The following is a 69,322-nucleotide window of genomic DNA, read 5'->3' on the forward strand; positions in this document are numbered from 1 at the left end:
CCTGTACATTATGCCCACTGATAGCTGATAGCCTGTACATTATTCCCACTGATAGCTGATAGCCTGTACATTATTCCCGCTGATAGCCTGTACATTATTCCCACAGATAGCCTGTACATTATGCCCACTGATAGCCTGTACATTATTCCCACTGATAGCCTGTACATTATGCCCACTGATAGCCTGTACATTATTTCCACTGATAGCCTGTACATTATTCCCACTGATAGCCTGTACATTATGCCCACTGATAGCTGATAGCCTGTACATTATTCCCACTGATAGCTGATAGCCTGTACATTATTCCCACTGATAGCTGATAGCCTGTACATTATTCCCGCTGATAGCCTGTACATTATTCCCACAGATAGCCTGTACATTATGCCCACTGATAGCCTGTACATTATTCCCACTGATAGCCTGTACATTATGCCCACTGATAGCCTGTACATTATTCCCACTGATAGCCTGTACATTATTCCCACTGATAGCCTGTACATTATGCCCACTGATAGCTGATAGCCTGTACATTATTCCCACTGATAGCTGATAGCCTGTACATTATTCCCACTGATAGCTGATAGCCTGTACATTATTCCCACTGATAGCTGATAGCCTGTACATTATGCCTACTGATAGCTGATAGCCTGTTGTGATCAATATTAAAGTGATACCTGAGACTGAGACAGATGGAGGGAGAGAGAGAGACATAAAAAGAAAGCCAGAGGGAAAACAACAGTTGAAAAAGCAGGGTCCATGGCCACCAGTCAGAAATGTCACAAAAAACGAGGAGTAAAGAGAGTGAGAGTGATAAAGGAGAGAGACTGATTGGAGATAAGGAAGTGGAACAGACAAAGTGAGGAAAAATAAATGATAGACTCCGCAAATATGTTTTAGGCCCTCGCCCGCACACACAAATACCACAGAGGAAATTGCAGATTGCCTATCTGTCTGATCCAGACTGAAATATAATTGTACTTCTCATTCCTCTGTGGGAGCTTAGTGTGAGTAAGCATCTCGTTATCTCACTCTCCCAGCCAACTCCATTGGATTAACATCATTTTGGACCAGTCTGGACACCCAGAATACTCTATCCAATATTTCATAGTACTCTATGAAGACAGAGAGGGATATATCTGTATGTTTGTATGTGTGTGTTTACACCATTAGGTCAACAACACGTGTGACTTATTTTAGTGTTAAAGAAACAGCCAGTGTCCCTCTACAGAAGACTGTCTGTCAGAGAGACCAATCCAGTGGGAGATAAAGAGTACAGTCAGAGAGACAGATACAGTGGGAGTTAAACAGAGGACAGTCAGACATGGATACTGTGGGAGTTACAATGACTGTATATATGGATGAACAAAGCCATTGATCACAGGACACCATTCATTTCTATGTGAAGATTCAATAACGTATTGAAGCCATGAAGTCGGCTAAGATGGCGTCTCATGGAGACATAACATGCACAATTTAAGCTACTCCAGGATGATGTTGCAGGCTAGCTCAGTGCTGCCCGCTCTCATTGAGTAACTCAAGTTGAAGGCCAAACGGGGTACCGCATGCTGCCATTAGCAAGTAATTATCCTCTTGACTCCTTCTGTGTATGATTTTATAATAATCGGTTCAAGGACATACATCTGGTGTATTAGAAGCAATTATTAGTACTATTGTCTTCAAATTTGTATTTATTTACACATAGACTTCCATTTTTCCATTTATTATCATGGGGATCCTGTTTTCTGCTAACAATGCCTGCAGTACCGTGGTCGGCCTTGAACTTCCGTTGCTTCAATGAGAGTGGGCAGTTGTTCACAAGACAAAGCAGGAAGCCTCCACAGGCTGTTCTGTGATGCACAAAAGAACACCACATGTCCGATCCAATTACTTTTATTGCTGTGGAAGGGTACAGAGTTGGCAGGCCCCCTGAGCCTGTTGAGCAGTTATACCACAGAGGGACCAACTGCATCTGGCCTGCCCTACTACATCAATCAATCATACTGTACATCAATCGTTAATTTGATTAATCAACCTGTGCTTTTTCAGATTCTCATGGTTTTGTGCTGTCAGAATAAATGGGCAAGTTCGTGACAGACACAACCACATCAGAAAGGTACAAAACAGGTACAGAACACTCATTATATACCGTTGTATATGTTTACAATTGTAAGCGTAAGAGATGTTCACTTAATATAAGTTACAGTAGTTGTCTTCTGTCCCGACCCCAGCTTACAGTAAATCTATAGTGTTACTTTTGATTCTATCCAAGGACTTGTTATGAAGAAATAATGAAAAAGTCGGCACCCAGTTCTTAGTTGGTGTGGGTGTGTTTGTGTGCGTGTGTATTGGCGGTGAGGGGGGGGGGGACATATGTATAGGCAAGGCAGTGAATCTAACTCTTGGCCCTTGCTGGCTCCATATAAGAACACAAACACATGGGTGCATGATGTCATTCCGCCTGCCATACCGCCGTAACCCACGTGACTAGCTAGCTCAGAGAGACAGCTGTGACTGTGTCTAACTCTAAAAACCTGCTCCTTCCTGGATCACATGCTGCTCAACCTCTCACCCACCCAATCAATGAAGCCACAAACAAGACCTGTGTTTTATGTGAGTGCAATATTCAGTGATCAACATAAATGGACCTCTAAGCTATCTTGGAAGAGTCACAGTACCCTGTCCAGTGAATGACGAAGATGGTGTGTAGCTGGATTGGGGTCATAGAGTGTGTGCGTTTGTGGGTGTGTGTGTGTGTTGAAGGGAAACTGGTTGAAAAGGGACCGGGTCATTTTGTGGTTTATTAAGACAGGGACCGACTTGGTCATTCCTTGAAATTCCTGCAGGGTTGTCGTGGCGATGTAAGTTAGGGTTATAGCAGGTATTCTGTTGCAACACCCGGCCCTACCCTTCTCCTCTCCAGTGCACCTCGTGCCTGCCCCTACTATTGCCTAACCAGAGAGTTTACCAGAACGTAATGTCCTCATACTGCAGCATATCATGGGTTATACCGCCTGGTATGTGGTTAAAAAGTGAATAAACAAACCTGGGGCTGAACATGCATAGTGAATGCATGATCATATAGTGTACTGTAGGGATCATGCAGGTATGGTACTGTAGGCACATACTATGGCTGTTTTATGACATGCAAGTATGACAGCAACCAGAAACCTGTGTTTGAAAATGTGCATTGAGGCATCCAAGCAAGCCTACATGTTGGGGCAGCAGGTAGCCTAGTGATTAGAGCGTTGGTTACTGGATCCAATCCCCGAGCTGACAAGTTAAAAAAAATCTGCCCATGAGCAAGGCAATTCCCCGGTAGGCCGTCACCCCCCCCCCCCCCCCCCCCCCCCCCTCAAAAGAAACACACATTCCTGAGTCTCCTATTTGAGGGTTACAGTACTATGTTCATACCACCAACATATCTCCTTGTTCAGAATCACCTGGTGTTGACTAGAGAGAAACAGTGTCACTATAAAGGTCAGATAACTGTAGTAACATCTCTGCTTTGATCAGGAAACCAGCCCAACAGCCAACACTACCTCTAGTATTCCTAGAGAACATGCTCCCTGTCGCTTAGATGTATCAGAACAGAAGTTCTGAATTCTGTCTATACATCAATGAAGTACATTCATCTTGGGGGGCACCTTGGACCCCAGCTTATCTCTCTAACACACGTGTGCGCCACATCCTAGTGTGTGTGTGTGTGTTTACTCCCTTTCTCCTTCCCTCCTTCCTTCTCACACAACCTCTCCAGCTGATCAATCCATTGTGTGTAATGGATATGTACTCTTACAGCCCCTCAGAGCCACTGTAATCCTGCCACAAGCCTCTCCTTAGAGCAGCTGCTGTTGTTGGGATGAATGGAGAGACTCACCTCTACTAAGTTTATAGCATTCGAGTCAGGATTAACGTCATAGTGCAGCCGGAGGACCAACAGGACAGTGAGTGTTGATCCACCTGATCTGAGTAGCATTTAGCTTTAAAAGAAGCCAGTGCTAACGTCGTGGGATATAGAATGATGGATGGTCAGTAGTATTCTAAAGGGGTTGGGTCAGATGAAAGCAACTGTCCCAGAGTAGGACTAGTACTGTGCTTCATAATAATCATTACGCTTCACAGTAGAAGTGTTTTGTGTTATTGCTGTAGAATTGTTCTATAATTCAGTAGGTACTGTAAGGTTTTTGGTGCAGTCAGTGCATGAAGAGACAGGTGGGGTGGACGGGACTCTGCATCCTACTAAACACGGACAGCAGGAAGGCTGGAAATCAATTATCATGTCCTGTGTTTACCTGGCCCCACTGAGAGGCCGGCCAGAATAGCTCCAACAGCCAGCTGGGTAGAAGCCAAGTCCCTCAGCAGACAGGGCTCTACTTAGAGAGGATCTCTTGGCTAATAGTAGAGGGGAGTCAAACTCCCAATACACACACACACAGGCTACCAAAGTGAGCACACACACACAGGACCAGAGAATTGAATCCTATTATTATAGTATATTAAAGGCCCAATGCAGCTGTTTTTATCTCAATATTAAATCATTTCTGGGTAACAGTTAAGTACCTTACTGTAATAGTATTCCATTAAAATGGTCAAAATACTATTTCTCAAGCAAGAATTTTGCCATAACTGTCTGGGAGTGGTCTGATTGAGGGGCCTAATTGGCAGAACCTAATGGGAGAGACATGTAACCTGAACTAGCTGCTATTGTCAGAGAGGTTTGGAAGTCACTTTGTTATTGGTCTATAACTTAACCACCTGGTGATGTCACCAAGCAAGCCAAAACTCCATCCATGCAAAACCTGCTGATTTTAAAGGTCCTGTTTAGATTGTATTTTCAACCATCAGTAAATAACACTGATCACATTTTGTCACACTTTTACAAAGTTAGGTTCATCAGCTGTTGTACAATATGATACAAAACTGTGCACTGGGACTTTAAGGAACTATAACCATTTAACTCTCAATCACCATGAAAATCAGGCACATTTCTGCGTTGTCTCTCTTCTGTATTTTATTAATCCCAGTGTTCTCTGCTTTGTAGTTTCTTCTTAACCTCTGCCATTTTATGACATCAAAGGTTTTGTAGTTCTGTAGGTTCCGAGGCACAGTCGGTAGGGAGGCTGTGGGACAGGGTGGAGTCATACCACCATGTGACCAGTGTTTTTCAAATCCCCATTACCTGGTAGGTTGGCATGGTGACCCCCTCCGCCCCCCGTGCCAGGTCCTGCGTCCTGCTCAATCTCGTCATCGGGGTCCATCTGCTCGCTCTTCTTCTTGACATAGCGTTCGTACAGTACCATGACCACGCCGATTGCCCACGCCGACACCGTTCCTGCCGCAAAGATAACGAAGCCGATGGCGAGGAAGAACAGGTAGTCCCAGGAACCCAGGCCCTGGTGGCACCGCGACCGCAGCTGCAGCCCCAGCTCACCCAGACGCTGCCCCTGCAGGTCAGGAGGACCACGGCACACCGTCTGGCCCTCATCTGGAAGAGAACACAACACAAGTGGGGGTTACCTACAGTACTCTCATAAGTCCTGACCGTATTACTAATGAGTGTGTTTGGTTTTTTTCTTTCCATGTTTTTCTTTCTGCTTGCATTTTGTATTTATATTTCGATGTGTCTATTTTCTGTCATTTCTGTAATTCAGGGCTCATCTGTAGAAGAGAACTTGGTCTCAGTATGACTCCCTGATAAAATAAAGGTTAAATAAAAATAAATAAAATGTCACACTAGTATTTGTATTGGGGATACAGTAGGAGCCTATCACTAGTTGGTGATACAGTAGGAGACTATCACTAGTTGGTGATACAGTAGGAGCCTATCACTAGTTGGTGATACAGTAGGAGCCTATCACTAGTTGGTGATACAGCAGGAGCCTATCACAAGTTGGTGATACAGTAGGAGCCTATCACTAGTTGGTGTTACAGTAGGAGCCTATCACTAGTTGGTGATACAGTAGGATCCTATCACAAGTTGGTGATACAGTAGGAGCCTATCACTAGTTGGTGATACAGTAGGAGCCTATCACTAGTTGGTGATACAGTAGGAGCCTATCACTAGTTGGTGATACAGTAGGAGCCTATCACTAGTTGGTGATACAGTAGGAGCCTATCACTAGTTGGTGATACAGTAGGAGCCTATCACTAGTTGGTGATACAGCAGGAGCCTATCACAAGTTGGTGATACAGTAGGAGCCTATCACTAGTTGGTGTTACAGTAGGAGCCTATCACTAGTTGGTGATACAGTAGGATCCTATCACTAGTTGGTGATACAGTAGGAGCCTATCACTAGTTGGTGATACAGTAGGAGCCTATCACTAGTTGGTGATACAGTAGGCGCCTATCACTAGTTGGTGATACAGTAGGAGCCTATCACTAGTTGGGGATACAGTAGGAGACTATCACTAGTTGGTGATACAGTAGGATACTATCACTAGTTGGTGATACAGTAGGAGACTATCACTAGTTGATGATACAGTAGGAGCCTATCACTAGTTGGTGATACAGTAGGCGCCTATCACTAGTTGGTGATACAGTAGGAGCCTATCACTAGTTGGGGATACAGTAGGAGACTATCACTAGTTGGTGATACAGTAGGATACTATCACTAGTTGGTGATACAGTAGGAGACTATCACTAGTTGATGATACAGTAGGAGCCTATCACTAGTTGGTGATACAGTAGGCGCCTATCACTAGTTGTAATGATTAGAGCTCCAGAGTTTTTCTTGACCATGTCACCTGACAAGTAAAAACTCGATGTCCTAGTTAAATTAGTGAAGACCGTTTTGGTCACACTTTATTTGGATAGTCCAATATTGATGATATATAGATAGCTTATCAACAGATGGTCATACTATCAATAAACAACTGCTTGCTACGGTTAGGGTTAAGTTTAGGGCACAGGAGCACGGGCTCGTGGTAATGGCTGGAGCGGAATTAGTTCAATAGTATCGAATACATCAAACACATGGTTTTTATATGTGTGATGCCATTCCATTTGCTCTGTTCCAGCCATTATTATGAGCCGTCCTCCCCTCAGCAGCCTCCTGTGGTTGGTAGATAGTTTAAATGTTGCTCACAGTTATTGAACATCTACTTGGGACAATTCAAAAAGTGTTACCATCCTAGTAGACATTACAATTAGTACTGAGCCCATACTGTATTACCAACATAAGAACAACTTACTGCTACTATTATTATCAATTCCCCAACCAACAACTTCAACATTACTATTGAGCATTACTTTGTTTTTCTATATAAAGCTGATGTGGCAAATATTCTTAATCGGATGCATTTGCGTTAGTCGGTAATCTACATACACATAATAATGATGGAAATGTTATTTGAAGTGTTGAAGTGCGTAGGTAAGCAACCCAGGGAAGGTGATATCAATATTATATTTCATCAAATAGGGAGTTGTGGCCTGTTGAATAATTCAAACACATTACATGATATCGTTTTACATAACCTTCATGAGAGCTAGATAACACACACTACCTCCTGAAATATCTTTCAATTTCGAGCAAAAAATCAAAATAAAATACCATGTAAGAAAACAACACATGCTAAATACTTCTGTTTCCCTTTTCAGAAAGTAACAGAATAGGAGCTGCTGTGTTGTTGATATTACATTACACCAAATCCGAAGCTTTTGAATAATTCAAGCACATTTCAAACCCTACTGGATTTCACTGGGTAATTCTGTCTTTTGTGCCTGACTCGTACAGTAATCAGATAGAAGGGATTTTCTTCTGCTAGGCTGCATGCCTCCAGCAGGCTCCTGCATCATGACTAAGACCCTCACTCACTCAGAAATCATGAATGTCAATAGACAAGGGGATTTTTGTTTTGATTGTCAGAACCAGGAACTCCTGTGCTGTAGCATCAAAGACCAGACAGCTTACTCCTACTCTGCTGCAGAAGAGGAATAGACTACTATAAATGGGTTTTGGGGAGACAGTATTATACAGTATTATGGTCTAATCAAAGATACTAAAGACTCAAAGATGATCATACTGTGTGTATGGCTGCCTGGATATCATCCAGAAGCCTTGGTTTGTTAGGGGTCATATTCTGAAGAAGAAAATTGCCTGAAATGTGATTGCAATAACCAGAGTGTTGGAGAATGTCAACGGATATTAATTTGTTTTTGTTTTCGCAGCTTTTTGTGTTTGGGGATCAGCTCAAAAGGCTTTTACTGTTTCTGCCTGGCTGCCTGGCTGACTGTCTGTGCTCTGCTCTGTATTCTGTGTTTCATGCCAGCAGACTTTGTTCACGCACTATTTACACTGGCATATTTTTCACCACAGAATTGGCTGGTTTTGTTCATATATTGTGCATGGATGGACTTATTGAGGACATACTTTAGTATACATTTGAAGTCAGAAGTTTACATACACCTTAGCCAAATACATTTAAACTCAGTTTTTCACAATTCCTGACATTTAATCTTAGTAAAAATTCCCTGTCTTAGGTCAGTTAGGATCACCACTTTATTTTAAGAATGTGAAATGTCAGAATAATAGTAGAGAGAATTATTTATTTCAGCTTTTATTTCTTTCATCACATTCCCAGTGGGTCAGAAGTTCACATACACTCAATTACTATTTGGTAGCATTGCCTTTAAATTGCATAACTATTGTTTAACTTGGGTCAAACGTTTCGGGTAGCCTTCCACAAGCTTCCCACAATAAGTTGGGTGAATTTTGGCCCATTCCTCCTGACAGAGCTGGTGTAACTGAGTCAGGTTTGTAGGCACCCTTGCTCGTACACGCCTTTTCAGTTCTGCCCACTAATTTCCTACAGGATTGAGGTCAGGGCTTTGTGATGGCCACTCCAATACCTTGATTTTGTTGTCCTTAAGCCATTTGCCACAATGTTGGAAGTATGCTTGGGGTCATGGTCCATTTGGAAGAACCATTTGCGGCCAAGCTTTAACTTCCTGACTAATTTCTTGAGATGTTGTTTCAATAAATCCACATACTTTTCCATCCTCATGATGCCAACTATTTTGTGAAGTGCACCAGTCCCTCCTGCAGCAAAGCAACCCCACAACATGTTGCTGCCACCCCCTTGCCTCACGGTTGGGATGATTTTCTTCCGCTTGCAAGCCTCCCCCTTTTACCTCCAAACATAACGATGGTCATTATGGCCAAAAAGTTATATTTTTGTTTCTTCAGACCAGAGGACATTTCTCCAAAAAGTAGAATCTTTGTCACCATGAGCAGTTGCAAACCATAGTCTGGCTTTTTTATGCCGGTTTTGGAGCAGTGGCTTCTTCCTTGCTGAGCGGCCTTTCAGGTAATGTCGATATAGGACTCGTTTTACTGTGGATATAGATACTTTTGTACCTGTTTCCTCCAGCATCTTCACAAGGTCCTTTGCTGTTGTTCTGAGATTTATTTGCGCTTTTCGCACCAAAGTAGGTTCATCTCTAGGAGACAGAACGCGTCTCCTTTCTGAGCGGTATGACGGCTTCGTGGTCCCATGGTGTTTATACATGCGTACTGTTGTTTGTACAGATGAACGTGGTACCTTCAGGCGTTTGGCAATTGCTCCCAAGGATGAACCAGACTTGTGGAGGTCTAATATTTTTTTTCTAGGTCTTGGCTGATTTTCCCATGATGTCAAGCAAAAAGGCACTGAGTTTGAAGGTCGGCCTTGAAATACATCCACAGCTACTCGACAAATTGACTCAAATTATGTCAATTAGCCTATCAGAAGCTTCTAAAGCCATGACATAATTTTCTGGAATTTTCCAAGCTGCTTAAAGTTATAGTCAACTTAGTGTAAACTTCTGACCCACTGGAATTGTGATAAGGTGAATTATAAGTGAAATAATCTGTCTGTAAACAATTGTTGGAAAAATGACTTGTGTCATGCACAAAGTAGATGTCCTAACTGACTTGCCAAAACTATAGTTTGTTAACAAGAAATTTGTGGAGTGGTTGAAAAACGAGTTTCAATGACTCCAACCTGTCACGTTCTGACCATAGTTCTTGTGTGTTTTCCTTGTTTTAGTGTTGGTCAGGGCGTGAGCTGGGTGGGCATTCTATGTTGTGTGTCTAGTTTGTCTATTTCTATGTTTGGCCTGATATGGTTCTCAATCAGAGGCAGGTGTTGGTCATTGTCTCTGATTGGGAACCATATTTAGGTAGCCTGTTTTGTGTTGGGATTTGTGGGTGATTGTTTCCTGTCTTTGTGTTCTCTGCACCAGATAGGACTGTTTTGGGTTTTTGCCACGTTTATTGTTTTGTAGTGTGTTCATGTTGAGTTTCTGTCATTAAATAACCATGGACACTTACCACGCTGCGCTTTGGTCCTCACCTTCCCAGGAAGAAAGCCGTTACACAACCTAAGTGTATGTAAACTTCCGACTTCAACTGTATATTGTGTATGTGAACACCCCTTGATATGAGTGGATTTGGCTATTTCTGCCACACCTGTTGCTGAAATGTGTATAAAATTGAGCACACAGCCACACAATCGCCATAGACAAACATTGGCAATAGTATGGCCTTACTGAAGAGCTCAGTGACTTTCAACGTGGCATCATTATAGGATGCCACCTTTCCAACAAGTCAGTTTGTTAAATTTCGGCCCTGTTAGAGCTGCCCCGGTCAACTGTAAGCTCTGGTATTGTGAAGTGGAAACATCTAGGAGCAACAACGCCTCAGCTGCGAAGTGGTAGGCCACACAAGCTTACCGAACGGGACCGCCGAGTACTGAAGTGTGCAGTGCGTAAAAATCGTCTGTCCTCGGATGCATCACTCCCTACTGAGTTCCAAACTGCTTCCGGAAGCAACATCCGCACAAGAACTGTTCGGCGGAAGCTTATTGAAATGGTTTACCATGGCCGAGCAGCCGCACACAAGCCTAAGATCACCATGCGCAATGACAAGCATTGGCTGGAGTTGTGTAAAGCTCACTGCCATTAGACTCTAGAGTAGTGGAATCGCGTTCTCTGGAGTGATGAATCACGCTTCACCATCTGACAGTCTGACGGATGAATCTGGTTTTGGCGGATGCCAGGAGAACGCTACCTGCCCCAATGCAGAGTGCCAACTGTAAAGTTTGGTGAAGGAGGAATAGTGGTCTGGGGCTGTTTTTTATGGTTTGGGCTATGCCCCTTAGTTCCAATGAAGGGAAATCTTAACATTAAGGTATACAATGATATTCTAGATGATTCTATGCTTCCAACTTTGTGGCAACAGTTTGGGGAAGTCCCTTTCCTGTTTCAGTATGACAATGCACAAAGTGAGGTCCATACAGAAATGTTTGTTCTTGAGATTGGTGTGGAAGAGCTTGACTGGCCTGCACAGAGCCCTGACCTTTGGGATGAATTGGAATGCCGACTGCGAGCCAGGCCTAATCGCCCAACATCAGTGGCTGACCTCACTAATGCTCTTGTTGCTGAATGGAAGCAAGTCCCCACAGCAATTTTCCAACATCTAGTGGAAAGCCTTCCCAGAAGAGTGGAGGCTTTTATAGCAGCAAACTGGGGGACCAACTACATACAGTGCCTTGCGAAAGTATTCGGCCCCCTTGAACTTTGCGACCTTTTGCCACATTTCAGGCTTCAAACATAAAGATATAAAACTGTATTTTTTTGTGAAGAATCAACAACAAGTGGGACACAATCATGAAGTGGAACGACATTTATTGGATATTTCAAACTTTTTTAACAAATCAAAAACTGAAAAATTGGGCGTGCAAAATTATTCAGCCCCCTTAAGTTAATACTTTGTAGCGCCACCTTTTGCTGCGATTACAGCTGTAAGTCGCTTGGGGTATGTCTCTATCAGTTTTGCACATCGAGAGACTGAAATTTTTTCCCATTCCTCCTTGCAAAACAGCTCGAGCTCAGTGAGGTTGGATGGAGAGCATTTGTGAACAGCAGTTTTCAGTTCTTTCCACAGATTCTCGATTGGATTCAGGTCTGGACTTTGACTTTGCCATTCTAACACCTGGATATGTTTATTTTTGAACCATTCCATTGTAGATTTTGCTTTATGTTTTGGATCATTGTCTTGTTGGAAGACAAATCTCCATCCCAGTCTCAGGTCTTTTGCAGACTCCATCAGGTTTTCTTCCAGAATGGTCCTGTATTTGGCTCCATCCATCTTCCCATCAATTTTAACCATCTTCCCTGTCCCTGCTGAAGAAAAGCAGGCCCAAACCATGATGCTGCCACCACCATGTTTGACAGTGGGGATGGTGTGTTCAGCTGTGTTGCTTTTACGCCAAACATAACGTTTTACATTGTTGCCAAAAAGTTCAATTTTGGTTTCATCTGACCAGAGCACCTTCTTCCACATGTTTGGTGTGTCTCCCAGGTGGCTTGTGGCAAACTTTAAACAACACTTTTTATGGATATCTTTAAGAAATGGCTTTCTTCTTGCCACTCTTCCATAAAGGCCAGATTTGTGCAATATACGACTGATTGTTGTCCTATGGACAGAGTCTCCCATCTCAGCTGTAGATCTCTGCAGTTCATCCAGAGTGATCATGGGCCTCTTGGCTGCATCTCTGATCAGTCTTCTCCTTGTATGAGCTGAAAGTTTAGAGGGACGGCCAGGTCTTGGTAGATTTGCAGTGGTCTGATACTCCTTCCATTTCAATATTATCGCTTGCACAGTGCTCCTTGGGATGTTTAAAGCTTGGGAAATATTTTTGTATCCAAATCCGGCTTTAAACTTCTTCACAACAGTATCTCGGACCTGCCTGGTGTGTTCCTTGTTCTTCATGATGCTCTCTGCGCTTGACGGACCTCTGAGACTATCACAGTGCAGGTGCATTTATACGGAGACTTGATTACACACAGGTGGATTGTATTTATCATCATTAGTCATTTAGGTCAACATTGGATCATTCAGAGATCCTCACTGAACTTCTGGAGAGAGTTTGCTGCACTGAAAGTAAAGGGGCTGAATAATTTTGCATGCCCAATTTTTCAGTTTTTGATTTGTTAAAAAAGTTTGAAATATCCAATAAATGTTGTTCCACTTCATGATTGTGTCCCACTTGTTGTTGATTCTTCACAAAAAAATACAGTTTTATATCTTTATGTTTGAAGCCTGAAATGTGGCAAAAGGTCGCAAAGTTCAAGGGGGCCGAATACTTTCGCAAGGCACTGTATTAAGGCCCATGATTTTGGAATGAGGTGTTCGACGAACAGGTGTCCACATACACTAAAAGTATGTTGTACTAGTCTAATCTATTGAGATTTGAGTACAAATCTGACTGGAGCTGCAGAGGATTATATGGTGTACTGGAAGATACAGATCAAATAACAGTAAGGCAATGTTTAATAGTAGGAAGAGATATTTTTGATTAACATCAAATGAATTCTTAATTAGTGTTCCATTGTAGAAATTCACACACAGTATTCTCTTGATTTGTCTTAGCCTACATCACAGACGCAACTGACCCTGTGATCTCTGTCTGGTGATGTGAATAAAAGTCCATTTGTGCTTGATCTGAAAATGTGGTCGGAGGGTGTGGCGCAATTTCGGAACCTCCGGAGGCATGCAGAGGCCAAATTGAGCTCCGTACTGCATTGCTCTGCGCCTCCCAAATTTTGTAACAATGCGGAGGGCTCCGTAAATCAGAGGAGCAGGGGAGAGGCAGAACTGAACCCAGTAAATAAGCATCACTAATGATAGAGTAAAGGTGCTACATGGTCAATCCTACATCTGCATCGGCAGCATTTACGGTGATACAGCCTCTGCAGAAGTCAGGGCATTAATGCTCTCCACGGAGCAGCGCAGAGCTATTATGAAGGAAGTTGTCAAGGAAGTGAGTTTGGGTTTATATAGGACCTCTCGCCCCCACCTACCGTCAACAAATTATGTCAATGCGGAGATTTACGGAGCCCTCCTCATTGTTACAACATTTGGGAGGCGCACAGCAATGCAGTACTGAGCTCAATTTGTCCTCTGCATGCCTCCGGAGGATCCGCCATTGCGTCACACCCTCCATACGGTGCCTCCGACCACATTTTCAGATCAAGCACAAATTGACTTTTAGGAATGATGGATATAGGATAATGACAGAGATGGGCCTAGATCTTCTGTTGTCTCCAAAGACATCTGTCTTCAGATGCCCTGAGAGTTTGGAAACTAATTTAGCAGCACAGATGTGGGGAGTTTTCACGAAGGAGATAGACACCACAATACACTTCAATGGTTCTCTGATCTCGTCTCAGACCTCCTGACACCACTATAGTAGCACTCCTTTTAATAATACAACACACCACCCTCCTCTTCTCAGTGAACACTGTACTACTTCTACTTCTCTCCCTCTACTTGGCTAGAGCCCTCTCTCTCCCCAAGGCATGGAAGCCGCCGGCGCCTCCCCCTCAGGGCTCTTCTCCCCGTCCCATCCCCACACCACACTGTTTCTAGGATTTTTTTTGCAGACACTCTTATCCAGAGCGAATTTCAGGAGAAATTAGGGTTAAGTGCATTGCTCAAGGGCACATTGGCAGATGTATTTCACCTAATCAGCTCAGGGATTTGAACCAGCAACCTTTTGGTTACTGGCCCAACGCTCTAGGCTACCGGCCACCCTAAAATACCCTTTCCTTATGTAACTGCTAACTACAGGCAGTATGCTAGTCTTTAGGAGGTGAGACAGCAGTGGAGAATCTGTTAGTTCTTTCTGTGGGTTTTTCTTCCCTTCCTTCTATCAATGCATTATTTCTAAACTGCTGAGACGACAGACAGACAGTGCCTCTCAGAACAGGTAAGCTCCAGAGGAGCTCTTTGCGTAAAACACTGCGGTCTGGAATGTGTGTGTGTGTGTTCTCCCTTGCTGCAAGCTTTCGCTTGAAGGGACACTCCAAATTAAAGCAGACAAAGGCAATGAGCAGCATGGAAATAGGACAGCTCTTACAGGACTAGTTTAGGATTCTGCCTGAGCTGCAGGGGAGAGGATGATGAGCTGGTGTGCGTGTGTGTGTGTGTGCATGTGTGTGCGGGGAATGCCCATTAGTAGGTGTATCATGGTTTTAGTAAGACTGGCTCTTGCTCAGTGAGGTGCACTATAAATAGCTGCTCTTTTGTCTATAGACACATCCCAAAAATGCAGCAGAAGACTCCAAACTGAACAAATCCAAAATCAAATATTCGTTGTCTTAAAACCCCTTGACTTTTTCCAACATTTTTTTCCTCATCAATCTACACACAATACCGACTATGACTAAGCGAAAACAGATTATTTTTTTTTACATTTCTGCACGTTTATAAAAAAAATAAAAAACAAAAATAGGTTATTTACGTAAGTATTCAGACCCTTTGCTATGAGACTTGAAATTAAGCTCAGGTGAATCCTGTTTTCATCCTGTTTCCATTGTTTCTACAATTTTATTGGAGTCCACCTGTTCTGCAGCATTGAAGTTCCCCAAGAACACAGTGGCCTCCATCATTCTTAAATGGAAGAAGTTTGTAACCACCAAGACTCTTCCTAGAGCTAGCTCCTTGGCCAAACTGAGCAATAAGGGGAGAAGGGCCTTGGTCAGGGAGGTGACCAAGAACCCGATGTTCACTCTGACAGAGCTCCAGAGTTCCTCTGTGGAGATGGGAGAAGCTTCCAGAAGGACAACCATCTCTGCAGCACTCCACCCATCAGGATTTATGGTAGAGTGGCCAGACAGAAACTACTCCTCAGTAAAAGGCATGACATCCCGCTTGGCATTTGCCAAAAGGCACTTAAAGGACTCAGACAATGAGAAATAAGATTCTCTGGTCTGATGAAACCAAGATTGAAATCTTTAGCCATAATGCCAAGCGTCATGTCTGGAGGAAATCTGGCACCATCCCTACGGTGAAGCATGGTGGTGACAGCATCATGCTGTGGCAGAGACACAGGTGGATTAAGTCAGGATTAATGGAAAGATGAACAGAGAAACGTACAGAGGGATCCTTGATGAAAACCTGCTCCAGAGCGCCCAGGACAGACTGGGGTGAAGGTTCACCTTCCAACAGGACAATGACCCTAAGCACACAGCCAAGACAACGCAGGAGTGGAATCGGGACAAGTCTCTGAATGTCCTTGCGTGGCCTAGCCAGAGCCTGGACTTGAACCAGATCAAACATCTCTGGAGAGACCTGAAAGTAGCTGTGCAGCGACGCTCCCCATCCAACCTAACAGAGCTTGAGATAAGAATTGGAGAAACTCCCCAAATACAAGTGTGCCAAGCTTGTAGTGTCATACCCAAGAAGACTCGAGGCTGTAATCGCTGCCACAGGTGCTTCAACGAAGTCCTGAGTAAAGGGTCTGAATACTTATGTAAATGTGATATTTCGTTTTTTTACATTTTTTGGGGCAAAAATGTCTACAAACCTGTTTTTGCTTTGTCATTATTGGTATTGTGTGTAGATTGATGAGAATAAAAGTATGCTATCCATTTTAGAATAAGGCTGTAATGTAACAAAATGTGGAAAATGTTGAGGGGTCTGTCAAGATATGAGAATGTAACAAAAAATCAACCCTTATTCCAAACAGAATTTTGTTGCATTATGTAACCGGCTGGATTTGAACCAAGGTTTATTGCACACCACAAGACTGTTAGTCCACTGAGATAAAGCCTATCTAAAGGCCTAGGAAGCTAACCAAAATGTTTAGGTCTCAGGCAAGGTTACTGATCACCTGAGTGTGGTTCCCCGAGCCAACTTCATTACATAGGCATATAGTTTGTTGATTAAAGTGGAAGCGGTTGGTGGAGATGTGCAGGTGAACACGAGGAGATGCGATTCACTGGTGATTTGACATCTAGACACTGTTTTTTTTTGGATTAAGCCTTAATTGCATGAGTGAGTAAAGGAATAAGAGAAAGGCTCCTCAGTATGTGTCTCATTTCAGTCCTGAGTTAACAGATCATATTCAATTGCTGTTATGGTTATTAGCCTCCACTGCCACCTGTTAACTCAATTAGCTCGACGAACCGGTGCCCCTGCACATTGACTCTGTACCGGTACCCCTGCATATAGCCTCGCTATTGTTATTTTACTGCTGCTCTTTAATTATTTGTTACTTGTATTTTTATTCTTTTTTTGTAGGTTTTCTCTTTCTTTTTTTAACTGCATTGTTGGTTAAGGGCTTGTAAATAAGCATTTGACTGTAAGGTGTATTCGGTGCATGTGACAAATAAACATTTATTTTATTTTGATTTTAAGACACCCTAGGCCCTGTGATGCAGGCAACTGCACATGAAATGTAGGAATATATACATTAACACGTTTAAGTTTTCATTAAGTTTATTCTACTGCTGCTGTCATAAACATGGTGGCATGTATTCCTGGATGCCAATAAAAAAACTACAAAAATACCAAATAATTTATCATTCCTCTCTCTGTGTGTCACAAATTTCCTTCATTTCGCAAGAGGCTGGATGTATCACACTGGAAAAAGCATCAGAGCGAAGGAGACAGCGCCGCTCTGTCTCAGTATGTGTAGCGTATCTATCTGATGCTGTCTGGTCAGAAAGAGTATGACATTGTTTCCGCACGTAGCATTGAATGCAATGGAAGCCAGCGAGGATTTGGCTTCCCTTGATAAAAAATGAATAAAATAATAGCCAATCAGTGTTGAGCTAAACTGAGTGAGCTCTGGCGCACCAAAAAAAGTGTCAAGGGAAGCCCGTTTGGATTTGACTTCAGACCAATCACATCACAGGCCAAATGTCATTATTGAAAAACGTTCATTGTTGCATCTAGTTCGGTGGTCCTCAGGGGGCTAGCTAGCTAGATAGATATATAAAATAGTCCCTTTCCTAAATTAATCATGGATGTAGATGGGGATTTGGACTTGTGGTTTTACTTAATTCTCCGTACTGGCCAATGATTATAAAGACGATTCTGATCCAACCATAAAATAATACATTGTGTCCCTGGCCTGAGAGCATAGAAGATCAACATGTTGCTAGATGTAGTATGCTAATGTTAACTATCTGGCCTGGCTTATCGTTGCCCATGAATATGACAACAAAAACTAAAAGCATGTAATGTATGACAGTCATAGACCATTTAGGCAACATGAAAGAGGAATGGCATTGGCGTTTCTTTACAAGTAGGGTGAGTCAACATGTGTGTTCTACTTGCACGCACACACACACACACAAATCAGTACCATGGACAGCCACATCATATTTAGCTAACGTTGATTGAACTAAATCGTTTTTGGTATCTTTTAGTTGTCACTGTATTAGACTAAGCAGAGGTGATTATATGATGTTGGGATGGTGCTGGAATAGTCGAAGCAGCCCCTGTTTTCTTTGCGACTTGCGGTAACTTTCAGTGGTTCTAAATCAATAGTTGTTTAATAGTCCAAAAATGTCGGAAACATTACTTGGCTTGACCGTGCTGTAGGTCATGTACTGTTTGTTGCATGCAATATGTTTTGTGGACTTGTTCTCTGGTTTTGTAATGAAACAAATGTAAAGGTGTGGTTGAATTTATTCTGCCACTGTGTCTTCTTATCGTCTCAGCTTTAAGCATATATATCACGGTGTCAAGGCATATGAACTAATAGTTTATAGAGCAAACAACGCAATTATCACAACACAGGTTGTAATATGGCTTTTTTTCCTGGATTGACTTCCCCTGTGATTTTACCCACGCACCACTACTGCATAAACAATATTCATATCAGTCTTTCCACATATTCTATTTGAAATCTCATTCCTAAACGTCTTAATTGTGTTAGTGTAGTAGATCTCATTCATGAACTCATAAATGAAACATGTAGTTGACCTATGTTATATGAAGTGCATGTGGTTGGGAAAGTGAAATGCTTTCAGTGAGCATTTCAGGAGCGTGTGAACATGGAAACATTCATTGATAGAGGCCTGGGAAGTGCAGAACTGGAGAGAATGGCGGTCCTCTACTGCTATTGGTCCAGCCCTGGGAAGTGCAGAACTGGAGAGAATGGCGGTCCTCTACTGCTATTGGTCCAGCCCCCCCCCCCCCCCCCCCCTCCCCCATACTGACTTTGTTAATCTATATTGTATATCAATGTGTATGATGTTGGTATGATTAGTACAGCATTTCACAGAATATAATCACAGTACAGTAGTAGCTATGTCTTATGGGCCAGCACATCTAACACAACCCTCACACAAATGAGAAAGGAGGTAAGACAAAACAACCAAACTTACACAAACCATATAGAAAGAGGGAATTATCTGGATTTATATTTATATCTGAAGGTGCAGCTAGTTTTACCTTGAAACTTGAATGCCTCGATGTGAACCCAGAGACAGAGGTCCTCGTTATCGCAGTCGCAGCTCCAGAAATTCCCGCTGAGGCCGACCGAGCGCAGGGTGGGCAGCGCGATGAGAGAACTGATGTTGAGCACCGTCAGGTTGTTCCGGCTCACGTCCAGCACCTGCAGCGCCGAGTTCTTTGCGAAAGCGTCCGGGTGAATATTCGACAGGCCGGGGTTGTCCGTCATTCTCAGCATCACGAGGCTGGAGAGCGACCCGAACGTCCTGTCCTCTATCCGCGTTAAGGTGTTGAAGGACAAGTCCAGGTAAGCAAGCTTCCCCAGGTTCCCGAATGTGGACATAGAAATCTCCGTCAGGGAATTGTTGCTACAGTCCAAGTACACCAAGTCCGACAGGTAGTTGAGCTGCAACGGCGGCAGCTCCACGATGCGATTGTTGGAGATGATGAGCTGCCGAGTGGCCAGCGGCAGGTCAGTGGGGAAGGCGGTGAGGTGCTGCCCGGCGCACTGGACCACGAGCTGGTCATCGCATATGCATCGTGACGGGCATCCCGCTGTTAGAGCTGGGGATGGGGCCACCCCCATGACTAGGATCAGCAGAATGATGAGCCGCAAGGATTGCGCGCTGGGCTGCGGAGCAAGACGCATGACACTTGGTGAGGACTTCATGAATTACGTTTGGACAAACCACGCCACATTATTCATTAATAGCCTATGTCTTCTGCCAGTTAGGGCCTGTCAGTTAGCCAAACTAAATGCTATAAACTATTTCAAATTATTAAATTATAGTTACCTGATAATGAGGTTTGACGTTGGCCACTTGTCCTTGCAAGTTTGTGTAGTTCATTCCGAGAGTCACCTCACGTTTTGGTTTCCGTGCGTATCCATTATAGTGGAACTGATGGACTCCAGACTCCCAAGCTCCCTCTCAGTTCCAATTCTCTGTAATTGGATTTGGTCGATTAGAGTGTTTCTTCTAGTATCAATAATTTTTGTGTAACTGCCGCCATTTGAACTTAATATGCAGGAGAGTTCGTTCGCGCGTCGTAGCCTAGTGTTATAATATAGTATTTGGTCTCCTGCAAGTGTGGTGGTCTGACTGCCCTCTCTGAAACTGAGCCGCGAATGAGAATGTGGGCGGTATGGTGATCTCTCACTGCTCACGCGTTGGATCGAGTGTGTGAGGAGAGAGAGGACGGAGCTAAAGAAAGCCTAAACAACTGGAGTCAAGCAGTCACACAAGCTAGGAGAGGTTACCTAATTCTACAAATGCACCCAAATCGTTCTGAAAATAGAATGCCCAGGGTATAGCCAATTGTGACACTATAATGGCCCAACAGAACACTCTATCTCAATGTATTTATTTATAAATTAAATTACATAGTGCCTATTTAAAAATGGTAAGATGGTTATTACACTGTCATGAACTGTCATGTGTGTTATTTTAGTGTGTGTGTGTGTGTGTGGTTGTGTGTGTGTCTAGTGTCATATTCCAGCCAGATGCAGGGTCATAAACTTAGAGTGCCAGGCTGCTTGGGCATGGAGCCACATGCCACTATTTCAATATTATTGTAATATAACCTACAACATTGACATGGAAAGAGCCAGTTCACACAACTTTTCTCCCACAAGCCACATACACATGGATTTCCCATTGCATCTCTCAGAGAGATGTGTAGGTGTTGAAGTGCTGATTCAGATTTCAGCAGCATGGTGGGAGGACAGATGTGATGCTGGAGAGGGATTATAATAATAATTAATCATTCATTCAACATCTATAGCGCTTTTCATTACAAAAATAATCTCAAAGCATTTGACAGAGAAATGCCTGTCAACAACCGAAAGAGAGAGTGCCAGTCAGCAAGAGATAATAATGTCAGGGACAGTGCATGAAATCAAGCCTTCATCCACAATTATGTCCCTGCTTCAAAAAAGAACAAAGAAGCATAACCAATCTGAGAGCATTTATTCACACTTTTCATAATGGGATATTGTCATGATCCTTTCTCTGAGACCAAAGTCTCAAAGCTTCTGCCATTCAGAAAGTGTACTTACGGCTGCTGTTTACTAAAGATATAGTGCCATCTAGTGATGTAGTATTGTTAAAATATTGCAAAACAGGATTCTCTTCCCTATGACCGACACTTGGAATGTAAATTGAATGTTGGGCCTATCAATTGTTTACATTTGATATTTAGAAGAATTAGTATGACATAATGTGTCAGACTGAAACAAAAACCAAACGGATGAAAACAAATGTAACTGGAAAAAAATCACACCAGTGAAATTAACACTTATCTTAACACAAATTAACTAACAGAAGTTAATACTGAAATGGTCCTATGACTAAACCCGTCTGTCTAATCCAAGGCCACACTTTGGTGAAATTACCTTCGGTAGATAAGAGTCAGCATAATCACTCTATACAAGGGAAGTAAAACTGATTGATTACTTTCTATCAAAAAAACTGTAGTGAACATAAGGGAACTTCCCTCACGCATGACATTGTCACAATGACTAGGCTGAACAGAGAACCAGAGCTCAAGGGGTTTGTGAGTCAGATATTGCCCCGTTTGAACTCACATAGGAAAATGAAGAGGTTGCACTCAAATAAACATACTTTAAATAGGCTTGTGAAAAACTAACTGTAAATAAAGTTATTCTATTAATTTCACTATTTTATTATATTACTCAATGTCATGCTAAAATTCAGAATTATTGGTAGTAGTCCTACGATCTGATACAGCCCAAATGAACTCTACCCCACTAGGGGGAGGCACCACGCCTCTTCTGTGTGTTTAAATAGGACTGACTCCCTTACGAGTTGACGACACAGGATACAGGATTACTGACTGACAACAGACGGACCACTTTCAATTGCGAACATTATTCAGATCGTCATTAACAGGTAAATAACACTTATTTTACAAACGGTTTTCAACGTTACGTATTGTTGCTGGATAGCTTATAATGTTGCACTTCTAGTTCTCACGTTGGCCGTGTTCGAGAGGATCATACTCGCAATGTATTGATTGACTGATCTATACATTCTAATGAGTAGTAGTTATTCATGATGCAAGGTGATTTGTAGATCAGTCCGTCGGCAGTCGCCTGCAATCGTTTTGATGCTCTCAAACACGGCTTTTGTTTTGGGAGCTTTTAGTGTAGGGGTGTCAAACTCATTCCATGGAGGACCTATTCGTGTCTGCCGTTTTTTTTCTTCTTTTCGATTAAGACCTAGATAACCAGGTGAGGAGAGTTCCTTACAATTCAGTTACCTTAATTCGTAAATCAGTTACAAGGGACGAGTGAAAGCCCGCAGACACTTGGCCCTCGGTGGAGTTAGGCATGTGTTTTAGCGCATCAAGTTCAACTGAATTACTCGTTTGAAAATGCGAAGATATGCACCTATTGCTATTGTTTATTTGTAACTTTTATGTGCACTGTACTACATGCATAGATGGTTGTTTTGTGTCACATTTTGAGAACTTTGCTGAGGGGAAGGGTTTTTGCAGTTTAGTATCCTAACAATAGGCTACAATAGACATAATAAGCACATTCCATATTAGCATAGAAGCCTATTTTCCAAGAACATAGAGTATATTCTGGTTTCAACGACTTGGCATTGATCTAATGTAATTTATTAATTTAGGGCCTACTAACTAATCCGTTTTACTTATTGGACTTTCAACCAGTATCTTATCTACAGTGAATGTGAAAGTGGGATTGACCAACTCACCTGTAGGCTATGTGTTTTTCTCTTGCAGCAGGAGATCAGTGCCAGAATGGTTGTGCTGTCTAAAGAATATGGGTATGTGGTTCTCACTGGTGTTGCCAGCATGGTCATGGTTGCCCACCTTGCTGTGAAAGTTGGCAAAGCTCGCAAGAAGTACAAGATCAATGTGAGTTGCCCGGGACCTGGCCCACTGTCTGTCAGCCAACGAATCATCTAAAGCTTAAACTAGGCTATAAAAACTCAAGATGGTTCCCCTGATTTTCTCTTCTCTGTTGGACAGTACCCTCAGATGTACAGCAATGATCCAGACTCTGGAAATATCTTCAACTGCATCCAGCGAGCCCATCAGAACACGTATGTACTATGTAGTATGAACATTTAGTATGTATTTCACAGAAGCAGCAGAGGAAACAACCAGATGTTTGTTATAAAAACCAAACATTTCTTGTAATATTAGGTTAAACATATTTTTTTATAGCCTGGAGAGCTACCCTGTTTTCCTCTTCAGTCTGGCCATTGGTGGTCTGCATAGTCCTGTGAGTTCCACCATTTATTAATTTACTATATATGTTAGATTTGCGTACCATGCATCCCAGACTTTACAGTTAGTTAGTCAGAGTACTCCATAAAGACACTCATCTGGATTCCCCTTTATTAAGACTCTTTAAGAGTCTTTTGTTTAACAGGGAGCCATTTGTGTTACAGCGCCTAGTCAGTGGACTTGGAATGACATGGGTTATAAGCAGGGAGATCTATGCATACGGATACTCCACTGGAGGTAAGACAATTGATAAATATGCTTATAATACAATCATTTATTAAAACATTATGGCATCCTTTACTCAAGGGTTTTGTTCTATGTATTCCTTTCAGATCCTAAAAAAAGGATGCCGGGGTTATCCGGGAACATTGCTCTGCTGGGCATGATTCTGACCGTAGCCAACTTTGGCAGAACCCTGTTAGGCTGTGGTGACTGGGTGAGGCCTGGGATGAGACCAGGATGAGGTTCTCAGCTCCCTTTCCAGCTGCCATTCCTGCTACCATTCTTCAGTGAGAGGCACTGCAACCCCACCTGACCCCAGTCTATTAGTAGTTGTAGGATGTCCTTTGTGGGCATCCGTACTTGTGTATGATATGTACAGACAGAGTTCAGTAAACATTTGGAAAGAGATGACCACGACTGTTAGTTTATCATTCCATAACTACCACACCACGCCAACTCCTCCCAGACCCCCTCCTCAACACTGATAGGCCCAGATTAGCTGTTCATGGTGCTTCACCAGCTACTCTTTGTTAGAGTGTGGACTTTTTTATGCATAATGTTGCCAAAACTGTATTCCACAGGAGGTTGGTGGCACCTTCATTGGAGAGGACAGGCTCGTGTTAATGGCTGGAGCAGAATGATTTGGAATGGCATCAAACACAGTTTCCAGGTGTTTTATGCCATTCCATTATCTCCATACCTGCCATAATTAGGATCTGTCCTAACCGTAGCATCCTCCTGTGCTGTATTCTAAATGAAATTCTAATGTAGAAAATGACCATGGAAAATGGGCTTAAATAAAATTTCTAGGTTCTATCATGGACTTGTGTTTTAATGTTTGTATCCATGGGCGTGAGGTGTGTGTGTGTGTGTGTGTGTGTGTATGGAGAATAAGGAGATGTTATTGCCTCAGAAGAACCAGAGTGAACCAAGAGGTTAATGTGTGTGGTTGTCCTCATTGATCTGCATAGTTGTCCTAAATTTACACCTTTTAGTCATTTAGCAGACGCTCTCATCCAGAACGACTTACAGTAGAAATTCGGGTTAAGTGCCTTGCTCAAGGGCATATTGACAGATTTTTCAACTAGTTGGCTCGGGGATTCAAACCAGCAACCTTTTGGTTATTGGCCCAACTTTTGTTACCGCTAAGCTACCTGCTGCCCCATCACCTCTAAGCCTACATGCAGGAACAATAAATGCCTTACTATTATCTTAACCATTAGGCAATGTTCTGTTCGTGGTTGGGTTAGGGCTGGGGACTGTACTACACAACAAAAATATAAACACAACATGTAAAGTGTTGGTCCCATGTTTCTTGAGCTGAAATAATAGACCCCAGAAATGTTCCATACACACAAAAAGCTAATTTCTCTGTTAGTGAGAATTTTCTCCTTTGCCAAGATAATCCATCACCTGACAGGTGTGGCATATCAAGAAGCTGATTAAACAGCATAATAATTTCACAGGTGCACCTTGTGCTGGGGACAATAAAAAGCCACTCTAAAATGTGCAGTTTTGTCACACAACACAATGCCACAGATGTCTCAAGTTTTGAGGGAGTGTGCAATTGGCATGCTTACTGCAGGAATGTCCACCAGAGTTGTTGCTAAAGAATTGAATGTCCATAAGCTGCCTCCAATGTCGTTTTAGAGAATTTGGCAGTATGTCCAACCAACCTCACAACCGCAGACCACGTGTATGGTGTCGTGTTGGCGAGCGGTTTACTGATGTCAACGTTTTAAACAGAGTGCCCCATGGTGGCGGTGGGGTTATGGTATGGGCAGGCACAAGCTACGGACAATGAACACTATTGCATTTTAGTGATAACCATTTGAATGCACAGGGATACCGTGATGAGATCCTGAGGCTCATTCTCGTGCCATTTAGCCGCCGCCATCACCTCATGTTTCAGCATGGTAATAAACAGGCTCATGTCGCAAGGATCTATATACAATTCCTGGAAACTGAAAATGTCCCAGTTCTTCCACAGCCTGCATACTCACCAGATATGTCAACCATTGAGTATAGTTGGAATGCTCTGGATTGACGTGTAAGACAGCGTGTTCCAGTTCTCGCCAATATCCAGCAACTTCGCACAGCCATTGAAGAGGGGTGGGACATTTGTTCCCAAGTATTCTCACACATAATAGAGAGACATATGTGATCTTATTCAAATGTAAGGAAGGTTTCAAATGAGTATATTTTAGTCAAGCATATGTGTTTAGGTTTCTTGTGGTCAATTAGCAGTCTACAAATGATTTGTAATTATGTCCCGGGCCCCCCGACCATCCACTCAAGAAAAAAATCAGCCCTCGGCTGAATCTAGCTGATGATCCCTGTTTTTTACTGTGACTAACAGATGCCAATCTGTATTACCAGTCATGTGAAATCCATAGATTAGGGCCTAATTAATTTATTTTAATTGACTGATTTCCTTATGAACTGTAAATCAGTAAAATCTTTTATTTATTTATCCGTTATTTTACCAGGTAAGTTGACTGAGAACACTTTCTCATTTGCAGCAACGACCTGGGGAATAGTTACAGGGGAGAGGAGGGGGATGAATGAGCCAATTGTAAACTGGGGATTATTAGGTGACTGTGATGGTTTGAGGGCCAGATTGGGAATTTAGCCAGGACATCGGGGTTAACACCCCTACTCTTACGATAAGTGCCATGGGATCTTTAATGACCTCAGAGAGTCAGGACACCCGTTTAATGTCCCATCCGAAAGACGGCACCCTACACAGGGCAGTGTCCTGGGGCATTGGGATATTTTTTTAGACCAGAGGAAAGAGTGCCTCCTACTGGCCCTCCAAAACCACTTCCAGCAGCATCTGTTCTCCCATTATTGCATTTATATTTTGTCCAGTATAATTAACAATACAATAGCTCTCTGAACTTGTGAATCACTTCCTGATTATGCTGTAGAGTCATAGGCACACAGCAAAAAGGGTTTAGGTTTATTTATTAAAAAAGTCCTTAAATGTTCATTTTTTACAGTTAACCCTGAATCTGTATGTCAACCTCTTACATCACTATTGGCACTTACAGGTAAAACACTTAAACACTGTAAATATGATTTGTTGCAGTGCACGACAAAAAGTAATTTTCTTCAGGTCATTTTCAATCTAAATGTAACTTAAAATCTCATAGTTCTAATACATACTCTGCTGTTTCTGCATTTTATTATTTCCAATTAACTTAAAGGATCATTTTCTGAGACACTCTTAAATACCAAGTAAATATTTTGCGCAAAAAACAAAACAAAAAAAGTTAGACAGGCCCACTGGGCTAAAAATTGATCAGCCGCCCCTGCCTTTCTACACCCCTAATCTAATTAACCAACGAATGCAGAGAAGCTGACTGTTTCTCTGACTGTTTTGGGTTACATTTACAGAATGTTTACTGGCTATCAAGTAAGACCAAGGATGGATGTTTTTCAACCCACTAGGCATTCTGGTTTGAAAGAGCACTTCACTCATATTTGGTCAGTTCAAGGATTAGAATAGTTCTATAACATGGTTTATGGGAGACTGATAAACATTTAAATCAAGTACCTCTACAGTAACCATCTTTCACTCCCTTTCCATTTTCCCTCGCTCCTGGACTCAGGCAACAACATCCAACGTGACATTGTGTCTTCTTCATACAGTACCAACTCATTTAGTGGCTTTGGAGACTGTGAGAGCACTGTGACTGTTTCTATAACACATTAAAGTGCAGCCTGTGCTGTGCATGACCTGTATCAGGAGGAGGGGTGCATTACAAAGGGAACTCGTCTCTGAAGAACAAAACAGACCCCTGTGGAGATGAGTGGTCCGAGAGTTTCAAAGGGAATATTGAGGGTGTTGGTCTAATGTTTAAACGGAACCTCTGATGTTGGCTTAATGTTGAAACCTCTGATGTTGGCCTAGTTTTGAAACTCCTCATTGGGTATTTAAAGCCCTCTCATTGTTAACAGAACACAATCAAATTGGAAACTGCTCAGAAGGGGGAATCATAGGGAGTCAACATGGGCACTGGCAGTTGAGTCCAGTCAAAAGCTTTGCCAGGATCCAAAATGGCAGCCCATTGGGTGTCTGCTTTGTAGTTGTGCTAGAAGAAAAGTTGACTGTTGTTGATGAAAAGTTTCCATCATCAGTAAGTGTAAGTGTATCTGGAAAGTGGCGTGTCTTCCATCAAGTCATCCTGGACAGGAAGACAAAACAAGAGAGTCATAATGCTGCCAAACACTATATCACTTCAAATTAATTGAAATCATATATCTCACATGAACAAAATGTCATGCCACAGAAGACCTGAATCTAACATGATAAGTATAGTATGGTCACCATAGGTAGATCCTGCAGCCGGTGGAAGTCCGGGTGGTCGGTTCGTTGGCGGAACTTGAGGAAGAGGATGACAGAGACTACGGCTGTGGTGACAATGAAGACAGAGACCAGGCCAGCCAGCACAGGGTCCAGAGGAGAGTGGAGATGTGGCCCTTTGTCTGGAACAACATGTTAACTGATTTATTTATTGATTGTCTAATTAGTTGTGTAATTTGTTAACTGGATAATGAGTGAACAATTTGATTGATTAATTGGTATATTATCACCTTACCCTCATCTCCAACATTGAGCTCCGATGGAACCTCCTGTTGAGGTGGGCTGACAGGGATGTGGACTGGGGCAGAGGTCTGGGGGTGCTCCATGGTGAGGGGTTGGGTTGGGGAAGGGATCAGGGCAAGGGTGCTGGGTTGGACAGAGGACTGGATCGGTATTAAAACATGGGATGGAAGTAGGTTGGTATCTAAGGCAGGAGGAGTAGAGGTGGTGAGGTGGCCTCCAGCGAAACCAGGGTGGGTAGTGCCCCCTAGGGTGGATGGGTGGCTAGTAGTGTCCCCTAGGTTGGAGGGGTGGCTAGTAGTGTCCCCTAGGATGGAGGGCAGTCCTGCAGGGGAGGTGCTCTTCACAGGGGATGAGGAGGAGGAGCCATCTGGAACGGCTGAGTGATAATCACATAGAAATATAATTACAACAGTATTACATACAGACAGTATTACACACTGTATATACAGTATCTCAATGGAAGTAACAGATAAGGGTTCTGCAATGAGTCTTTTTTTCATTTACCATCATTACTGCTTCTCCTAAATGAGGTTATACTCTTGTTATTTGAAAGCAAAAGGAGGAGAATGAGAGAGACAGATATATTGAAATCTGGATGGTATTATGTCATATTGTGTGTTTGTCAGGCAGAAGAGGCATCAGACACAGCAGACTCGCTCAGCATTGACAGAGATAGTTATATTTGTTAAAACGATACCTCCTACATCAGGTTGCCACATCCCCCTCTATACCGCTCAACACCCCTCTACTCCCTGTTGCCAAGGCACACAGGTAGCCAGGCCCAGGGCATACCATGATAGAAGGGAAAGATGGAGCCTTTCTATTCCCCTGGTAAGCTGTTTGATGGTGGGTGGAGCCTGAGGCAAGCTTCTGTGTTTGCAAACAAGCAGCTTTTGCAGAATGCGGCTGTCTATGTTCAGACTGAACACTATATAAACAAGCTACCAGCTGAGTGGTGGCTGAGAGAAAGTCACAGAGTAATATAATTACTATAGTATTACATAGACAGGACTACCTCAGGGTAACCATGGGGAATATAGACAGGCTTAATGACGCTGATAGAAGTGAAATATCCTTTGGGTTACAGTACCTGCGAGAGTGGCATTGTCTTGGGTGGTGGTAACAGTGTTTACTGTGTGTGCAGCTGGAGACTTGGTCATCTGATTGGTCACAGCCATGTCATCGCTGTCACCAGCATCTGTAACAGAATCTGATTGGTGCAGCTTGTCGCTGTTGGTAACAGCTGGTTTGGTTGGGGCTCTATCCGCTTGGTCTGGTGAGGTCTGATTGGCAGGACCTGGCTCTGGCCCCGGATCCCCATCTTCATTGATAATTGGGAGGGCTTGGGATGCAGTAGACACGTCCTCACGCTGGAGGCTAACTGGGATGAAGACAGGGGGCAAAGCAGTACTCTGGCCTACAAGAAAATAATGATGATGTCGCTGTATACATATAATGTCCTGGTTCTCCATGTTGTTGTGAATAGATGAATTACTGATACTGGTAGACAGTACAAAAGCATGACTGGGAAATACATATTTATTGATTATTTTTCCTTTCCACTTAACCTGAGCAGGAAGAACTCAGGGCTCTGGTCATGATTGTTGGCATTTTCATATATTTCTAGTGTATGTTCAAATGCCATTGAATTGTTCATTGTTTAAGAGTATTGAGTGTTGAATAGTTAATGTGTCAGTGGCCTGTAGCACTGTGGTGTTATATAATTAGGCATCCGTGGCTATTGCTGAGAGGGGGTACATCATTTCATCTTCCATTCTTATCAGCAATACTAATTGATCTGCTGTTGATCATGTCATATGATATACTTATGTTATGAAATATTCATAATAAGAGCAGTTGGCAAACAATCCAAATGCAATAGGCTATACAAAAACATGTTTTCATAGGCTTACTGGAATATGAGACTATAGTACTGAACGAGTATGTATTTAAATAAGAATGCAATACTCACAAGAATAACTGATTAAGTATATCAAGCAGGGTTAGGTTAAATTCCAATTTAATTTGAAATTCCAATTATATTATTGAATTCACTAATGAATTGAAATTGAATTTTAATTGTAAACACATTTAATCTTTGGAATTGAATTGGAATTCAATATTTGTACATTTCCCAGTTAATGGAATTAATCCACTTAGTATAACAAATTTGACTACAGGATTTGTTTTAAATAATTTAAACTTGAATTTCTATATTTCCATTATAGCGAGGCTGTCTGAACAGTGAAATGATCAGCCTCAAACCCTGAGGGAATTGAATTCAAATTTGTGGAATTGTTTTGTTCATAATATTGAATTAGGAATGGAATTAATGGAATTTACCTAATATTGGAATTGAATTATCTCTGAATTCAAAGACTGTCCTGGAATTTGAATTTAATTAAATTTACAGGGAGAAGTAATAAAATTAGAATAGAATTGAACCCCAACCCTGATATCAAGCAAAAGATCAGGCAAAATATGTTGAGAAATTCAAAGAATGTTCCTATTGGCCTCTTATGTCAATAAAAATATCCTTACCTATAATAACCTCATAATAACCCGCACTGACAGGTAGCCCTAGTGTATGACCAGTCGATAAACACTGCCAAATTAAATTGGTAACATTACATTTACGTTTAGCCTACATTATACAAATTGTCATCAGAATATCAGAATAACTATCTTCAGAATATTTTGTGATGATTAAGTAAACTGAATGACAAGCACAAAATATATATTCTCAGCGGGCTGTCTATTCTAAACACAGCACACACACCGACACCTACCCTTTGTCTGCGATGATCTGGTAAGGATCACCAAAGCACAAACCACTAGATGCATTTCAATGTTCATTTCATGTGCCGCTTTCGTGGATACGATGATAAAACGTTCAACGGCTTTTAACGTCCGTTCTCTTATTTGCTAGAGCGTATTATTTGCTGCTCTTTCGGTTGGTTATCTGACAGAGAACAGCATTGCTAAAAATACAGAAGGGTCTGGCATTAGAGGATATGAAAGAAGGGGTGGGGTTGAAATGCCTGTATGACGCGCGGTGCGCAATGTTGGACTAACGCACAGCGCAACACACAAAGTGAGTCTCTTCCCAGCTCCGTCAGGACGATGTCTGTCGATGTTAAAGGCCCACAGTGTGTTATGAATGTGTCACTGTCACGGGCTCACTTCCATTGCTAGCCCGCGACCGCCCTTCCCATTAAAGGGGGGTACGCTGCACCTCAACCAGCTGTCACTGCATGCTTCGTGCGCTCCTCATTGCTCCCTGATTAAAACAAGCATTTCTAGGCATTCCTTTATCAGAAATACTGATAAGCCCTACACAGGTAGAGTTATGGATCTGTTTTAAATATTCGCTATGTTCTTATGCTTATGAGAAAACTATAAAGACCAACATTTCCCTCTTAAACATTTCCAGAATTAGCCTAATCTGCCAACAGAGGTCAGTGTTTCAATATGCTCCTGTCATACGTTGCTAGACCTCTGGTTTGTGGTCAGCACTACGGTCAGCACAGGTGTCAGTCACAAAAGGACAATGAATGCTGAATCCGTTAACGACAACTAACTTTTAACAAGTAGCAGGCTGGCCTTCTGCCAGGGGCCGCCTCTGTTCATCAACAGCACTGTCTGATAGTGGGAGACTTATTAAAGCCCAGGATCGCAGGCAGCAAGCGCAAAAATCTAAGAGCGGACATTAAAAGAAGTGTTCCCATTATAAAGCTTGTCATCTACGGGATGGAGCCCCCTGACAGCTCCGTGCAGAGCCCCGACTTCGTGTCCTTAGAATTAACGGTGGAAAACGTCGAAAAAGTAAGTTGTCCAACTCATTCAGTGCGCGACAGAGAAGTGGTTCGTTTTATGCAGTAGGCTACCAACAATGACAGCTCTCATTAAGTCTGAAAGCAGTTTGTTCATCTCAGTCAAGTCTTTCTAAATATCTCATCAGCATTGTGGTTTTATGCGTTGTGACAATGATATTTATTAGGCCTCCATATTATTTCCCAAATAGGCTACACAGATGTAGGCCTATTGGTTGACAGTTGAAAAAATGCAGACTAATTACAATGGAATTTTGACCTTTAACAAATAGGCTACAGAATAGCTTTTGAATTAATATTTCACAATGGGCAATTCATATGGAGTAAACTAGTTCAATGGGACATAGAGGGAAGGGGGCTGTTGTAATATGATATCAGTTACACACATACTGTGCTAATTATAACCACCACCATGTGCTTGGGATTAGTTGCCATTAGCAACAGCACTCACTCATGCAGAGTTGGCCATCCTGTGTGCTTTTGAGGCTCCCCTCTTACATTCCTTATCAGTGGCAGTCATGCCTTCAAGGACACATTGTATGATAAGGACTCCGGTCACTTTTTAATTTCTCTCCCTATTGTAAATTAAATTAATTGAATTGGAAATGTCCTCTCCTCCCTCCTCTAGGCCCTCCAGCAACTGTACTATGACCCGGACATGGAGCATAAGAATGTGGCCCAGAAGTGGCTGACTCAGGCCCAGACCTCCCGTCAGGCCTGGCAGTTCTGCTGGCCTCTGCTCAGCCCAGACAAGGTCCGCTCCACAGCCCCATCCTACAAACTCCCCTGTACTTTCTACAGACTCTGTTGTGTAGTAATCATTCCTTTCCTGCTTGTATTTCACTCCATGACGACACTCATAATAACCCTGTAGAACGCTGTATTCTTGTTTTACTATTACACCATTGTCAAAACAGCTTCCTGAGATCCAGTTCTTTGGCGCCAGCACCCTTCACACCAAGATCTCCTGTCACTGGGCCGACCTCCCCACAGACCAACACCAGACACTGAGGATGCAGCTCCTTTCCCACATCTCCCACTTCTCCTCTGGGCCAAAGATGGTGCTGACCAGGCTGTGTGTGGCCCTGGCCTCCCTGGCCCTCCACACCATGCCCCAGGGTTGGCCCCAGGCTGTGGCTGACATGGTCAGGGTCTACCAGCCAGAAAAGGCTGGGGATCAGGGCGGAAGTCAGGGTGGGGCTGGGGTTGGTGGAGGAGGTGGGGCAGAGGAGGAAGTGAACGCCCACGCACACTGCCTGGCCCTGCTGGAGCTCCTCACCGTGCTGCCAGAAGAATTCCAGAGCTGCCGGCTGCCCCAGGCCCGTCGTGCCCAGCTGAGAGAGGCCCTGGCTGGGGAGTGGACGGCGGTATGTCCCCTGCTGCGCCAGCTGCTCCAGAGACAGGAGGGCAACAGCCAGGTGAAGGAGCGGGCCCTACGGTGCTTGTCTAGCTGGGTGGGACTGGATGTTCCTCTGCATGGGGAGAGCGAGGGGCTGCTGCAGGACTGTTTTGCTGCTCTGTCAGACCCAGAGCTGTTTGACACTGCCGTGGAGACCATTGTCAGCTCTATATCCCAACCTGACTGCCAGAGGTGAGATAGACACACACACATTGACAGACAGGCAGACAAACACACACACACACACACACACACACATAGAGCACTTTGATAATGAGTTGTGTTGAGACGCATTGTATTGACTCAGCATACATTTGTGTGTGTGTGTGTGTGTGTGTGTGTGCATGTGTTCAGATACACTGATGCTCTGGTGAACTTGATGCCCCTGGTGCTGGGTCTCCATGACCAGCTGAAAGCCGCAGCGAGGGACGGAGACATGGAGACCTCCCATGGTATCTGTCGCATCGCTGTCGCTCTGGGGGAAACACACTCCAGGTACACATACCTTTAGGTTAGGGCTTGGGCTATGTTACTAGATAGTTAGTTTGCTAACTATCTAACTAAAGTTTGCTGATACTTAGTTGAACATCTATGAACCATCTGTGGTGTTAGTATTAAGTGATAACCAGTTTTCTTGGCTCATTATGGACCTGTTTCACCTCATCTCCCTGGGTGTGACTTTGTGGAACAGGACTCTTCTGGAACAGGTGGAACACTGGCAGGGATACCTAGCCCTAGTCAAAATGATCCTGTTCTGTACTGGCATCCCTGGGCACTACCCAGTCAACGAGACCACCAGCTCCCTCACACTCACCTTCTGGTACACTCTGCAGGTATGTACCCTACACCCTAACCCCTACACCCTAATCCTGGACACTATCCAGTAAACAAGACCACCAGCTCCTTCACCTTTTGGTACACTGCAGGTATTGGTGAAGGGTTTGGGTTAGGGTTAGTGGTAAAACCTACAGTGCTGGAGAGGAAGTACCTCATCTGTACATTGTAGCATGGTCACTTTCTGATGTATACTTCCTGTGGTTCCAGGATGACATCCTGTCATTTGAGGAGGACAAGCAGGTAGTTTACCTGCAGGTCTACAGACCAGTCTACTTCCAGCTGGTGGACGTTCTGCTCCACAAGGCCCACTTCCCCTCAGAGCAGGACTATACTTCCTGGTCCTCAGATGACAAGGAGCAGTTCAGGATCTACAGGTAAACAGGAAGTCTACTTCTACAGAAGGGATGGGAGTTGTAGTCCTTGGAGAAGCTCTTTGATTTTCACTTGAGATTTTACATTATTTGACCCAAGATTTTGTTGTACGATGTATGTTATGCTTTATCTAACACTAGTTTCTAGTCGACAGATCTGTTGAATGTTTTTACCAAAGTATTTCATTTTGAATAGAGCAGAGTGCCCAGGGAACATTGTGATTATACTGCATGTGTGTTTTGTGTGGTAGAGTCGACATATCAGACACTCTGATGTATGTGTACGAGATCCTGGGGGCGGAGCTTCTCAGTAACCTCTATGATAGACTGGGCCGACTGCTGATGGACACGGAGAGACCGACAGCATGGCAGGTCAGTTCAAACACCAATTTACATAAATACAGTGATCATACAACGGGTCACACATACAAAGACATACACTACCGTTCAAAGGTTTGGGGTCACTTAGAAATGTCCTTGTTTTAGAAAGAAAAGCAACAAAAAATATCCATTAAAATAACATCAAATTTATCAGAAATTCAGTGTAGACATTGTTAATGTTGTAAATGACTATTGTAGCTGGAAACGGCTGATTTTGAATAGAATATATACATAGACGTACAGAGGCCCATTATCAGCAACCATCACTCCTGTGTTCCAATGGCATGTTGTGTTAGCTAATCCAAGTTTATAATTTGAAAAGGCTAATTGATCATTAGAAAACCCTTTTGCAATTATGTTAGGACAGCTGAAAACTGTTGTTCTGATTAAAGAAGCAATAAAACTGGCCTTCTTTAGACTAGTTGAGTATCTGGAGCATCAGCATTTGTGGGTTTGATTACAGGCTCAAAATGGCCAGAAACAAATAACTTTCTTCTGTAACTCGTCAGTATTCTTCTATTCTTGTTCTGAAAAATGAAGGCTATTCCATGCGAGGAATTGCCAAGAAACTGAAGATCTCGTACAACGCTGTGCACTACTCCCTTCACAGAACAGAGCAAACTGTCTCTAACCAGAATAGAAAGAGGAGTGGGAGGCCCCGGTGCACAACTGAGCAAGAGGACAAGTACATTAGAGTGTCTAGTTTGAGAAACAGACGCCTCACAAGTCCTCAACTGGCAGTTTCATTAAATAGTACCCGCAAAACACCAGTCTCAACGTCAACAGTGAAGAGGTGACTGCGGAATGCTGGCCTTCTAGGCAGAGTTGCAAAGAAAACGCCATATCTCAGACTGGCCAATAAAAGAAAAGATTAATATGGGCGAAAGAACACTGGACACTGGACAGGAACTCTACCTAGAAGGCCAGCATCCCGGAGTCGCCTCTTCACTGTTGACGTTGAGACTGAGGGTTTTCTAATGATCAATTAGTCTTTTAAAATGATAAACTTGGATTAGCTAACACAACGTGCCATTGGAACACAGGAGTGATGTTTGCTGATAATGGGCCTCTGTACACATAAGTAGATATTCCATAAAAAATCAGCAGTTTCCAGCTACAATAGTCATTTACAACATTAACAATGTCTACACTGTATTTCTGATCAATTTGATGTTATTTTAATAGACAAAAACAAGGACATTTCTAAGTGACCCCAAACATTTGAACGGTAGTGAATGTATACGTCCCAAAGCTATTTTGTCATGTTTCTTCCTGTGTGACTCTATCTCATCAAGCTACCATCTCAGGAAAAAACTTCAAACTGTAACCAGTGCCTGCAACCTGGATCAGGTTGTCAGTCAACCTAGCAGGGTAGTTACAAACAGCACAGGAATTAAATCATCAAATCATCATGTATTGATCACATATTTACTAATGCTACAGATATTTGCTTTAAAGCAGTATCCAGATCCATAGTATGCAGTGATCACAATATAAGAACCATATCTAGGAAAACCAAAGTTCCAAAGTCTGGGCCTAATATATAAGAGGTCATACACAAAGTTTTGTAGTGATTCATATGTTGATGATGTATTTGCTGGTCTGTGGTGTGTAATGAGGAGCAACCAGACGCTGCACTTGACACATTTATGAAACGACTTATTCCAGTTACTAATAAGCACGCACCCACTAAGAAAATTACTGTAAAAGACTGTAAAAAATCCCCTTGGAGGAATTGATGGCAATGCCCAACTGATTGGCAAACGTACTGCAAATTAAGAAATCATGTGACTAAACTAAATAAAAAGAAACTACACTATGAAACAAATATAAATTATATAAAGAATGATAGTAAATAGCTTTGGGGCCAACTCGGCTCCTAAAGCCAACTCGGCTCCTTCACTCATTGAATCAGATGGCTCATTCATCACAAAGCCCACTGATATTACAAACTACTTTATTAACTTTTTCATTGGCAAGATAAGCAAACTTAGGGATGACATGCCAGCAACAAACCTTGACACTACACATCCAAGTATATCAGACCAAATTATGAAAGACAAGAATTGTACTTTTGAAATCTGTGAAGTCAGTGTGGAAGCAGTGAAAAAATTATTGTTGTCTATCAACAATGACAAGCCACCGGGGTCTGACAATCTGGATGGAAAATGACTGAGGATAATAGCAGAAGATATTGCCACTCCTATTTGACACATCTTCAATTTAAGACTACTAGAGAGCGTGTACCCTCAGGCCTGGAGGGAAGCTAAAGTCATTCCGCTACCCAAGAATAGTAAAGCCCCCTTTACTGGCTCAAATAGCCGACCAATCAGCCTGTTACCAACCCTTAGTAAACTTCTGGAAAGAATTGTGTTTGACCAGATAAAATGCTATTTCACAGTAAACAAATGGATAACAGAATTTCAGCATACTTATAGGGAATGACACTCAACGAGCACAGCACTTACACAAATGACGGCTGATTGGCTGAGAGAAATTGATGATAAAATTATTGTGGCGGCTGTCTTGTTAGACTTCAGTGCAGCTTTTGACATTATCGATCATGGTCTGCTGCTGGAAAAATGTATGTGTTATGGCTTTACACCCTCTGCTATAATGTGGATAAAGAGTTACTTGTCTAGCAGAACACAGGTGTTCTTTAATGGAAGCCTCACGAATATAATCCAGTTAGAATCAGGAATTCCCCAGGGTAGCGGTTTAGGCCTCTTGCTTTTTCAATTTTTACTAACAACATGCCACTGACTTTGAGTAAAGCCAGAGTGTCTATGTATGCGGATGACTCAACACTATACACGTCAGCTACTACAGCGACTACAATTACTGCAACACTCAACAAAGAGCTGCAGTTAGTTTCAGAGTGGGTGGCAAGGAATAAGTTAGCCCTAAATATTTTTAAAACTAAAAGCATTGTATTTGGAACAAAACACTCACAAAACCCTAAACCTAAACTAAATCTTGTAATAGATCATGTGGAAATTGAGCAAGTTGAGATGACTAAACTGCTTGGAGTAACCCTAGATTGTAAATGGTCAAACCATATTCATGCAGTACAAGCTAAGATGAGGAGAAGTCTGTCTATAATAAAGTGTTGCTCTGCCTTCTTAACAACACTATCAACAAGGCAGGTCCTACAGGCCCTAGTTTTGTCGCACCTTGACTACTGTTCAGTCGTGTGGTCAGGTGCCACAAAAAAGTACTTAGGAAAATTGCAATTGGCTCAGTGCTGCCCCGTGGATGTACACTATGGATGAGAGCTGGATGAGAGCTACTATTAATAATATGCATGTCAATCTCTTCTGTCTGAAAGTGGAGGAGAGATTGACTTTATCACTACTTTTATTTATGAGATGCATGTTCAATACACCGAGCTGTCTGTCTAAACTACTGGCACACAGCTCGGACACCCATACATACCCCACAAAACATTCCACAAGAGGTCTCTTCACAGTCCCCAAGTCCAGAACAGACAATGGGAGGCACATAGTAATAAACCCAGCAAAAATAGAAACGTCCTCTCACTGTCAACTGCGTTTATTTAGAGCAAACAGCAAACTTAACTTCTTGATGCACCCATCCCGTTAGCGGGATCATTTTCGTCAACATCCGCTGAATTGCAGAGCGCCAAATTCAAATTAAATTACTACAAATATTTAATTTTCATGAAATCACAAGTGCAATATAGCAAAACACAGCTTAGCTTGTTGTTAATCCACCTGGCATGTCAGATGTCAATAAAGCTTTTTGGCGAAAGCATACCAGGCGTTTATGTAAGGCCATCTCTCTCAGTAGACAAAATATTACAAACAGCTAGCAGCCAAGTAGATTGGTCACGAAAGTCAGAAAAACAATAAATTAAATTGCTTACTTTTAATGATCTTCGGATGTTTGCACTCACGAGACTCTCAGTTACACAATAAATGTTCCTTTTGTTCCATAAAGATGATTTTATATCCAAAATACCTCCATTTGGTTGGCGCGTTATGTTCAGAAATCTACAGGCTAGAGCGGTCACGACATCGCAGACGAAAATTCCAAATAGTATCCGTAAAGTTCGTAAAACACGTAAAACTTTTTCTATAATCAATCCTCAGGTTGTTTTTACAATATATCATTGATTATATATCAACCGGGACTGTAGCTTCTTCAATAGGAGAGAGAGAGAAATGTCTTCTCCAAGCTGTTGCGCACGCAAAACGCTGCTGGCACCCAGCCATCCACTGACGCAATGTGATCTTTCTCGCTCATTTTTCCAAATAAAAGCCTGAAACTATGTCTAAAGACTGTTCACACCATGGGGTAGCCATAGGAAAATGAATCTGGTTGATAACCCTTTAAATGGAGCGACGGCAGGCAATGGAACAGAGAGCTTTCAGGAAAAACAGCACTTCCGGGTTGGATTTTTCTCAGGTTTTCGCCTGCAATATCAGTTCTGTTATACTCACAGACAATATTCTGACAGTTTTGGAAACTTTAGAGTGTTTTCTATCCTAATCTGTTTAATTTGGGTACATATTTCATCCAAACATCAAAATACTGCCCTCTACACTCAACAGGTTTAACGTAAATATTTGTATGACCATAACAAGACTCAACAACTGAAACATAAACTGAACAAGTTCCACAGACATGTGACTAACATACATGGAATAATGTGTCCCTGAACAAAAGGGTGTCAAAATCAAAAATAACAGTCAGTATCCGGTGTGGCCACCAGCTGCATTAAGTACTGCAGTGCATCTCCTCCTCATGGACTGCACCAGATTTGCCAGTTCTTGATGTGAGATGTTACCCCACTCTTCCACGAAGGCACCTGCAAGTTCCCTGACATTTCTGGGGGGAATGGCCCTAGCCCTCACCGATCCAACAGGTCCCAGACGTGCTCAATGGGATTGAGATCCGGGCTCTTTGCTGGCCATGGCAGAACACTGACATTCCTGTCTTGCAGGAAATCATGTACAGAACGAGCAGTATGGCTGGTGACATTGTCATGCTGGAGGTTCATGTAAGGATGAGCCTGCAGGAAGGGTACCACATGATGGAGGAGGATGTCTTCCCTGTAATGCACAGCGTTGAGATTGCCGGCAATGACAACAAGCTCAGTTCGACGATGCTGTGACACACTGCCCCAGACCATGACGAGCCCTCCACCTCCAAATCAATCCTGCTCCAGAGTACAGGCCTCGGTGTAACGCTCATTCCTTCAACGATAAACACCATCAACCCTGGTGAGACAAAACCGCAACTTGTCAGTATGTTTTTAACATAAATCTTCAATAATGTTCCAACCGGATATCCCTACCGGCCAAGCCCTCCCTAACCCGGACAACACTAGGCCAATTGTGCGTCGCCCCACGGACATCCCAGTCGCGGCCGGTTACGACAGAGCCTGGGCTCGAACCCAGGGTCTCTGGTGGCACAGCTGGCGCTGCAGTACAGCGCCCTTAACCACTGCGCCACCCGGGAGGCCCCATATTCTAGCTTTTTATGGCTGAGTAGCAGGCAGTTTACTCTGGGCACCTTATTCATCCAAGCTACTCAATACTGCCCCGTCACCAAGAAGTTAACGCCCGTTCCACAGGTGCATGTTCATTAATTGTTTATGGTCCATTGAACAAGCATGGGAAACAGTGTTTAAAGCCTTTACAATGAAGATCTGTGAAGTTATTTGGATTTTTACGAAGTATCTTTGAAAGACAGAGACGTTTCTATTTTTGCTGAGTTTACATAGAGCCATGACTACATGGAACTCTAGTCCACATCAAGTAACTGACGCAAGCAGTAAAAGTAAAATTAGATTTAAAATACAGATAAAAAAACACCTTATGGAACATCTGGGACTGTGAAGCAATACAAATATTGGCACAGACACATGCATACACACACACAATAACATACGTGCACTATACATACCCATGGATTTAGTACTGTAGATATGTGGTAGTGGTGTAGTAGGGGCCTGAGGGCGCACAGTGTGTTGTGAATGTATTGTAATGTATGTATTGCCTTAATTTTGCTGGACCCCAGGAAGAGTAGCTTCTGCTTTGGCAGCAGCTAATGAGGATCCATAATAAATACAAATCTCACTCTCTAGCTTCCTCTTTCTGGGACATGTTTTCTATTTTTCTTTTGTATTTTTCCAGGACACTGAGGCCCTTCTCTTTGGCTTCCAGGCTATAGCAGAGACCATAGACGTCAACTACTCTGATGTCATCCCAGGCCTCATCGGTCTGATCCCACGGATCAGTATAAGCAACATTCAGCTAGCTGACACCGTCATGTACACTATAGGTGCTAGCCAACATCTTAATCCAGTTGTATTATAGTTTTCTTTGCTACCTTTCTGTTTGTTCTGGCCCTCTTTTCCCTACAATCTCCTTTCCTGTCTTTCTCCCTTTATCTATCTGTCTCTTTCCTTTATATCCCACCCCCTTTCTCTCGCTGTCTAGGTTCTCTAGCGGAGTGGCTGGCGGACCATCCGATGATGTTAGGCAATGTATTACCAATGGTGCTCCAGGGCTTGGTGAAGGCTGAGCTGTCCGTGTCCAGCGTGTCCACTCTGAAGAGAATTTGCAGAGAGTGTCGTCACGACCTCGCCCCTTACATCCATGACATCATGACCGTGTCACAGGTCTTTGTGACAATAAGATTCACAAAGCATGTGGTGATAGATGCAGTGTACTGTAGCTCAAAATATGGTGCGTGGTAACTGTGCTGTCATTCAATGTTGCTTTGGTTCTTTTTTTACACTCACGTAAAGCATTCTCTTCCTTTCACAGGACGTTCTGGTCAAAGATATCCACAAGGTCAGTATAAATTCTTGGTCTTTGAAAAAAATGATCACGTTTTAGACTGTTGCTGCAGATTGTTTATTTTCTGTAAATATAGGGATGGAATTTAAAACTATATTTGTGAATCCATGTGTGTGCACAGAGCAGCCAGTGCATGTGGCTGATGCAGGGCCTGGGCTTCCTACTCTCTGCCTTGCCAATGGAGGAGATCCTGGGCAGCCTGACCACCCTCCTCACCCCCCACATCCAGAGGCTAGACACCCTGGCACACCAGGAGGTAAGAACAAGGAAATTATGCGTATACAGTGCACTTGGTCTATGCAACCACCTAAAAGATAGATGTGTTGAGCACAGACTTACAATACAGTAAAATACCATGTAAATAGGTTCCATACTGTGTGTCTCTTTCCTGCCTGTTTTATCCTCCCACCCACTCTTACTGTAACCTTTGCTCCCAATGTATCTCTGTATTCAGTTTTTCTGGATCTAACCATATCCCTCTCCCTTTGTGTAGCCCAGCCCCACTGCCAAGCTGTCTATCATCCACATCCTGGGTATGCTGTCCAGTCTGTTCACTACGCTGGACATCAGCAGGCAGGACGAGGGGTCAGAGGGCACCACCCCAGCTCAGGCCAGGCCCAACCCAGTGAGTCTCCTCCCAACTCTGTCTTCCTCAATTTATTTTGCCTTCTCTCTATCTTTCTACACTCTCCCACCTTCTCTCATTCCCTGACTCTCTCTTTCGCCCTCTCTGTCTCAGAACCTCTCTCACAACCCATAACTACTGTCATCCTGTTTACTTTGTCTGTCAGGTGGTGGTGGTCTTACAGCAGGTCTTCACATTGATCCAGACCATCCTCAGCAAGTGGCTCAGTGACTCAGAAGTGGTGGAGGTAAGTAATATATTCTATATGTACATGAGAATGTTGAAACATTTAAATGGGTCTGTATGTCTATCTGAATATGTACTGTACATAGTCATACTGTTCTTCATTAGCCTGGAATCCGAAGTGAATATTGCTCCATTTCACGATTGTTTAACTTCTGAAGCACTAGTGAAACTAAGTGATATTCAGATTGGATTACAGGCTAGATTCCCACTCTCTCACAGCATGTCTTCTTCCGTAGGCAGTGTGTGGGGTGTTTGAGAGGTCCGTAAAGACCCTCCTCAATGACTTTGCTCCCATGGTACAACAGCTCAGTGAGATGCTGGGACAGATCTACAGCGCCTTCCCACAAGCCTCTGCTCTCGACCTCACACGCCAGGTGGGCCGAAACAGACCAACCATCCAAATCAGATTCAATGCTCCACATTTCAACTCAGAATAATTTACTACATTTCATTGAAAAGACCCCATTTAAAACAATAGCTGAATGGATATAGTCACTGATAGCTTGCCTTACACTTTTTAAATGTGCCCACAATGATTTCTATGAATTACTGGATCTCTTTCATTCTAGATGGTCCACATATTTGCAGGTGAGAAAGATCATTTCAGCCCCATCCAGGCCCTTATTGAGCTGGTCACATCCACCACCCTCTCTATCTTCCAGCAAGGTAAGAGAAAGTAAATTGAGATTTGATTCTCACATCATCTTCCAAGTACAGTTGAAGTCGAAAGTTTACATACACTTAGGTTGGAGTCATTAAAACTAGTTTTTCAACCACTCCACACATTTCTTGTTAACAAACTATAGTTTTGGCAAGTTGGTTAGGACATCTACTTTGTGCATGACACAAGTCATTTTTCCAACAATTGTTTACAGACAGATTATTTTACTTATAATTCACTGTATCACAATTCCAGTGGATCAGAAGTTTACATACACTAAGTTGACTGTGCCTTTAAAAAGCTTGGAAAATTCCAGAAAATGATGTCATGGCTTTAGAAGCTTCTGATAGGTTAACTGACATAATTTGAGTCAATTAGAGGTGTACCTGTGGATGTATTTCAAGGCCGACCTTCAAACTCAGTGCCTCTTTGCTTGACATCATGGGAAAATCAAAAGAAATCAGCCAAGACCTCAGAAAAAAAATTGTAGACCTCCACAAGTCTGGTTCATCCTTGGGAGCAATTTCCAAACGCCTGAAGGTACCACGTTCATCTGTACAAACTATAGTACGCACGTATAAACACCGTGGGACCACGCAGCCAACATACCGCTTAGGAAGGAGACGCATTCTGTCTCCTAGAGATGAATGTACTTTGGTGTGAAAAGTGCAAATCAATCCCAGAACAACAGCAAAGGACCTTGTGAAGATGCTGGAGGAAACCGGTACAAAAATATCTATATCCACAGTAAAACGAGTCCTATATCAACATAACCTGAAAGGCCACTCAGCAAAGAAGAAGCAACTGCTCCAAAACCGCCATAAAAAAGCCAGACTACGGTTTGCAACTGCACATGGGGACAAATATTGTACTTTTTGGAGAAATGTCCTCTGGTCTGATGAAACAAAAATAGAACTGTTTGGCCATAAAGACCCTCGTTATGTTTGGAGGAAAAGGGGGGAGGCTTGCAAGCCGAAGAAAACCATCCCAACCATGAAGCACGGCCATGGCAGCATCATGTTGTGGGGGTGCTTTGCTGTAGGATGGACTGGTGCACTTCACAAAATAGATGGCATCATGAGGTGGAAAATTATGTGGATATATTGAAGCAACATCTCAAGACATCAGTCAGGAAGTTAAAGCTTGGTTGCAAATGGGTCTTCCAAATGGACAATGACCCCAAGCATACTTCCAAAGTTGTGGCAAAATGGCTTAAGGACAACAAAGTCAAGGCATTGGAGTGGCCATCACAAAACCCTGACCTCAATCCCAGCGTGTGCGAGCAAGGAGGCCTACAAATCTAACTCAGTTACACCAGCTCTGTCAGGAGGAATGGGCCAAAATTCACTCAACTTATTGTGGGAAGCTTGTGGAAGGCTACTCGAAACGTTTGACCAAAGTTAAGCAATTTAAAAGCAATGCTGCCAAATACTAATTGAGTGTATGTAAACTTCTGACCTACCTGAAAGAAATAAAAGCTGAATTAAATAATTATCTCTACTATTATTCTGACATTTCACATTCTTAAAATAAAGTGGCGATCCTAATTGACCTAAGACAGGGAATTCTTACTAAGTTTAAATGTCAGTAATTGTAAAAAAAAAAAAAATGTATGTATTTTGCTAAGGTGTATGTAATATTCTGACTTCAAATGTATTTCCTATTTGACATCTTTTTGTGTGTTCTCTATTCCATCAATTTTTCAGGCCCAAGGGAACATCCTGATATTGTTGAGTCATTCATGCAACTCCATGCCCAGGTCTGTCTTATTTTTATAGTCCGCTTCTCTGTCTCAGAGATTACATTCTGGATAAATATTTGTGTACCTATGTGTGTGTATCTTTAGCATAATTTATACCTGGCTCTAACATGTGTCCTTTGTCCTGATCTAGTCCACATTCCAATTGAACCCACGTTTTTGACAGGTGTATATGATCACAATCAGATCACCATGCATATTTCAATCATCTACACCTGTCAAATAATGTGGACACAATCAGAATGTGGACAAGATCAGGACAAAGGACGCATGTTACAACCAGGTAAAAAGGGGGCTTATGTGTGTGTTGTTGACTCCATAGGCCCTCAAAAGGAAGCCTGACCTCTACCTGTCTGACCATCAAGATGTAAAGGCTCTATTCTACTGCGGTGAGAGACTTTGCCATGTAACCCACACTGTATTTCCAAGTGCACTGTAATGTGGCAGGTGTATACAACTGGTTCTGCACCAACTCTTTTTCAGGGGTCCTGTCACTCAAGTTCCCGGAGACGCCTACAACGAAGTCAGCCTGTATGTTCTTTGTAAGTTAAGTAGGTGTGATGATGACACATTACCAATCACTTCACAAGTAACTTTACCTCTTGTACTAACTCATGACTGGAAGTCATAACCAGGGGTGCACACTGCTGAGGGCCCAAAAAGGTTACACTTTTTTTTCACTGAAACATGAAAAAAATCCCTGCTAGGGAGAAATGCAGGTTTTAACTAATTAAACAACAAAGAATATGATCTACATGACCAGTCTCTGTGTGTAAAATAAAAAGTGGTTAATGTGAACCTAACTCAGAGCAAAAAAATTTAAAGAAAGAAATCCAATGTTATTTGTTGCCTAGACTTTACTGCAAATGACACTCAAGTCTTGAGAAAAAAACAATACACTAATATTGCAGTTAGCCATGACAGCCTTTATAATAGAATGTTTGTGACCACACACATAAATATTGCACTTGGGAAAAAAACACCTTATAGTAGAAATAGAATGAGACAAACAGGCATTCTATTTTTGCTCTATTATAGTGGCCACTATAGACATCGATCAAGTGCACAAGGCTACATGTGTGCAAAAATAACGTTCACTGAGTAAACCCCCCCCCCCCCACGTATTACTGTCAAGTTCAACACAACAAAAGCAATATCTTTGGGCTACACATTGTACACTTTCTGCCTGTGGACATCTGTTCTACAATGTGCCAGCAGAGCATGCTAACCCTTTGTTGGCATAATTGATCTCTTTCAGGCAGTGTACACCTGGCATACCCCTTTAATCCACTGACTGAAAAAGTTGCCTAGTTAAATAAATGTTAATTTTTTTTATTTTTTGTTATTCACCTAATTCTCTCATTCGGAAAATGAACCACATACTTTAGAGGGAAAACATCAGTTCACATATAGTTCATTAGCCAGTTAACATTTCACACAGATTGCCAGGGTCCAGTAAGCAACTAACGCGTTATAACTTGAAGAACACCAAGGAGTCGTATACCATTTAATACTACAGCGAATTGGTTAGGTTATTAATGTTAGCTCATCTGATGTTGTAACGTTAGCTGTCTGACTATTAGCCAGCTAATTTCACACCATAAACTCAATTATTTTATCAGTTAAGTTGGCTAATGTTGCTCAAAATTTCTCTGGCTAGCTAACGGAGAATTCAATCCAGCTAGCAAGATACTTAATGCTAACAATACTTGTTCCACCACACTTTCCAAATGGCAGTAGTTTTTCGGTTATAGCTCATGAAATAGCTTCATCACCTTCTCACCCCGTTTCCGTGATCAGGCTTCTCACCTACCTCTTCGTTATCATTCAGCAGACGAGCAAACTGCCTTTCATATGGAGGTACAGGTACCTCCATAATTTCCACTCTCCCGCTGTCTTTCCAGAGCGCAGGCTGATGATGTAACTAGCACATTGGTTGTATTTTCTCTCTTCAGTCGCGTGCTGCATTCTGTTATGTGAACGATTGGTTGAGCCTCGTCCTACAACCAGTAGTGATCCAAAGCCCCCTCCCAAACTGTTCTCAGATTTATACAAAGCACGTAGGTCACCTATTTTTGATTAAAAAAGGCGGATATCCCCAAAAAGTGACTACTTTGCATCCCTGCATAACTCCTGTTTATTCTGCACCCCTCCTGTCATAATGTGGCTGTTCCATACATCCTTCCTCCGTACCTCCCCGTCAGATGGAGTTGGTCTGTCATTGTGGAGACATCCCTCCTATTGGTCAAGTGCTACAGAGGGACGGGAAGCTTCTCGTCCACACCGTCCTGGAGGTAACCAACTGGTATCTCTGTTAGTGTGTGGGAAAGAAATACCCTCACGAGTAGGACAAGACTGCAGTCAGTGACTCAGTCCTCCAGACCAGTGGTTCCCAACCAGGGATTCCTGTACTTGGACTATCCACAAGGGGTACTTGAGAAGACTCATGAGACCATAGGCTTACCGGTAAAATGAGGGGGTACACCGGGCAGTCAAATTCAGTTGGTAGTACAGTAACTGAAATAGGTTGGGAACCACTGCTCTAAGCACAATAGTGGCCAATGAATGGGTATAATTATGTTTCAGTCAGTGCTCACCCTTGGGCTTCTTGTTACAACTTTCTCTCCCTCTGTGTCATCACCAGATTGTTGGAAGTCAGTCTCTCTGCTGTCTGACAGAGCACTTCTCTGAGGTGCTTTTCTGTCTGAACAGACATTGCCCTGTGCTGCTGGCCCAGTGGTTGAAGGAAGGACTACGTGTCCCAGGGTTCCCCTCTGCCCAGGTCTCCATGGAGCAGAAGGACACCTTCAGCCAGCAACTCCTCAGGTAGCCTACACATCCATTCATACACTCATTTGGCGTTCCAGGTTCTTTATAGTCACACTGCTCTGACCTTCCGATCTCACCGTGACAGATGAATTTGTCTCTGGAACAGTATCATTATGTAGCAGTCCTCCAAGATGTGCAAACAGCTATGTACCTGTTTGAACCCTTTTCTGATCTATTCAGACAAATCTATCTCATTCACCCTATTTTTCCCAGGGAACAGACAAACAAGCGGCGTGTTAAGGAGATCGTGAAGGAGTTCTCGCTGTTGTGTCGAGGTATGCAGGGCACTACTGGCTACTCAGCAGATTACTAGTGTGGCTGCAGTACTCGCCTTGTCTGACCCAAGACCTGTTCAGGGAAACACAGAGGATTGGAGTCCCCCGACAAGGACTTTGTGTGAATTGTATCAACTTTATGCTGGCGGTGCACTCACATGGCTGCAGTAGTGTGAATTCTGTGGGGGGTTGAAGTTCCAAGGTAAAACTGTCCCTGTGTTAATGACATGGGATGTTATTATTGTTATGGCCATGTGAAGAAAGGCATCATGGTTTCTTCAGAAAAGTTATTAACAGTTGTTTGTCTGATCAAGTTATATCCTGCTCTGGACTCTATGGCGTAGGCAGAACAGAGGGAAGAAAACTCTAATCCGGCCCAAAGAGAGCAGTGACAACATTGGGTCATGGTGGGTGATGTGCGTGATACAAACCAACAACGGTTTTGAAGGGTGATACTATCCAATATATATTTTTTAAAGACAATTTTCACCCAGGTATTTAGTGGGATCTGAGTTATGATCATGTTATAAGCATGTCATGATCATGTTAAGATTGTGTTATAAGGATGTTTTAAGAAAGTTGTAGGGATGTTTAGAAAGAATAATAAACAGATCTGAGTCTCTGCAGCTGCTCGGGCAGGCTGACTATTGGTGTACTCATTTATTATCATGACATTCTGTTGGATTCAATGGTAGTTCAGATACATATTATCAAAATATAGAAAGTCCCCCAGGCCTCTCTCTGTTATGTAGGAAAGGCTGAGAAACGATACACCGTGATGAGAGGACTTGATATATTCAACTATTTTAGATATTATATTAGTGGAGGTATATGTCTAAAGACAATACTTTTTTCCTGAACATGTGACCTGACCAGTAGAAACTCCAGGCCCTGGTCAGGTCACATGGTCAGATAAAAAAATAATAACTGCTGGCCCTAATGATAATTCTAAAACATCTCAGGACATCCACAACAGAAATATAAGACAGACATTGTACAGAGACAACCACCCCCTCACTCGAAGGCTGTGTTCGTTTTTAATCAATGACATCACTTTAGTGGGACAGCTGCTCGCAGGCTGGTGGTGGTTGGAGCTGTCCTCTGTAAAAAAGGTGGAATTGATAAGTGAGGAGTTTGTTCGTAGTGATGGTTGGTGCTGTGGTGCACTGAGTTACAGTGGAGTGGTAAAGGGGGGTTTATGAGGGGTTCAAGGTGATGTCTCCCCAATCCCCTCTACTTTAGTCCTCCTCCCATTTCACTATCGTATCCTGGTAAAGAGATTCAACACTGACTTGGACTCCTGAAGGAAGAACACAACAACAAGGAAGTTCTTTATTTGACATAATCAAGCAGCAAACCTGTGACTGGCCAAATGAAAAAGAACAATGACAAGATGGGTTTTGTTCACTAACCTTGGTGCAGCGTGTCTTACTGAAAACATTCCAGAAACGCAGAGTCTCGTCTCCTGCCCCCGTCACAATGGCCTCTCCGTCTGGTGACACAGCCTTGAGGAGAGGGAACAGAAAGAGTTGAATATCGAGTTTGAGGTTGTACTTTCTACTAGGGTTGCAAAATTCTAGGAACTGTCAAAAAATTCCCTGGTTTTACAGATATCCTGGTTGGAGGGTTCCAGATTTCCTGCTTATTCTGAGAATCATCCAACCAGGATTTCAGGAAAACCAGGGAATTTAATGAAAGTCCCAGGAATTTTGCAACTCTACTTTCTACATATGTCATACTGAGGAAGGCGGCAAATTGGTGGTGGTGATGATGATTTGCTGTGTTATTCAACATTACAGACACCCAACTACTCCCCTCCACCAGTCTCACCAGGTAGAGAACTCTATAGGAGTGTCCCGTCAGCTTGGCCACCTGGTTCAGAGACGGGTACTTCCACACCAGGATCTGGTTCTGAGAGTAGCCATGGGTGCTCACCTGAAACACATGATAGGGTGTACACCCATTCACTACTTATGAACACCGACCTGACTAATATCCTTTACGATCAAAACACTGTCAACTAATACAAGTATTTGTTGGAGCAATTGAGTGTGCAATCCTTACTTCACTATTAAAATATTTATTTCAGCCTAGTGTTCCATGAAAAGTGATGTGCGACATTTGACTACATAATTCTACTCTGTGATGAAAGAAAATAACTTAGGACCGGATACGCAGGAAAGCTGATGCTTCGGGAGCAGGTATTAAGTAAGTAGTGCCTCACCAGCTCATTGGCGTGCTTCGACCAGGCCAGGTTGCAGACCTGGGAGCCTGTGTCAGTGCTCTGCAGGGGCTGGCCTGTCAAGGTGTTCCAGAAGCGTAGACAGCGGTCGGCCGTTCCTCCTCCAGACACCAGCAGCCCATGCTGGTGGGGTGACCAGGCGATGGCCTTCACTGCAGCCAGGTGGTCACTGTACTGCTGCATCGGGAGCAGGCTGGAGCTGTTCCACACCAGCAGCTGAGGATAAGGGAGGGTGTGTTCAGAATCACAAATGTTGTTAAAATGTTTTGAAGTAGAGTTACGGATCCCGTTCAGTATTGTAAATGTTGCGACAAGTCTAGATGAACTGAATGCAAAGGGGAGTGGGGGGGTAGATTCACAGTGTTGAGAGATTGTCTGAAACTGTTTGAAAACAAACATCTGTGTTGTATTATTGGAGAAAATCATGTAGTACCTCCCCGCTGTCTCACTAAGTTTCTCCCTACTGAACAGGAGCCAGTGATGTGAATATGACCCTGAAGTGGTCCTGCTCACCTTGTTGTCGTTGCCCCCTGAGGCCAGGTGTTGGTGGTCGGGGGACCACTTGAGGCCACACACCTCCTGCCTGTGGCCCTGGAGCCTCCTCTCAGCGGACGGAGGGGTGCGGACGTCCCTCTGGAGGATCACACGGTCCCTGCTGCCTGAAGACAGCTGTTCTCCATTCCACGCCAGTGCTCCTGGAGAGTGGGACAGAGAGAGTACATTCTCCATGTTACAGACCCATTCCATCTGGTATTACCTAAGCAATTATATGTTTTAGTTATTTTTTATCCAATAGACAGGCCGTGTCCAGAATCTGTCTTGCCTACTACTTACTAAAACTACATACTGTGTACTAATTGTACTACATACTAATTAGAACGTACGGTTTAGTAAGAATGTATGCAGTAAGAAAAACAATTAACATACCAGGCTTACCAATACAGAGAATGTCATCTAACGTGCAATTCTGTGTTATTCGTTAATTTTGGTAGTGTCCCCTATATGACTATCAGCTGTTAATCAACTGTTGTCAAACACACATGGGTCTGAAAATACTATTCTCTTCCTCCATAACATGCAACAAATTCATACGGTACTCAATGAAAATCTAAAGGAGTATGACATCCTGGCATTTAAAGCGTACTTCATTTTTGTAGTACTATAAAACATTCTATAAAACATTCCTAATCATCCTTCTATTTACGCAAGTACGGATATCAGACTGTAAAAACATATCAAACCGACACCTAAAACGACATGCATCACTGACCGACACGAGCCGAGTGGCCTTCCAGACTGGTCAGCTTTCTCCCTCCAGCTGCGTCCCAGATCTGAACATAGCCCTTATGGGTTCCCACAGCAACGAGGCTCCCCTGAGAGGATGGACACAACCCAGGACAGTGAGTGACTAGATGTAAGGTAGATGATACATGTCTTGTTAAGGGTGTCAGTCTTCCTTTATGAACACTAAATGTCCCAGTTGTTTTCCTCATAAAAGTATTTATCAACAGAATGATCACAGATATTGAGCAGGGCTGTAAACTCACCCTTTCATTCCAACACACTGATGTCACAGAGTCCCCATCCACTGACAGGTCACACAGTCTTGTCACCTTCAGGGTTAAATACATGGATAGAAAATAAGCAATAATAGAGGTTTGTGTCCTCTTCTCCACTCTCCCCTGGCCCCTCCCGCACTCTCCCCTGGCCCCTTCCTCACTCTCCCCTGGCCCCTAACCTCACTCTCCCCTGGCCCCTAACCTCACTCTCCCCTGGCCCCTAACCTCACTCTCCCCTGGCCCCTAACCTCACTCTCCCCTGGCCCCTCCCGCACTCTCCCCTGGCCCCTTCCTCACTCTCCCGTGGCCCCTCCCTCACTCTCACCTGGCCCCTCCCTCACTCTCACCTGGCCCCTCCCTCACTCTCACCTGGCCCCTCCCTCGCTCTCACCTGGCCCCTTCCTCACTCTCCCCTGGCCCCTAACCTCACTCTCCCCTGGCCCCTTCCTCACTCTCCCCTGGCCCCTAACCTCACTCTCCCCTGGCCCCTCCCGCACTCTCCCCTGGCCCCTTCCTCACTCTCCCGTGGCCCCTCCCTCACTCTCACCTGGCCCCTCCCTCACTCTCACCTGGCCCCTCCCTCACTCTCACCTGGCCCCTCCCTCACTCTCACCTGGCTGGTGCAGGCGCTCCACAGGTACACACAGGCCCCCAGACCCACAGACAGCAGGTTGCCAGCGGACCAGTCTACCAGGTTGAGGTAGAAGTCATCCTGCAGCTCAGGGGCGTCGAGCACTTTGAAGGGGATTTTGGAGATCTTACGGGCTGGCTTCCGAGGGGAACGAAGGAGCTTGTGACTACACAAACATGGGAGTGAGGGAGGGGTAAGTTCCAGCGATAGAGGTCCATATGCTATGGAAGTTTATAAAAATATTGGTGTGTATTGTATTTTTGCTTTAGCAGACATGTATAGTGGATGGATGTAACATACAGTAAGTAACTGTGTAGTGGATGGATGTAACATACAGTAACTGTGCCTGTATAGTGAATGGATAGAAAACCCAACATCACACTTAAAGCCAGTTAAGGCTAGAATCTGTATTTGGTGAAACTTCCATGTCCGTTTGGGATATTGCAACAACAAAGAAGTTACCCCCCAACTCGTAGATTGTTGCACGTGGGATAGAACAGCAGAAAATATATACAGAGTTATTTTTTACAACGTCCACGCTGCCGGACACTCCTCTCCTCGGTTTCATCAACAAAACAATAACAAAAGGTCTGGGGCCAACAGTTGTGCTGTTTCACCAAATGCAGATTCTTGCTTTAAAGGGACATTTAAAAAAAAATCAACTTCATATTCATCATCTTCAGCACCACCATATGTGAAAATGCTGGAGATGATGAATATGAAGTTGAAAAATTGTGAAATGTCCCTTTAAGGCCAGTGGTAGTCACTAGTCCATAGAGTACCTCTTGTTGCTGAGTGGGGAGAGCGAGTATGGCGAGACTTCATTGCCACTGTCAAAAGGCACTCTCTTAGTGTGGACTGTGTACTATGGAGGAATAATTCAAATCAGAATGTTAATTGTGAGGATAGTTTGCTTCGCTGTATATTGGCGGTTTTGTGCTGGGGCTCGGGGGTTTCTCTCTCTCTCCGTCTCTCACCCTGAAGAGGCTGTGTGTGTCCTGGGAGAAGACGGTGTGGCGGCGGTCCTCAGTGTGGAGGTCTGGAACGCTCTCTATCCCCGCCCCCAGCAACTCGTTCCTCAGCAGGGCAGCATATGCCACAGTGTCTTTCCCCGTGTCTGACCCAGCATCCTTCGACCTGTGGTTCTGGTTGGGAGATTGACAGTTCTCCTATGGAGAATGAGCAAGTAAATAAGGGGTTGAAAATGATATTGCCAAAGTTGTGAAAACCAATGCACGTGTGTGCAAAACAGACATATCAATGAGTACGTGAGTGAGAGACGGTGGCTGAGAGAGTATATCATTTGTGGTACACGATTGGAGGAAAGGTGTGTTGCTTACGTTGGCATAGTGGAAGTTGATACACCAGTTGCTTCCAACACGGGTAGGAATGAATCGGTCCCCAGATTTGACACTGAGAGGACTGCAGGTCGCACCTCCAGACTGAAATGGTTAGACAAACAAACTGTGTCAACATGTGCAATAGGCAAAACATTTGGTTGAATGCACTACTACACAAAGCTTTTCACTCTCCATACATGACAACCGTCCAGATTGGTTCAAAATGGATTACTTGTTAGTATCTATTCAAACACATCTGTTTCTGTTCTCTCCCCAATCCTCTTGCCGGCAGTTCTGTTTTTAATACCAGAGATACAGCTGATCGCCTTACTCACCTTAGCCAGCTGGCCCTCTGGTAGGTTCTGATGGTTGATTTGCTTCAACAGCCTTCTCTCATATTCCTGGTCCATTTTACAAGAGCACCACCACTACCAGCAACTCTGTCCAGTCGTACCCCCCCCCCCCCCCCCCCCCCCTCCCCCCTCCCCCCTACACGTCACTGGCCTCCCATCCCTGGAGGAAATAAAATGTCAGAGTAGAGGTGTAAGACAGTTATCCTGGTTAGTGGTCAACCACACTACTGACACAAATGAAAAGTAGCAAGGAAAGCTGCCCTGACTGCACACCAGGAAGCTGCACTGATTGACTAGTTAGCTCCTGCAAGAAAGCCAGATTACTAGCCACATTTCGACTGGTAAATTAGAGAATAACTATGGTGACGTTTCAGGGTAAAATAAATATCGTCGCTGTGCAAGAACTCTGCAAAAAATGTGTGCTGATGTCAATCACACCGTTGTCATGGTATCACCCCCCTACAAACAAACTCTGGCTGCTAGCAGCAATAATCAGCTGACGACACAATAAAATAAAGGTCTTTCTTACTACTGGTTAGCGCAAGTAAAAAGCAGACGTATCGCCATGTTTATTTCTGGACAGACCACCCATAGCCTTTAAAATGCCTCAATCGCCCACGAGTTTGTTGACGTTTTCCCAATGACAAGGAAAATTGCTGATTTTTGTCCTGAAGATACCAACACCATTAAATTGCCATCGCAACCACTGAGTCATCGATTTTTATAACTAAACCTTGCATTGGTATATCTGTGACTGAGCTATAAAGATCGCAACTCTTGGGTGTTGTTTATGTCTGAATCAAGATGGCGACGATCAGCTGGACTGCAATAGACGCAGAGCTCAACAGCGACACGTGGCGTATGTTATGAGCACTGAGGTAGGTTATGAGAAATTGTTCATGAAAAGAAAAACATGGGAATGCACACAAAATATTTAAAGTGTGGTAGTCTATTGCAAAAAGTAAACCATCATAATGATTTCACTAAACCAACATATCCTCATCCTGACACCCCCTTCTTTCTCTTGATTTATTTTATTTAACCTTCATCATAGTCAAGGATTTCAGTTTGGTGTAAATGTATTTGTAGTTTTTCAAATTCCCATAGGTTGGGGGCACATTCCCTCAGGGTTTTAGGCAGCTTTATTGCATAAGCAAGAGGAGGCTCAACAAGTGCATGCACAGATTTAGAAAGGAAGCGGTGCATTAGTGCCCCCACCCTCTGTGTTCAGACTGGACTGTTGAACTTCTGGAGCAGGGTGGTGAAGAAGAGGAAGAGCTCAATCCGGGCCAGTTGTTCCCTCGACACACCCTCTTCCCTAGAGTAACACACAAAAACAAGTTCAGTTTTTCTTATTCCATCTTGTTCTGAGTGCAGCTCTGCTTAGGGTGATTGGTTGGAATTAATATGATTGGTTGGAATGAGATGGAATAAGGAAAACTCCAATCTGCATACAAAACGTGCTGCTGTATCCAATGGATTGTGTCTATGAGGCCCAGGTCTATGTGTGCAATTGTATCAGCAACATGCATGTATCTTTCAGTGCCTGACTCTTTCCTGGACACATATTATTAAGACATATTGCTGAACTAAAACACACTTTCAATAGAGACTCTCCATTGAGTGTGGTTTTTAGTCCAGAAGAAGGGTTAATGCAGCAAAGGGCATGAAAGCCTCCTTCCGCACAAACTTACCATCAGCCACCAGGACGTTTTCAGGTTCGAAGCTGTCTGGCATCTTCCATTCATTCTGATCAGCCAATACAGAGGAGGAACACCACCACAGTACCCTTCACACCAAATACAGCAGGACCGTATCATAATAATCCTCATCATGATCATTAGTATATGGGAAGTTTCTCCCATTCTTCTCTGCAGATCTACTCATGGTCTTTCAGGATGGATGGGTAGCGTCGCTGCACAGCTATTTTCAGGTCTCTCCAGAGATGTTCGATCAGGTTCAAGTCCTGGCTCTAGCTTAGCCACTCAAGAACATTCAGAGACTTGTCCTGAAGCCACTCATGCGTTGTCTTGGCTGTGTGCTTAGGGTCGTTGTCCTGTTGGAAGGTGAACCTTCACCCCAGTCTGAGGTTCTGAGCGCTCTGGAGCAGGTTTTCATCAAGGATCTCTCTGTACTTTGCTCCATTCACCTTTCCCTCAATCCTAAGTAGTCTCCCAGTCCCTGCCGCTGAAAAACATCCCCACAGCATGATGCTGCCACCACCATGCTTCCCCATAGGGATGGTGCCAGGTTTCCTCCAGACGGGATGCTTGGCATTCAGGCCAAAGAGTTCAATCTTGATTCCATCAGACCAGACAATCTTGTTTCTCATGGTCTGACAGTCCTTTAGGGGTCCTTTATCAGAGTGACCATTGGGTTCTTGGTCACCTCCCTGACCAAGACCCTTCTCCCCCGATTGCTCTTTTTGGCCAGGCAGCCAACTCTAGGAAGAGGCTTGGTGGTTCCAAACTTACTCCATTTAAGAATGATGGAGGCCACTGTGTTTGCTCTGACATGCACTGTCAACTCTGGGATCTTACATAGATAGGTCTATGCCTTTCCAAATTGTGTCCAATCAGTTGAATTTACCACAGCTGGACTTCAATCAAGTTGTAGAAACAACTTGAAGGATGTTTCCATTGATCAAGGATGATCAATGGAAACAGGATGTACCTGAGCTCAATTGCGAGTCTCATAGCAAAGGGTCTGAATACTTAAGTAAATAAGGTATTTGTTTTTTATTTTTAATACATTTACAAAAATGTCTAAAAACCTGTTTTCACTTTGCCATTATGCGGTATTGTGTGTGGATGGATGAGGAAAAAAATAATTGTATCAATTTTAGAATAAGGCAGTAAAGTAACAAAATGTGAAAAAAGGAAAGGGAAAGGGGGATACCGAGTCAGTTGTACAACTGAATGCCTTCAACTGAAATGTGTCGTCAGCATTTAACCCTTCTGAATCAGAGAGGTACGGGGGCGGGGCTGCCTTAATCAACACCCATGTATAATTGTTGTGCATTCTCAATGGACATTGTTAATTCGAGTGCGTTCGTAAATTCGCTCTGGCTATCTACTCTGATTTCAGAGCACTCTCGTCTGAGTGTGCCAGAGTGCAGAATAACTGTTGAATTTACGAACACTCAACACCCTTTGAATATGGCCGGTATCAGTAAACGTCGGCAAAAAGCACTATTAAATTGTTGCCAGCAGCACAGTCAGTCACCAAAGCTCTGGATAACATGAAAACACTCTAACCAGCTATATTAGCGGCGAGTGAGGTGTTCTCTCATTTGTGTCTGGAAGTAGCTAGTAAGCTAGCAAACTTTAGCCAGTTAGCTTGGATGCTTTACTGCCGTTGTCAAAACGCTTGGATCAACCCTTCTCCTCGGTCAAAGCGTCCAGTGTGTGCTCTGAAATTACAAACGGACAATCTTACAACCTCTGAATTTACGAACACCCAGAGCACACTCTGGCACTCCAGATTGAATTTACGAACACACCTGAAGTTGTAAGATGTCTAGCTAGCAATGTTTTATGCTAACAAGCTAGCAAGAGGTTACATAGCAACAGCATTAACTTCCGGTAGACAGGCTAAGCCCTAGTACGCTCAACTGAAAGGATACAGTTCGATTACAGTATACTAAAATGAACTAACATTTTATAGTATATACTCATTAAGTATGTGGTATACAGTATGTTAGTATGGATATTCGAACACAGCTCATGATTGTAGGTTGGAATGGTTTGCTCAAACTGTATGACCTATCAAAGTTACGGTAATGAAAATAGACTTTCCATTGGTTCCGTATAGCCTGTCGAGCACGGCGACCAGAGTCTCCCACTAGATCCGCTTTCTCTGTGTTGAGGCCAGAAACACACACCATCTTATCTGATCCAAAGCTGATATGGAAGACATTTCCATGGATCTATGACACACAGAAAAAATAGTTCCTTCATGTCTAATTGCTGTTTACTGTATCACGACCAGGTGAAATGTGGTACCTTCAGTGTGGATTTATAGATTATTTACAATGTAGTTGATAAAGTACAAGTAACTGCCAAAATAAAATAAACACTTGATTAGACGAAGGATACAAAGTACTGTATATTGAAAGCAGGTGCTTTCACACAGGTGTGGTTCCTGAGTTAATTAAGCAATTAACATCCCATCATGCTTAGGGCCAACAACAACACCGGGGGTGTCCTCGGATGGGGCCACAGTGTCTCCTGACCCCGCCTCCAGTATTTATGCTGCAGTAGTTTATGTGTCGGGGGGCTAGGGTCAGTTTGTTATATCTGGAGTACTTCTCATGTCCTATTCGGTGTCCTGTGTGAATTTAAGTATGCTCTCTCTAATTCTCTCTTTCTTTCTCTCTCTCGGAGGACCTGAGCCCTAGGACCATGCCTCAGGACTACATGACATGATGACTCCTTGCTGTCCCCAGTCCACCTGGCCGTGCTGCTGCTCCAGTTTCAACTGTTCTGCCTTATTATTATTGGACCATGCTGGTCATTTATGAACATTTGAACATCTTGGCCATGTTCTGTTATAATCTCCACCCGGCACAGCCAGAAAGCCTGGTTTCTCTCTAGGTTTCTTCCTAGGTTTTGGCCTTTCGAGGGAGTTTTTCCTAGCCACCGTGCTTCTACACCTGCATTGCTTGCTGTTTGGGGTTTTAGGTTGGGTTTCTGTACATCACTTTGAGATATCAGCTGATGTACGAAGGGCTATATAAATACATTTGATTTGATTTTGATTTGAACAACATGATGCACAAAGAAAATCATTACAGAGACATTTGTTTTCCTTCCATTAATGAGAAAACTCACTGTTTGATCAATTGGCCAGCATGAGCACAAGTCGGTTTATCAAGTTGTTTTGAGTTTGTTTGCCAGCCCGGTTGTGAGACGTGGAACGAGCGTGCTGTTTCTGTGCGTCCCATACTGAGGCAGAATCACTGTACTGCTAAATGCTGGACCGGTTCCAGTTCACATCGATACAGTGTGATCCATGTGCGCTGTTGGCCAGAGAACTGATCTCTCTGCCTGCCTGCTCCCTGTCTACCCTGGTCTGTCTCTCCCATTCTTGTACAGGTGCCCTAGTCTCTCTCTCTCTGTCTCTCTTTCCCCACCCAGCGCTTTGCTCGCATATACTGTATCGCTGACTTTTTATTGATCAGCAGTTGGACTGTTTGATTTATGACTTTTAGGGCAATAAACAAACATGCTACCCTTGGCTTTTACAATGTTGGTGATACTTTTAGAGACCGTTGCACTGTGAATGAGGAAATATATGATTGTTTCTCCTTCGAGTATTGAGAGAAACCCCACGCTTACTCCGGAAATGCAGGTGAAAACTATGCACATTTCTCCCAAACAATATGGAAGAAATCGGACTCTTGCTCTTACATGTCAGGGCTGTTCTCTTGGTACTTAACCTTGTCTCTGGACTTCATACATCTCCTGAAATATGTGGCGTTAAAGATTCTGGTGACTATGGATTCTCGTTCAAGTGCTGTCTGTCAATCCAAATGTTGTAACCCTCGATCGAGACTTTCCATTATCTTGCTGCTTCTGTTGTCTGGAAATGTGCAGTCTAACCCAGGTCCTGACATTCTTACCCCTGCCGAATTAAGTATTCAGAGTGGCCTGAAGTTTTTTCATATGAATGTAAGCAGTCTTCTGCCGAAGCTTGATTTTGTGAATATATAGATAAAAACAGCCGACCCTGATGTATTTATGCTTTCTGAAACCTGGCTTAAAAAATCTATTACAGACAAAAATATTGGCATAAATGGTTACAATGTTTTTGGTACAGATTGTAAATCTAAGGGTGGTGGTGTTGCTGAGACAAGTTCTTGGGGGTCGTTCTGACTTCTGTTACTAAACCTCAGCAATTTGAATATCTGTCTTTGAACCTAAACCTCGGCTCATCTTTAAATATTGTTGTATCTTGTTGTTATAGACCTTCATCTGCTCCTGTTGGCTCTCTGGATTGTATTTTCGAATTGTTTTCACAGAATGTCAACTCTGAGTTTGTCCTGATGGGTGATCGGAATCAGGACTGGTTAACATCTAGCTCTGATCAACTCAAAAATCTTACTCAGATTGTCAAGTGTAACTAGGTTGATTATAAAATATACTCTTTGGTTTGATCTTCACCAATACTCCTCATAATTTTAATGCTTCTGGTATTTTTGCAAATGACAAGTGATCACTGTTCTATTGCCTGTGTGAGAGATGGTAAAATTCCTAAGAAATCTCCACATGTTATTACGAAAAGAAACTGGAAGCGGTTTGATTTAATTTAATTTTTACATTACGTATCTAGCATTGAATGGAATGGAATAGAATGGAATTAATCCCTGATGTTGAACTAGCCTTTTCTTACTTCCACAATGCATTCCAGGATGTATGCAATAGGCATGCCCCTTTTAAAAAATTCAGGATTAAGGGCAGAGAGAACCCTTGGTTTACTAAGGAACTTACAAAATTCATAAGGGAACGAAATACTATGTGGGCTAAAGCCAGCTTCCCCGCATAGGGCGGCGACCTGCCATCAAAGCATCTGGCTCTCAGGATAATCCCCCAGAGATGAGGCCCTTCCCCAAACTAGTTGAAAAAAAATTATACTTGCCTTTTGTCTCTGTTGTTCATTCAGTTAGCCTGTCCTCGATTGAAATACACTTTCCTCACCTAGTCATTGTGTTCACAGTATCTCTCATTTTATTTTTTCAACTAATAAAAAGCTCTTGAAAGGGTAAACACCTTCTCACCTTGTGTAGATACATGTGAGGGAGTTTAGCATCCATATCAAATAAATTGCCCACAAGAGGCATAGCTCGTGGTCCTGGAGGAAAGTTGGTGGGCTTCCTGTTCTTTAGGTAGTCAGTGACCAGAAAGAAGATGCAGAGGAACACCAGTATACCCTTAATGCCCAGTCCCTCCAACACAGACTGGAGTAACATGGTGAGGGTGGCTTAAAAACAGAAGGAAGATCAAGGTTAAAGTAAAATCCTTGGGGAAAAAATGTAAACCGCGAGGTTATGCTTTTTAAAAAGAATAAACCGTCCCTCGAGTGAGCCTCTTTCCCACTTACAGATTCCTCAATGACTGCTGGGGTCGGGGGATTCAAAACTCCACTATCAAACTGATTGGAGGGAGAGAAACCGATAAAGAGCCATACAAAAGAATCACATGGGATTGATCAGTGATGGCCAAAGTCCAGAGCACCTGTATTTGTGGAGCCCCATTCTGGTGCCGTCTGAATAGCTGAAGTGATCACATGAGACGAACTAGCAAGAAATGTAAATAAAACATGCATTTGTTCTGTTGTACAGAATTGTGACTTTAATCAAACAATGCTGTAAGATTAGATATTTTCAAAATGCTAGAAGGGTTACGTTCAAAGTACAAATTACTTAAACCAGGGGCGCAACTTTGGTTTTAGAAGTGGGGGGGACATAACTTTTTTTAAATTATTATTATTATTATTTTCTATCCAGTCAGATAAACATTCCAAAAAGTCTACCCGACCGCTCGGAGGCATCCGCATGGTCCTAAAACACACCGCTGCCTCGTTTTGTATCACATTCCAATGATAAAACTGGGGGGACAAAAATGTAATTTCAGAATATGGGCACATTGAAGCTGTTCCCAGTGAAATGTGCGCTCCTGAATTAAACTATTAAAGGCCCAGTGCAGTCAATAATGTGATTTCCATGTGTTTATATACACTGCTCAAAAAAATAAAGGGAACACTAAAATAACAGATCTGAATGAATGAAATATTCTTGTTAAATACTGTTTTCTTTACATAGTTGAATGTGCTGACAAAAAAATCACACAAAAATTATCAATGGAAATCAAATTTATCAACCCATGGAGGTCTGGATTTGGATTCACACTCAAAATTAAAGTGGAAAACCACACTACAGGCTGATCCAACTTTGATGTAATGTCCTTAAAACAAGTCAAAATGAGGCTCAGTAGTGTGTGTGGACTCTACGTGCCTGAATGACCTCCCTACAATGCCTGGGCATGCTCCTGATGAGGTGGCGGATGGTCTCCTGAGGGATCTCCTCCCAGACCTGGACTAAAGCATCCGCCAACTCTTGGACAGTCTGTGGTGCAATGTGGTGGATGTTGGTGGATGGAGCGAGACACGATGTCCCAGATGTGCTCAATTGGATTCAGGTCTGGGGAATGGGCGGGCCAGTCCATAGCATCAATGCCTTCCTCTTGCAGGAACTGCTGACACACTCCAGCCACATGAGGTCTAGCATTGTCTTGCATTAGGAGGAACCCAGGGCCAACCGCACCAGCATATGGTCTCACAAGGGGTCTGAGGATCTCATCTCGGTACCTAATGGCAGTCAGGCTACCTCTGGCGAGCACATGGAGGGCTGTGCGGCCCCCCAAAGAAATGCCACCCCACACCATGACTGACCCACCGCCAAACCGGTCATGCTGGAGGATGTTGCAGGCAGCAGAACGTTCTCCACGGCGTCTCCAGACTGTCATGTCTGTCACGTGCTCAGTGTGAACCTGCTTTCATATGTGAAGAGCACAGGGCGCCAGTGGCGAATTTGCCAATCTTGGTGTTCTCTGGCAAATGCCAAACGTCCTGCACGGTGTTGGGCTGTAAGCACAACCCCCACCTGTGGACGTCTGGCCCTCATACCACCCTCATGGAGTCTGTTTCTGACCGTTTGAGCAGATACATGCACATTTGTGGTCTGCTGGAGGTCATTTTGCAGGGCTCTGGCAGTGCTCCTCCTGCTCCTCCTTGCACAAATGCGGAGGTAGCAGTCCTGCTGCTGGGTTGTTTCCCCTCCTACGGCCTCCTCCACGTCTCCTGATGTACTGGCCTGTCTCCTGGTAGCGCCTCCATGCTCTGGACACTACGCTGACAGACACAGCAAACCTTCTTGCCACAGCTCGCATTGATGTGCCATCCTGGATGAGCTGCACTGAGCCACTTGTGTGGGTTGTAGACTCCGTCTCATGCTACCACTAGAGTGAAAGCACCGCCAGCATTCAAAAGTGACCAAAACATCAGCCAGGAAGCATAGGAACTGAGAAGTGGTCTGTGATTATCACCTGCAGAACCACTCCTTTATTTGGGGATGTCTTGCTAATTGCCTATAATTTCCACCTGTTGTCTATTCCATTTGCACAACAGCATATGAATGTCACGCCCTGGTCTTAGTATTTTGTGTTTTCTTTATTTATTTGGTCAGGCCAGGGTGTGACATGGGTTATTTATGTGGTGTGTTTTGTCTTGGGGTTTTGGTAGGTATTGGGATTGTGGTATAATGGGGGCTGTTTAGAAAAGTCTATGGTTGCCTGAAGTGGTTCTCAATCAGAGGCAGGTGTTTATCGTTGTCTCTGATTGGGAACCATATTTAGGCAGCCATATTCTTTGAGTGGGGTGGGTGATTGTTCCTGTCGCTGTGTTTGTTTGTGCACTAGTATAGGCTGTTAGGTTTTCTCGTTACGGTTATTGTTTTTGTACTGTTCGTGTTTCATCTTTATTAAACATGAATAGAAACCACGCTGCATTTTGGTCCGCCTCTCCTTCGACGGAAGAAAACCCTAACAGAATCACCCAACACAACAGGACCAAGCGGCGTGGTGACAGGCAGCAGGAGCAGCGAAAGGAGGAATGGACATGGGAAGACGTTTTGGACGGCAAGGGTTGTTACACTTGGGAGGAAATACTGGCTGGAAGAGATCGCCTCCCATGGGAACAGGTGGAGGCACTTAGGAGAGCAGAGGCAGCCGGAGAGAGGAGCCGGCGATACGAGGGAACACGGTTGGCAAGGAAGCCCGGGAGTCAGCCCAAAAATGTATTGGGGGGGGGCTCACAGGGAGTATGGCGACGCCAGGTAGGAGACCTACGCCAACTTCCTGTGCTTACCGGGGGGCTAGAGAGACCGGGCAGGCACCGTGTTATGCTGTGGTGCGCACGGTGTCTCCAGTGCGGGTGCATAGCCCGGTGCGGTACATACCAGCTCCTCGTATCGGCCGGGCTAGAGTGGGCATCGAGCCAGGTAAGGTTGGGCAGGCTCGGTGCTCAAGAGCTCCAGTGCGCCTGCACGGTCCGGTCTATCCAGTACCACCTCCACGCATCAGCCCTCCGGTGGCAGCTCCCCGCACCAGGCTTCCTGTGCGTGTTCTCGGCCCAGTACCACCAGTGCCAGCACCACGCATCAGGCCTACAGTGCGCCTCGCCTGTCCAGCGCTGCCAGAGCCTTCCTCCTCTACAGCGCTGCCGGAGTCTCCCGCCTGTTCAGCGCAGTCAGAGCCTTCCTCCTCTCCAGCGCTGCCGGAGTCTCCCGCCTGTTTAGCGCTGCCAGAGCCTTCCGCCTCTACAGCGCTGCCGGAGTCTCCCGCCTGTTCAGCGCTGCCAGTCTACAAGGAGCAGCCAGAGCTGCCAGTCTGCAAGGAGCTGCCAGTCTGCAAGGAGCTGCCAGTCTGCAAGGAGCTGCTAGAGCTGCCAGTCTGCAAGGAGCCGCCAGAGCTGCCAGTCTGCAAGAAGCCGCCAGAGCTGCCAGTCTGCATGGAGCAGCCAGAGCCGCCAGTCTGCATGGAGCAGCCAGAGCCGCCAGTCTGCATGGAGCAGCCAGAGCCGCCAGTCTGCATGGAGCAGCCAGAGCCGCCAGTCTGCATGGAGCAGCCAGAGCCGCCAGTCTGCATGGAGCAGCCAGAGCCTCCAGTTTGCATGGAGCAGCCAGAGCCGCCAGTCAGCATGGAGCAGCCAGAGCCGCCAGTCAGCATGGAGCAGCCAGAGCCGCCAGTCAGCATGGAGCAGCCAGAGCCGCCAGTCAGCATGGAGCAGCCAGAACCGCCAGTCTGCCAGGATCCGCCAGTCAGCCAGGATCCTCCAGAGCCACCAGTCAGCCAGGATCCGCCAGGGCCGCCAGTCAGCCAGGATCCGCCAGTCAGCCAGGATCTTCCAGATCCGCAAGTCAGCCAGACTCTTCCAGATCCGCCAGTCAGCCAGGATCTGCTGGAACCGCCAGCCAGCCAGGATCTGCCAGAGCCAACTACCTGCCTGAGCTTCCTCTCAGTGCTGAGCTACCCCTCAGTGCTGAGCTACCCCTCAGTGCTGAGTTACACCTCAGTGCTGAGCTACCCCTCAGTCCCGAGCTACCCCTTAGTCCCGAGCTACCCCTCAGTCCCGAGCTACCTCAGTCCCGAGCTGTCCCTCAGTCCCGAGCTGCCCCTCAGTCCAGTGGGGCCCTTGGTGAGGGCTTCTAGGCCAAGGTCGGCGGCGAGGGTCGCCTATCTAAGGACGCAAGGCAAATGGACTAAGACTTTGTTAGAGTGGGGTCCACGTCCCGCGCCGGAGCCGCCACCATGGACAGACGTGAGAGGTGTGTTTTGTCTTGGGGTTTTGGTAGGTATTGGGATTGTGGTATAGTGGGGTTGTTTAGAAAAGTCTATGGTTGCCTGAAGTGGTTCTCAATCAGAGGCAGGTGTTTATCGTTGTCTCTGATTGGGAACCATATTTAGGCATATTTAGGCAGTCATATTCTTTGAGTGGGGTAGGTGATTGTTCCTGTCGCTATGTTTGTATGTTTATTGGTTTTGTACTGTTCATGTTTCATCTTTATTAAACTTGAATAGAAACCACGCTGCATTTTGGTCCGCCTCTCCTTCGACGGAAGAAAACCCTAACAGTGAAATTGATTGTCAATCAGTGTTGCTTCCTAAGTGGACAGTTTGATTTCACAGAAGTGTGATTGACTTGGAGTTACATTGTGTTGTTTAAGTGTTCCTTTTATTTTTTTGAGCAGTGTATATATATATAGGTTGGGTTGATATTGTGCAAATTATGATAATGCCCTTTTAGTGTGAGAGCTGTTTGTAAAGACAGCCTGAAATTTCAGTCTGTTTTGGTGGGAGAGAGTTTTGGCTTTCCATGGTGACATCACCATTCAGTAAATTAGTTAATAGACAATAACAGCTAAATTCTTGCTTGAGAAATTGCTATTTGCTAAGAAGTTATTTTTGTTTATTTTTGACCATTTTAATTGAAAACAATCACAGTAAGGTACGTAATTGTTACCCAGAAATGATTTGATATTGAGATAAAAATGGCTGCATTTGACCTTTACGAAAGGGGGGACACTGTAAATATCATACTGTGTATGCATTATGTTAAGCATGCAGACAGTGCTCAGTAATTCAGTATATCATACAATCTGCCGTTGTGCCCTTGACCTGAATCTTCTCCAGTGGCGCTGCACCATGGCTGACCCTGTGCTTCCAACCCCTCGAGGGTATGTTTGACTTGGGAGGGGGTAGGGTTAAAAGCAAAAAGACAGATTTCCATATGGACTGTAGGAAAATGGACAATAAAATGTTTTCCTCTTCTCCAAAACGGAACTATAATGGTGGTGAACCATCACCATGTGGAGGCACAGATAGTGAAGGGTTTAGGGGACTGGATGGCCACTCCCTGGGGCTCCAGGCTTGGTGGTTCCTCTCCAGGGGATGTAGAGATGGTGAACCTCTGGAGGAGGGAGGTGAAAAAGAGGAAGAGCTCCATGCGGGCCAGCGACTGCCCCAGACAAGCCCTCTTTCCTAGGCGCAGAGAGAGGGAGAGAAATGGGTATACGCAGGATACAGGGACAGAGTTATTATTACTGTTACTGTGTCACATAACACAGGCTTTGTAGGCAGGCTGTTTTTTTCCATTTTGTGAAAGCTAGAATAGAGTTAGTTGAGCTACATTGTATGTGGGTGGAATTTAGGGCAAGAGCGGATGAAATTGAATCTAGGGACCGACCTGCAGAAAATGGGAAAAAAGCCTCCCTTTTCCGGAAGTGACCATGCACATCTAGGAAATGTTGTGGGTTGAAGTGGTCTGCTGTCTCCCATTCTGTCTGGTCACGTAACACTGAGGAGAGGTTGACTATCACTTTAGTGCCCTATGGAGGGGATGATGAGAAAGCATGCTTGAAATAACCTTTTAAAACCATAGAACTTCAAACAAAAATGTAAACATCAATTCCATGGGATGGTATTTTCCATAATGTAACTGAACATTCACCAGAGCTCTCGCATTAAGACAGCACTAAAGAAAGTGTGGAAGTTCAGGACAAATGAGCATATCTTCTAACTTCCCCCCAGAGAAATGAATTGAGGTGAAACTGTACAGTCTGTCTCACCTTGGGTATGAAATATCCCCCCAAGGTAGCATCTTTGCTTGACATCCTGATATTGAGAGGCAGTATGTTGGCCATTCTCTGTGTCTCGTGGATCACAGCGTCTGTGTAGGGCATGCTCACCCTATCAGCAAGGCAGGGCTGGCGAGACTGGCCAATCACACTTTTGATCTCCTCCTGGACATTCTCTGGGAAGATGAAGAGGGATTCAAATGGCTTAGAACTCAGTTATGACTCAACCTAGTTTTGTTGATGTGCTGTTTGGTCAGAAACTGGTTGTTTGTTGGTTGGCTGTAGCTGCTTAGTTATTCAGAGGCTGTTTGTAGGTTGGTTGGTGTATAGCATAGATTTAAGAATTGGATATACTGTATACAGTGAACTCTAAAAGTATTGGGACAGAGATCTTTTTTGTTTTGGCTCTGTATTGGATTTGATACAATGAGGTTATAGCTCAGACTGTCAGCTTTAATTTGAGGGTATTTTTATCCATATCGGGTGAACAGTTTGAAAATTACAACACTTTTTGCACATTGTCCCCCCAGTTTAGGGGACCAAAAGTATTAGAAGAAATTCACTTGTGTATTAAAGTAGTAAGAAGTAAAGTATTTAGTCTCATATTCATAGCACGCAATGACTACATCAAGTTTCTGCCTCTACAAACTTGTTGGATTCATTTGCTGTTTATTTTGGATGTGTTTTAGATTATTTTGTGCCCAATATAAATGAATGGTAAATAATGTGTTGTGTCATTTTGGAGTCCCTTTTATTGTAAATAAGAATAGAATGTTTCTAAACAATTCTACATTAATGTGGATGTTACCATGATTACAGATAATCCTCAATGAATCGTGAAACATGATGAGTGAGAAAGTTACAGACCCACAAATATCATATCCCCCCCCCCCACACACACACATGCTAGCCTCCCCTGTTATTGCAATGGTGAGAGGTTAGCATGTCTTGGGGGTATGATATTTGTGAGTCTAACTTTCTCATCATTATTAGAAATAGAAATTAATTGACCAATCATTTCTATTGGGCAAAAAATAATCTGAAACACAACCAAAACAAACAGCAAATGCATCAAACACATTTGTAGAGTCACAAGCTTGATGTAGTTATTGCGTGCTATGAATATGGGACCAAACACTTTTCTTTTTACTATTTTAATACACATAAGTGAATTTCTCCCAATACTTTTGGTCCTCTAAAATGGGGGGACTATGTATGAAGAGTGTTGTCTTTTTTAAACCGTTAACCCGATATGGATGAAAATACCATAAAATTAAAGCAGACAGTCTGCTCTTTAACCTCATAGCATTGTATCGTTTCAAATCCAAAGTGCTGGAGTTCAGAGCCAAAACAACAACAAAAAATGGTCATTATCTCAACTTTTGGAGCACACTGTATGACTCTAGTCTATAGAGCACTATACCTACCTTGAACATCAGGGTACTTCACCATGTAGAGCAGAGCCCAACGTAAAGTGTTGGTCATGGTCTCTGTTCCAGCCTCAAACAAGTCCAGACTGCAGTACACCAAGTTCTCTGAGTGGAACCCAGCCTCGATGTCCCTCTTCTTCTGAAGGAGGTATTATACAAGGACAGGATGAAACATCACTAGCACCTGTCTC

At 43.7% G+C, this 69,322-nt stretch overlaps 6 protein-coding genes and 2 long non-coding RNA genes across 23 annotated transcripts in view; 3 read left to right on the plus strand and 5 right to left on the minus strand.

Moving 5' to 3' along the window:
* Nucleotides 1–4,982: 4,982 nt before the first annotated feature.
* Nucleotides 4,983–20,573, minus strand: LOC110530983 (leucine-rich repeat-containing protein 52). The gene is made up of 3 exons (XM_036986188.2): nucleotides 20,021–20,573; nucleotides 19,227–19,857; nucleotides 4,983–5,482 (listed from the first exon to the last, which is right to left on the minus strand). The coding sequence occupies exons 1-3, from the start codon at nucleotides 20,072–20,074 to the stop codon at nucleotides 5,136–5,138; spliced, it is 1,032 nt and encodes a 343-aa protein (XP_036842083.1). The 5' UTR covers nucleotides 20,075–20,573; the 3' UTR covers nucleotides 4,983–5,135.
* Nucleotides 20,574–21,982: 1,409 nt separating this feature from the next.
* On the plus strand, nucleotides 21,983–24,542 carry LOC110530534 (glutathione S-transferase 3, mitochondrial). Of its 4 annotated transcripts, none has more exons than XM_021613696.3 (6): nucleotides 21,983–22,135; nucleotides 22,995–23,129; nucleotides 23,244–23,317; nucleotides 23,442–23,499; nucleotides 23,669–23,741; nucleotides 23,837–24,542. In XM_021613696.3, exons 2-6 carry the CDS (start codon nucleotides 23,013–23,015, stop codon nucleotides 23,965–23,967), a joined length of 453 nt encoding a protein of 150 aa, XP_021469371.1. In that variant the 5' UTR covers nucleotides 21,983–22,135; nucleotides 22,995–23,012; the 3' UTR covers nucleotides 23,968–24,542. The 4 variants fall into 4 exon arrangements, 2 of the variants coding, with proteins under 2 accessions (XP_021469371.1, XP_090038725.1); XR_016482613.1 differs by having other exon boundaries at nucleotides 21,994–22,135; nucleotides 23,623–23,741; XM_090182599.1 differs by having other exon boundaries at nucleotides 22,043–22,476.
* A 2,134-nt stretch (nucleotides 24,543–26,676) lies between these two features.
* LOC110530538 (uncharacterized) lies at nucleotides 26,677–31,496 on the minus strand. Its single transcript, XM_021613701.3, has 5 exons — nucleotides 31,128–31,496; nucleotides 29,429–29,755; nucleotides 28,331–28,714; nucleotides 28,060–28,217; nucleotides 26,677–27,916 (listed from the first exon to the last, which is right to left on the minus strand). The coding sequence occupies exons 1-5, from the start codon at nucleotides 31,192–31,194 to the stop codon at nucleotides 27,866–27,868; spliced, it is 987 nt and encodes a 328-aa protein (XP_021469376.3). The 5' UTR covers nucleotides 31,195–31,496; the 3' UTR covers nucleotides 26,677–27,865.
* On the plus strand, nucleotides 31,403–49,028 carry LOC110530535 (importin-13). Of its 7 annotated transcripts, none has more exons than XR_016482608.1 (21): nucleotides 31,403–32,163; nucleotides 32,800–32,925; nucleotides 33,089–33,762; nucleotides 33,925–34,065; nucleotides 34,262–34,403; nucleotides 34,615–34,781; nucleotides 35,030–35,150; nucleotides 41,321–41,468; nucleotides 41,627–41,875; nucleotides 41,957–41,983; nucleotides 42,111–42,245; nucleotides 42,483–42,614; nucleotides 42,781–42,861; nucleotides 43,097–43,234; nucleotides 43,430–43,526; nucleotides 45,228–45,280; nucleotides 45,603–45,669; nucleotides 45,764–45,822; nucleotides 47,485–47,574; nucleotides 47,925–48,106; nucleotides 48,323–49,028. XR_016482608.1 is itself a non-coding variant. In XM_021613698.3 (21 exons), the coding sequence occupies exons 1-21, from the start codon at nucleotides 32,089–32,091 to the stop codon at nucleotides 48,420–48,422; spliced, it is 2,937 nt and encodes a 978-aa protein (XP_021469373.2). In that variant the 5' UTR covers nucleotides 31,403–32,088; the 3' UTR covers nucleotides 48,423–49,028. The 7 variants fall into 7 exon arrangements, 2 of the variants coding, with proteins under 2 accessions (XP_021469373.2, XP_036842085.1); XR_016482611.1 differs by having other exon boundaries at nucleotides 42,116–42,245; XR_016482610.1 differs by having other exon boundaries at nucleotides 41,627–41,808; nucleotides 42,116–42,245.
* LOC149982116 (uncharacterized) lies at nucleotides 38,696–47,520 on the minus strand. The gene is made up of 2 exons (XR_016482615.1): nucleotides 47,094–47,520; nucleotides 38,696–40,402 (listed from the first exon to the last, which is right to left on the minus strand). It is a non-coding gene; the product is annotated as an uncharacterized LOC149982116 (long non-coding RNA).
* Nucleotides 48,999–55,329, minus strand: fzr1b (fizzy and cell division cycle 20 related 1b). The gene is made up of 13 exons (XM_021613699.3): nucleotides 55,039–55,329; nucleotides 54,492–54,669; nucleotides 54,157–54,258; nucleotides 53,794–53,985; nucleotides 53,599–53,681; nucleotides 52,799–52,982; nucleotides 52,174–52,239; nucleotides 51,897–51,999; nucleotides 51,140–51,321; nucleotides 50,609–50,842; nucleotides 50,215–50,319; nucleotides 49,797–49,889; nucleotides 48,999–49,684 (listed from the first exon to the last, which is right to left on the minus strand). The coding sequence occupies exons 2-13, from the start codon at nucleotides 54,564–54,566 to the stop codon at nucleotides 49,643–49,645; spliced, it is 1,461 nt and encodes a 486-aa protein (XP_021469374.2). The 5' UTR covers nucleotides 54,567–54,669; nucleotides 55,039–55,329; the 3' UTR covers nucleotides 48,999–49,642.
* On the plus strand, nucleotides 55,004–59,746 carry LOC149982117 (uncharacterized). Its single transcript, XR_016482616.1, has 2 exons — nucleotides 55,004–55,387; nucleotides 58,895–59,746. It is a non-coding gene; the product is annotated as an uncharacterized LOC149982117 (long non-coding RNA).
* Nucleotides 59,747–66,280: 6,534 nt separating this feature from the next.
* Nucleotides 66,281–69,322, minus strand: part of LOC110530539 (cytochrome P450 2J2) — a 10,512-nt gene continuing 7,470 nt past the window's right edge. For 2 of the 7 annotated variants that reach the window (XM_021613703.3, XM_021613705.3), the window contains 4 exons: nucleotides 69,129–69,270; nucleotides 67,693–67,877; nucleotides 67,311–67,452; nucleotides 66,281–67,105 (listed from right to left, as the gene is read on the minus strand). In XM_021613703.3, coding sequence (XP_021469378.3) covers nucleotides 66,927–67,105; nucleotides 67,311–67,452; nucleotides 67,693–67,877; nucleotides 69,129–69,270 — 648 coding nt within the window. In that variant the 3' untranslated portion in view covers nucleotides 66,281–66,926. The remainder of the gene's footprint in view (nucleotides 67,106–67,310; nucleotides 67,453–67,692; nucleotides 67,878–69,128; nucleotides 69,271–69,322) is intronic. The other 5 variants (XM_090182594.1, XM_090182598.1, XM_021613704.3 and 2 more) reach the window with 3 other exon arrangements.

The sequence above is a fragment of the Oncorhynchus mykiss genome, chromosome 8 (genome assembly GCF_057628025.1).
Source record: "Oncorhynchus mykiss isolate SJ-2025 chromosome 8, ASM5762802v1, whole genome shotgun sequence".
Classification (NCBI taxonomy): Eukaryota; Metazoa; Chordata; class Actinopteri; order Salmoniformes; family Salmonidae; genus Oncorhynchus; species Oncorhynchus mykiss.

Bases quoted from the DNA above. Each gene is read 5' to 3' on its own strand.
- LOC110530983 (XM_036986188.2), bottom strand. From the start codon at position 20,074: ATGAACTACACAAACTTGCAAGGACAAGTGGCCAACGTCAAACCTCAT. The intron at 19,858-20,020 runs GTAACTATAATT...CTTGCTCCGCAG, and splicing joins ACGTCAAACCTCATTATCAG to CCCAGCGCGCAATCCTTGCG. The intron at 5,483-19,226 runs GTAAAACTAGCT...GTTCTCTTCCAG, and splicing joins CGAGGCATTCAAGTTTCAAG to ATGAGGGCCAGACGGTGTGC.
- LOC110530534 (XM_021613696.3), top strand. From the start codon at position 23,013: ATGGTTGTGCTGTCTAAAGAATATGGGTATGTGGTTCTCACTGGTGTT. The intron at 23,318-23,441 runs GTATGTACTATG...ATTTTTTTATAG, and splicing joins CAGCGAGCCCATCAGAACAC to CCTGGAGAGCTACCCTGTTT. The intron at 23,500-23,668 runs GTGAGTTCCACC...TTTGTGTTACAG, and splicing joins TTGGTGGTCTGCATAGTCCT to CGCCTAGTCAGTGGACTTGG.
- LOC110530538 (XM_021613701.3), bottom strand. From the start codon at position 31,194: ATGAACATTGAAATGCATCTAGTGGTTTGTGCTTTGGTGATCCTTACC. The intron at 28,218-28,330 runs GTAAGGTGATAA...ATGTTGTTCCAG, and splicing joins GCTCAATGTTGGAGATGAGG to ACAAAGGGCCACATCTCCAC. The intron at 27,917-28,059 runs GTGACCATACTA...CTTCCTGTCCAG, and splicing joins GGCTGCAGGATCTACCTATG to GATGACTTGATGGAAGACAC.
- LOC110530535 (XM_021613698.3), top strand. From the start codon at position 32,089: ATGGAGCCCCCTGACAGCTCCGTGCAGAGCCCCGACTTCGTGTCCTTA. The intron at 41,469-41,626 runs GTGCTAGCCAAC...CTCGCTGTCTAG, and splicing joins CACCGTCATGTACACTATAG to GTTCTCTAGCGGAGTGGCTG. The intron at 45,281-45,602 runs GTCTGTCTTATT...TTGACTCCATAG, and splicing joins TCATGCAACTCCATGCCCAG to GCCCTCAAAAGGAAGCCTGA.
- fzr1b (XM_021613699.3), bottom strand. From the start codon at position 54,566: ATGGACCAGGAATATGAGAGAAGGCTGTTGAAGCAAATCAACCATCAG. The intron at 54,259-54,491 runs GTGAGTAAGGCG...TAACCATTTCAG, and splicing joins CAGAGGGCCAGCTGGCTAAG to TCTGGAGGTGCGACCTGCAG. The intron at 52,240-52,798 runs GTGAGAGTGAGG...TTAACCCTGAAG, and splicing joins GGAGCGCCTGCACCAGCCAG to GTGACAAGACTGTGTGACCT.